The 72089-nt window shown below is 40.6% G+C and overlaps 3 protein-coding genes, 1 long non-coding RNA gene and 1 other non-coding gene across 6 annotated transcripts; 1 reads left to right on the top strand and 4 right to left on the bottom strand.

Annotated features, from left to right (window-relative positions):
* Window positions 1-27795: 27795 nt before the first annotated feature.
* Window positions 27796-29952, bottom strand: TCEAL8 (transcription elongation factor A like 8). Of its 2 annotated transcripts, NM_001077116.2 has the most exon segments (3): window positions 28340-28781; window positions 29409-29480; window positions 29875-29952. In NM_001077116.2, a coding segment is annotated over 1 exon segment (354 nt). In that variant the 5' UTR covers window positions 28743-28781; window positions 29409-29480; window positions 29875-29952; the 3' UTR covers window positions 28340-28388.
* LOC104970007 (uncharacterized) lies at window positions 29085-30133 on the top strand. The gene is made up of 2 exons (XR_816830.4): window positions 29085-29511; window positions 29835-30133. It is a non-coding gene; the product is annotated as an uncharacterized lncRNA (long non-coding RNA).
* A 1081-nt stretch (window positions 30134-31214) lies between these two features.
* Window positions 31215-31277, bottom strand: MIR4286-2 (microRNA mir-4286-2). The gene has a single exon (NR_107723.1). It is a non-coding gene; the product is annotated as a microRNA mir-4286-2 (primary transcript).
* Window positions 31278-45383: 14106 nt separating this feature from the next.
* On the bottom strand, window positions 45384-45868 carry LOC104970008 (transcription elongation factor A protein-like 5). The gene has a single exon (XM_015461573.2). It carries the CDS (start codon window positions 45866-45868, stop codon window positions 45452-45454), a length of 417 nt encoding a protein of 138 aa, XP_015317059.1. The 3' UTR covers window positions 45384-45451.
* A 22171-nt stretch (window positions 45869-68039) lies between these two features.
* LOC768028 (brain expressed X-linked 2) lies at window positions 68040-69626 on the bottom strand. Its single transcript, NM_001077087.1, is given in 3 exon segments — window positions 68040-68672; window positions 69008-69085; window positions 69529-69626. A coding segment is annotated over 1 exon segment (387 nt). The 5' UTR covers window positions 68668-68672; window positions 69008-69085; window positions 69529-69626; the 3' UTR covers window positions 68040-68280.
* Window positions 69627-72089: the final 2463 nt, after the last annotated feature.

Genomic DNA, 72089 nt, shown 5'->3' with positions numbered 1-72089 from the left:
TAATTGAATTTTTTTCTTTTGCTGAGTTTTGAGAGTTCTTAAAATATTCAGAATATAAGTATTCTATAAGACATGTGATCTGCAAATACTTTCACACAGTATGGCTTGCCTTTTTACTCTCTTAACAGTGTCTTTCATAGACCAAAAGTTTTCATTTTGATAAAGGTCAATTTATCATTTTTTAATTAATGTCATACTGATACATATTTTCTTGTGGTGTCATACCTGAAAACTCATTGCCAAAACCTGTATATCACAGATATTCTCCTATATTTTCTCCTGGAAGTTATGAAGATTTTCTTCTGTCTTTGTTGTTGTTTGGTCATTCAGTCCTGTCCGACTCTTTGCGACCCCATAGACTGCAGCACTCCAGGTTTCCCTGTCCTTCACCATCTCCTGGAGTTTGCTCACACTCATGTCCATTGAGTCGGTGATGCCATCCAACCATCTCATCCTCTGCCCTTCCCTTCTCCTCCTGCCTTCAGTCTTTCCCAGCACAGGTTCTTTTCCAGTGAGTCGACTCTTTGCCTCAGGTGGCCAAATTATTGGAGCTTGAGCTTCAGCATCAGTCCTTCCAATGAATATTTAGAGTTGATTTCCTTGGTGGCTCAGACTGTAAAGCGCCTGTCTACAATGCGGGAGACCCGGGTTTGATCCCTGGGTCGGGAAGATGCCCTGGAGAAGGAAATGGCAATCCACACCAGTACTATTGCCTGGAAAATCCCATGGACAGAGGAGCCTGATAGGCTCCAGTCCATGGGGTCGCAAAGAGTCGGACACGACTGAGCGACTTCACTTTTCTTAAGGATTGACTGGTTTGATCTCCTGGCAGTCCAACAGATTCTCAAGAGTCTTCTCCAACACCACAGTTGGAAAGAATCAGTTCTTCAGTGCTCAACCTTCTTTATGGTCCAACTCTCATATCCGTACATGACTACTGGAAAAAACATAGCTTTGACTATATGGAACTTTGTTGGCAAAGTAACGTCTCCAATTTTTAATGTGCTGTCTAGATTTGTCATAGCTAATATGGGAGACCTGGGTTCGATCCCTGGGTTGGGAAGATGCCCTGGAGAAGGGAAAGGTTACCCACTCAAGTATTCTGACCTGGAGAATTCCATGGACTGTATACCCCATGGGGGTCTCAAAAAGTCAGACATGACTGAGTGACTTTCACTTTCACTTTCTTACAAGGAGCAAGCATCTTTTAATTTCATGGCTGCAGTCACTATCTGCAGTGATTTTGGAGCCCAAGAAAATAAAGTCTGTCACTGTTTGCACTGTTTCCACATCTATCTGCCAAGAAATCATGGGACTGGATGCCACGATCTTAGTTTTTTGAATGCTGAGCTTTAAGCCAGCTTTTCACTCTCTTCCTTCATCTTCATCAAGAGGCTCTTTAGTTTCTCTATGCTTTCTGCCATAACAGTGGTATCATCTGCATATCTGAGGTTGTTATTTATCCTGGCAGTCTTGATTCTAGCTTGTGTTCCATCCAGCCTGGCATTTTGCATGATGTACTCTGCATATAAGTTAATAAGCAGGGTGACAATATACAGGCTTGTCATACTCCTTTCCCAATTTGGAACCAGGACATTGTTCCATGTCTGGTTCTAACTGTTGCTTCTTCACCTACAAACGGATTTCACAGGAGGTAGGTACGGTGGTCTGGTATTCCCATCACTTTAAGAATTTTCCACAGTTTTTTGTGATCCACACAATGAAGGCTTTAGCATAGTCAATGAAGCAGAAATAGATGTTTTTTTGGAATTCCCTTGGTTTTTCTCTGATCCAATTGATGTTGGCAATTTGATCTCTGGTTCCTCTCTGCCTTTTCTAAATCCAGCTTGAACATCTGGAAGTTCTCCGTTCACATACTGTTGCAGCCTAGCTTGATGGATTTTGAGTGTTACCTTGTTAGCAAGTGAAATGAGTGCATTTGTGGGGTAGTTTGAACATTCTTTTACATTGCCCTTCTTTCCGATTGGAATGAAAACTGACCTTTTCCAGTCCTGTGACAACTGCTGAGTTTTGCAAATTTGCTGGCATATTTAGTGCAGCACTTTCACAGCATCATCTTTTAGGATTTGAACAGCTCAGGTGGAATCCCATCACCTCCACTAGCTTTGCTCGTAGTGATGCTTCCGAATGCCCACTTGACTTCACACTCCAGGATGTCTGGCTGTAGGTGAGTGATCACACCATTGTGGTTATCTGGGTCATTAAGAATTTTTTTTGTATAGTTCTTCTGTGTATTCTTGCCACCTCTTCTTGATATCTTCTGCTTCTGTTAGGTCCATGCCATTTCTGTTCTTTATTGCGTCCATCTTTGCATGAAATGTTCCCTTGGTATCTCTAATTTTCTTGAAGAAATCTCTGGACTTTCCCATTCTATTGTTTTCCTCTATTTCTTTGCATTGATCATTGAGGAAGGCTTTCTTATCTCTCCTTGCTATTCTTTAGAACTCTGCATTCAAATGGTTATATCTATCCTCTTCTCCTTTGCCTTTCACTTCTCTTCTTTTCTCAGCTATTTGTAAGGCCTCCTCAGACAACCATTTTGCCTTTTTGCATTTCTTTTTCTTGGGGATGATTTTGATCATTGCCTTCTGTACAATGTTATTAATCTCCATCCATAGTTCTTCAGGCTATGATAGACTCTGTCTGTCAGATCTAATCCCTTGAATCTATTTCTCACTTCCACTGTAAAATAATAAGGGGTTTGATTTAGGTCATACCTGAATGGTCTAGTGGTTTTCCCTACTTTCTTCAATTTAAGCCTGAATTTTACAATAAGGAGTTCGTGATCTGAGCCAGTCAGATTCTGGTCTTGTTTTTGCTGACTATCTAGAGCTTTTCCATCTGCAGCTGCAAAGAATATAGTCAATCTGATTTCGGTATTGACCATCTGGTGATGTCCATGTGTAGAGTCATCCCTTATGTTGTTGGAAGAGGGTGTTTGCTATGACCAGTGCTTTCTCTTGGCAAAACTCTGTTAGCCTTTGCCCTGCTTCATTTTGTAGTCCAAGACCAAACTTGCCTGTTACTCCAGGTATCTTGACTTCCTTCTTTTGCATTCCAGTCCCCTATGCTGAAAAGGACATCTTTTTTTTTGGTGTTAGTTCTAGAAGGTATTGTAGGTCTTCATAGAACCATTCAGCTTCAGCTTCTTTGGCATTAGCAATTGGGGCATAGACTTGGATTACTGTGATACTGAATGGTTTGCCTTGGAAACAAATTGAGATCATTCTGTCGTTTTTGAGATTGCACCCAATCAATACTGCATTTTCGACCCTTTTGTTGACTATGAGGGCTACTCCATTTCTTCTAAGGGATTCTTGCGCACAGTAGTAGACATAATGGTCTGAATTAAATTTGCCCATTCCCATCCATTTTAGTTCACTGATTCCTAAACTGTTGATGGTTCCCTCTTGCCATCTCTTGTATGACCACTTCCAATTTACCTTGATTTATGGACCTCACAGTCCAGGTTCCTATGCAATATTGTTCTTTACAGCATCAGACTTTACTTTCGCCACCAAACACATCCACACCTGGGCCAATGCTTCCGCTTTGGCTCAGCCTCTTCATTCCTTCTGGATCTATTTCTCCACTCTTCTCCAGTAGCATATTGGACACCTACCAATCTGGGGAGTTCATCTTTATTTTCTTAAGTCTTGCATCTACATTTTATGATTTACATTATGCTTTCATTTATATTTAAGTCATTTTTATATATCTAAATGTAAATTACCATTTAAGTACATTACATTTTGAGTCACTTTTCTATAAGTTGTGATGTATGTGCTGAAGTCCATATTTTAGTTATTCATGTCTAGTTATGTTGGTTTTATTTCTTCTTTTCCAATATAGGTTCCTTGGGATTTTATTCATAGACAATAATGTCATCCACAAATACGGGAAAAAAATTTATTTTACAATTTCTATGTCTTTTATTTCTTTATTTTTTTTTTGCCTTTTTCCTGTTTTACAGAATAAGCCTTCCATTATGATGTTGAATAAGAGTGCTGAGAGTGGATATCCTTGCTTTTTTCCCAGTCTTGAGAGAAAATATTTGGTCCCTCACCATTAAATATGTTAGCTGGAGGATTTTGTAGAAGCCTTTTATCAGGTTATGGATGTTGACTTCTATTCACAATTTTAATCATTAATATATATTGTATTTTGTCAAAAAACTTCTTGCTTCTATGGCTATGCTCATGTGGTTTTTCTTCTTTGGGTTCTTAATGCAGTGGATTATGTTGCTTGATTTTCGACTGTTGAATTCACCTTTCATTTTTGGGATAAACCCCACTTGGTTGCAGTAGGTTATTCTTTCTCTATATTGAGAAATTTAATTTGGTGATATGAGATATTGGTCTTACTTTTATTTGTAGTATATTTCTCTGGTTCGGTATCAGAGTAATGTTGCCTTTGCAAAATGAGTTGGAATGTATTTTTTCCTTTTTGTATTAGTTTTCAATTGCTGTGATAAGAAATTGCCACAAATTTAGAGCTTTATATAATACAAATATATTACCTTACAATTATCTTGTTCATAGGCCTCATCTGCCAAAAATCAAGATGTCAGCAGAGCTGTATTCCTTTCTGGAGGTTCTAGGGGAATATCTGTTTCTTTCCTCAAAGACTGTTGGCAAAATTCAGTTCCTTGTGATTGTAGGACTGAAATCCCCATTTTCTTATTGACTGTCAGCTAGAGGTCATTCCCAGCTTCCAGAAGCCAACCGTATATTTTGGCTCATGAATCTCTTTCTCCATCTTCAAAATCAGTAATGGCTGGTAAAGTGTTTGCCACATTTTCAATTTCTCTTTCTCCTTCTATCTCATCTCTCTGACCTAGATAGGAAATGTTCTCTGTGTTTAAAGATTAGATTTGCCTCACATGGATAATGAGGGCAATCTCTTCATCTCAAGGTCCAAACTCTTAATCAAATCAGCAAAGTCCCTTTTGCCATGTAGCATAACATATTCATAGGTTCCAGTGTTTAGGGTGTGGCTATCTGGAGAATCATCATCCCGCCTATGGCATATTCTATCTTCTGGAAGTGAGTGTGTACTATTGGTGCTGTTTCTTCTTTAAATGTTTGGTAGAATTTGCCAGTGCAACCATCTAGGTGTAGAGTTTTGTTTTGGGGTGTTTTTAAACCATGAACTTGATTTTTTTAATAGTTGTAGGGCTATTGAGTTTATCTATTTTATTTTGAGTGCTGTTCAATTTGGACAATATCTATTGATTAATGTTCCAATTAGCTATCTCTTTCCTCTGTTATCTCCCTATTTTCATTAAATCTATTGTGTCAGTTTTAAAATTTAGTTATTGCATTTTGCAGTTCTAAAACTTCCATTAAGTTCTTTTTTATATTTATTTCTTTGCTGGTAATTTCCATTTTAATTAGTTCTTCAAGGGTGATGGCTCTTTTGAGCACTTTTATAATAGTTGCTTAAAAGACTAGCAAATATTTACAGATAGCAACTATCACTGGTGTCTGTTGATTGCCTTTCCCCATACTTCTTGAGATTTTCATGGTTTTTATATGCTGAGTGAGTTTGGTTTGTATTTTGGACATTGAATATAATGTTATGAAATTTTGGGTCTTGTTTACATCTATCCATTTGAGAGTACTTCAGATTCCGGTATTCTTCACCGGTACATCTGCCATTTAATATTTCCTTTACAGAGAATTCAAATAGCTGCAGCACACACTCTCTCTGGTTTTTCACAGCTCTGTTCAGGGCTGCAGAGTAGAAAGTGTTTATTCTATGTTATTTGGGACCAGAACTGCACTGTATAAATCTTTATGTTTACTTTTAATTTGAAGACAAATCACAAATTTATAGAAATATTGCAAAAGCTGTACAGAGAATTTTTTCCCTGAATTGTTTGAGAGTAATGCCAGCCTGAGACCCCATTAACCCCATGGTACACAAAATTTGAAGAGGGCCCTTATGACTTTCATCTCCTACCATTATGTTACATATATGGAAAAATGGAGATTATTCAGGTGGGACTAATTTAATCACACAAGCTCTTTAAAAGGAGAAAGTTTTATATGGCCTTTGGCAGAAGGGGAAGTCGAAGAATTTGGAAACATGATAAGGCTTGGATGCATCACTACTGCTGCTCTGAAGATGTCAGGAGCCAAATGCAAGGACAGAGAGAAACCTCCAGGAGTTGAGAGCAACCCTCTGTCAAAAGCCAGCAAGGAGATGGGGAAATAAGTCCTATCAGTACAAAATATTAATAATTGAGTTCTGCCACCAACCCAAAGAAGCTTCCAAGGGGCTTCTTCTCCTGATCACCCAGATAAATAAGAGCACAGAACAGCCGACATCTTGATGTCAGCTTCATGAGACCTAAACAGAGAACTAGTCAAGCCCTCCCAGACTACTGAACTACAGAACTGTGAGCTAATAAACAAGCATTGTCTTAAGCTGCAAAGCTCATGGTAACATATTACACAGCAATAGAAAATAAACATAACCCCAAGCATCTTCAGTGCACATTTCCCACAAACAGACATTCTCCAGCACAACCAAACTACAATTATCAAAATAAGAAATTAACATTGATATATTACTATCATCTAAACTCAGATCCCAGTAGGTTTTTAGCAGTTATTCTAACAATGGCAAAAGGATCCAGTTCAGAATCCCCAGTTGCATGTAGTTGTCATGTCTATTTGCCTTCAGTATAAAATATGCCCTCAACTTTCTTTGGCTCTCACAACATTGGAGCTCAGTTATTTTTTACATTGCCCCTCCATTTGGCTTTGCTTAATATTTCTTAAGTGGATTCAGGTTATGCATATTTGGCAGGAATATCACGGAAGTGTAGCCATTCTGTTTTCTATCTTATCAGGTTTCTAAAGAGCCTTTTCAGACTGACCTTTGTGGCCTTTTGGTATGCTCCCCTCCTGTCATCTTTTGAGCACTTGCTTTCTGGCACAGCAAAATGTTCTGGGCCCATTGTATTCTTTATCTGCCCTGTCCATGTAATCAGTCATTTCTCCAAAGAGTCCTTGTCCTTTTCATTGGATAACAGTATTTAGAAGACAAGATATGGACTCTAGTTGTGCTTATTGCTATTGGGGTGCTGGGCTCCCAAGCTCTCTGGGAGGAAAAACTAGAGTGAATTAGAATTAGGGTGGAAAAAATTAGACAATACTTGTATATGTATAGATACACACTCAGACATAGGTGCTCATTCATATATACACATACATTCACATATTCACATCTATATGGGGCATACCTCAATTTACTGTGATTTGAAGACACTGTATTTTTACAAACTGAAGGTTTGAGGCAGTCATGCATCATGCAAGTCTGTTGGGACTGTTTTTCTAACATTTGTTCACTTCATGTCTTTGTGTCACATTTTAGTAATTCTTTTAATATTTCAAACTTTTTCGTTATTATATTTATTATAGTGATTTGTGATCAGTAATCTTTACTACTGTTACTACTAAGTTACTGCTGTTACTGTTCGTAACATAGTAGTAACATAGCTGTTACTACTGTGACCCACTGAAGGCTGAAATGATAGTTCATGTTTTTTAAGCAATAAAGTATTTGTAAATTAAGGTACATACTTTGTTTAGTTGCTAAGTTGCTAAGTCACTTCAGTCATGTCCGACTCTGTGCGACCCCATAGACGGCAGCCCACCAGGCTCCCCCATCCCTGGGATTCTCCAGGCAAGAACACTGGAGTGGGTTGCCATTTCCTTCTCCAATGCATGAAAGTGAAAAGTGAAAGTGAAGTCGCTCAGTCGTGTCCGACTTAGCGACCTCATGGACTGCAGCCTAGTAGGCTCATTCGTCCATGGGATTTTCCAGGCATGAGTACTGGAGAGGGGTGCCATTGCCTTCTCTGACTTTGTTTAGACATAATACTATTACATACTTGAGAGACTACAGTATAGTGTAAGCATAACTTTTATATGCACTGGGAAACCAGTGTGATGAATTTTATGCAGTATTCCCTTGATTGTGGTGGTCTGGAACCACGCCAAAAAATGTCTCCACAGTATGCCTGTATTCCTTGTCAGTATGTGTATCATAATGTATCGAACCAGTCCTCTCTACTCATGGATATTTGTGTTGTTTTCAAATTTCAATATTATCATTATTGTTCTAATTGACGTCTGTATACAAGCCCTACTTTGTAAAGGTTGTGCTTATATATTATTCCTACCCACAGCATATGATAGTTATATTTACTGACTCCCAGACAAACCAGAATCTTATCAGCCTTTTTAATTTTTATGATTTGATTAAACAAAGGAAGGATTTTTTTTGTTTTCATTTGTATTTTTTCTGTTGTTAGTTGAGTTTCCATTTGTTTATTGGCCCTTTATGTTTCCCTTACTCTGAATTTTCCATTCATGTCCAAGTCTATTATGCTATTGAGTTGTAAGAGCCACCCAAATATTATGAAAAACTCCAAATCAGTAACACATGTTGTAAATATTGCATTGCACTGTTTATATGTATTTTTAACATACTTTATGATATTATTTTATTTTAAGGCATTTATAATATTTTTATGGAATTTTCTGATTACAGTAATGCTTATAGCAGAAAAAGAAAAGAAAAAAAAACAATTGAACAATGCTAATAGGAAAAACATCCAAACACTGGAGTGTGGTAATAACTTCTCTAATATCTTAAAGTTAAAACCATTAAATTTACCCAGAGGCCATACCAAAACATAGTTGTTAAGAATCGTAACTTTTTTTTTTACCTTCTTTAAAAAAAAAAAACAAAACTGTTTATTTTCTATTGAGGTATAGCTGATTAACGGAGAAGGCAATGGCAACCCACTCCAGTACTCTTCCCTGGGAAATCCCATGGATGGAGGAGCCAGGTAGGCTGCAGTCCACAGGGTCGCGAAGAGTCAGATACGACTGGGTGATTTCACTTTCACTTTTCACTTTCATGCATTGGAGAAGGAAATGGCAACCCATTCCAGTGTTCTTGCCTGGAGAAACCCTGGGACGGGGAAGCCTAGTGGGCTGCCGTCTATGGGGTCGCACAGAGTTGGACACGACTGAAGCGACTTGGCAGCAGCAGCAGCAGCATAGCTGATTAACAGTGTTGTGATAGTTTCAGGTAAACAGACAACAGACTCAGCCATATATTTACATGTATTCATTCTCCCCCAAATCCAGGCTCCCACATAACATTGAGCAGAGTTCAATGTGCTATATAGCAGGTCCTTGTTGGTTATCCATTTTAAATATAGCAGCATGTACATGTCCATCCCAAGCTCCCCAACTATCCCTTCCCCTCCGGCAATCTTGTTTGAAGAACCATGTCTTTAGATATAAGAAAATTGGGTACAATTCTTACCTTGCACAATTCACTTCACTTCTTTGTCCCCCAGATGCCCTGTTTGTAAAAAAGTAATTCCAATGTATTTCAAATACTTGTTGTTAAGATTAATTTATTTCATTCATTTATTTAACAAATGTATTGAATGGCTACTAACTACTATTGTAGGTCAGTAGTTCTTAAAGTATAATGGCCAGGACAGCAGCATCACCTAGTAACCTGTTAAAATTGCAAATTTCCACCCTTCACTCCAGACTGAATAAAAGCTCTGAAAGTAGGGCTCAACCATCTGTGTCTACAAGTCTGCCAAGTGCTAGTGTTGTGCTCTAAGGTATGAACAGCACTGCTCTAGGCATTAGCGTTGTAAGAAGTGCTCAGTCAGGACAGACCTGAGAACCAATAAAAAGTCTTTATATATATTACCTTTCTCCATGCTTTTCTAAGTGGCAATTTTCCAAGCACATTTGTAACTGTTCCACCAAACAGGATGAACTTCTGGGAAGGGAGATGGAGGGAACAAGTGGAAAGAGTGACAGATTTTGTTTCCTTGGGCTCCAAAATCTCTGCCGATGGTGACTACAGCCATGAAATTAAAAGACGCTGGCTCCTTGGAAGGAAAACTATGACCAACCTAGACAGCATATTAAAAAGCAGAGACATCACTTTGCCAACAAAAGTCCATCTAGTCAAAGCTATGGTTTTCCCAGTAGTCGTGTATGGATGTAGAGAGTTGGAACATAAAGAGGGCTGAGCACCAATGAAAGGATGCTTTTGAACTGTGATGCTGGAGAATGGGATTGCTGGATCATACATTAATTCTCTTTTTAGTTTTCTGAGGAATCTCCATATTGTTTTCCACAGTGGATGCACCAAATTACATTCCCACGATCAGTGTAAGAGGGTTCCCTTTTCTCCAAGAAAGGGCCATCATTTAAAAAATCTACAAATAACAACTGCTGGAGAGAGTGTGGAGAAAAGGGAACCCTCATACTCTGATGGTGGGAGTGTAAGTTGCTGGAGTCACTGTGGAAAACTATATGGATGTTCCTCAGAAAACTAAAAACCAACTTAACATATGATCCAGCAATCCCACTATTGGGCATGTATCCAGGAAAAAACTGTAATTAAAAAAAATACATGCATCCCTATGTTCATAGCAGCACTATTCACAGTAGCCAAGACATGGTAACAACTTCAATGTCCATTGACAGGTGTATGGACAAAGATGTGGTACATATGAACAATGAAATATTATCCAGCCATTAGAAAGAATGAAATAATGACATTTGCAGCAACATGGATGCAACTAGAGATTATCAGACTAAGTGAAGTAAGTCAGAAAAAGAAAAACAAATACCATATGATATCACTTATATGTGCAATCTAAAATATGACACAAATGACCCTATCTATGGAACAGAAACAGAATCAGGGACATAGAGGATAGACTGGTGGTTGCCAAGGGGAAGATGGTGGGAGACGGTCAGATTAGGAGTTTGGGATTAGCAGATGCAGGCTGGTATATATAGAACGGATAAACAAGGTCCTACTGTATAGCACAGGGAACTGTACTCAACATCCTGTGTTAAATCATAATGGAAAATAATATGAGAAAGAATGGATACATATGTATAACTGAGTCAGTTTGCCATATAGCAGTACAGTTTATTACAGTTAAGTAGTTAATTAGTACAGTTAATTACCATTAACACACTGTAATTCAACTACACTTCAATAAAAATAAAACCAGTAACATCAGAATTTTAAAAGTAAGATAAGCACAGTTATAACTAGAGAATGCAACCAAAAATAAAGTGAAAGTCGCTCAGTCATGTCCGACTCTTTGCAAGCCCATGGACTATACAGTCCACAGAATTCTCCAGGCCAGAATACTGGAGTGGGTAGCCTTTCCCTTCTCCAGGGGATCTTCCCAACCCAGGGATCGAACCTAGGTCTCCTGCATTGCAGGCGGATTCTTGACCAGCTGAGCCACAAGGGAAGCCCTATCAAAAATAAAAGTCAGGCTCTAATTATATAGGGAAAAAAAATTCAAGGCAAAAAGAATTAAATGGAATGTGGCTGCTTCCTGGACTATCATTGCTTCCAATGCATTACTCTAAATTTATTTCTTAATCTTTTTTGTCTTTTCCAGACATCTTTCTATTGGGTTGTCCATTCCATCACCCATCTGCTTTATTGAATCAGGGAAAAGAGTGTAAAATTCCCTCTCATCCTGTTATTCAGGTCCTTGCCATTCTTCCATACCCAAAGAGCACCTCTAGATTCCCTCAGTCTCGTTCAACAATTTCCCCTTTAGTCTTTTCTATGAGTCTCTTCTCTTACTGAATGAAGGGCAGGTAGAAGCAATGTGAAGTCCTGGTTATGTCCTGGACCATATCTACTCCTTTACCCCAGCACCACCAGGGATTCTGGCCCAGAGCACTGTGTCATACCTACTTGCCCCAGTCACAAGCAGTTTCCTCCTCCTTTTTCCCTTCTTGGACTGAGACACGCCTAATGGACGTTTGGACCTGCAGACAGATGAGAGAGAGTGTGGTATGGAACTGCTTGGTGGCTAGACCAGTACTCTAAACAAGGGTCTCATTCAAGATTGGCCTACCCCATCCCCTCAATTCTCAAAACGCCCCTTCCTGCCCTGCCTCTCCCCTATCCCCAGCCATTAAATGCCTCCATATTGGAATAGAGAATTCATTTTAAATATTTGTTTGTCTTTGTTAATGCACTGTGTGCCCTTACATGACCATTTGTTTTACCTCCTCCCTCTCCATTTCAAGGGTCATCTCCATGTTTATACACCACTTCCCTGTAGACAGGGTATAAAAGCAACAGATTATTTCCAAACTATTCTCAAGTCTCTGTGTTCCCTCCCTGACCATTCTTCTCCAGCCTTCTCTTCTCCATCCCGAAGCCCATCATTTTTCTTCCGAGGAGTTAAAGAGGTCTCGGTGAAACAGGCCCAAACCAACTTCAGTCTTTGTCCTCCTTTGCCTCCACACCCCTGCATGCCATGACACATGCAGAGTTCCTGGTCCAATTGCTCACACAGACCTGCTTTGTTCTGAGGAAGTGTGTTCATCCCCTTCCCTCTCTTGGCTAGATGCCAGCTTCCCTCAATGGAAAAGGGGAGTGAATACTGCAGAAAAAAAGACCTGAACTAGAGGGGCATATGCCCACCTTGGCTCCTGGTCACAGGAAGCCCTCGCATCATTACTGAGCTTGCCAACCACCCTCCCCCAACACACAAACAGCTCCAAGGGCCCCCACCCACCTCTCAGCTGGCAGGATGTGCAGCAGGAACCCCTACCTCACTCTTGCCACATACACGCTCCCCCTCCCTCCACCAATCTGTGCAGGGAGCCCCTGTCCGCACACTGCCCTGTCATTCATTCCCGTCCTCACCAACCTGAGGAACTACAAGTGGCATCACAGCCTTAGGTTGGAGTTTGCCCTTCTCTGGTTACTAATGAAGATCTCCATCCATTCCCCATCCCTACTTCCACCAGGCCTTGGCCTTTTCTGCTTCTCTGTCCTCTGCCTCTCCTACCACCTCCCTTCCCCCTCTTACCTTTTCCCCCAGCCATCAATGCCTACCAAGTACCCTGCTTTTGTTATGCAAGCTAGCAGGGATCTAAAGTGTGATTTTTACTAATTCTCAGGATTTTTTCTGCATAGTTTCCTTTTCAAATCATAAATACCATAAAGCTAATTTTATTTGAGAGGAGAAAAATTTTTTTGAGATTATTAACATTGCACCAACTTACTTTAGAAACTTCAGAAAGAACCAAGGGATTTGAAAAACATTTCAAGTTTGTGTTCCTTCAAAGAGGTAATTTATTAACTTTGTAACCATAATTCAGTTCAGTTCAGTTCAGTCACTCAGTCGTGTCTGACTCTTCGAGACCCCATGAATCGCAGCATGCCAGGCCTCCCTGTCCATCACCAGCTCCTGGAGTTCACTGAGACTCACGTCCATCGAGTCAGTGATGCCATCCAGCCATCTCATCCTCTGTCGTCCCCTTCTCCTCCTGCCCCCAATCCATCCCAGCATCAGTCTTTTCCAATGAGTCAACTCTTGGCATGAGGTGGCCAAAGTACTGGAGTTTCAGCTTTAGCATCATTCCTTCCAAAGAAATCCCAGGGCTCATCTCCTTCAGAATGGACTGGTTGGATCTTCTTGCAGTCCCAGGGACTCTCAAGAGTCTTCTCCAACACCACAGTTCAAAAGCATCAATTCTTGGGCGCTCAGCCTTCTTCACAGTCCAACTCTCACATCCATACATGACCACAGGAAAAACCAGAGCCTTGACTAGACGGAGCTTTGTTGGCAAAGTAATGTCTCTGCTTTTGAATATGCTCTCTAGGTTGGTCATAAGTTTCTTTCCAAGGAGTAAGCATCTTTTAATTTCATGGCTGCAGGCACCATCTGCAGTGATTTTGGAGCCCAAAAATTAAAGTCTGACGCTGTTTCCACTGTTTCCCCATCTATTTCCCATGAAGTGGTGGGACCAGATGCCATGATCTTCGTTTTCTGAATGTTGAGCTTTAAGCCAACTTTTTCACTCTCCACTTTCACTTTCATCAAGAGGTTTTTGAGTTCCTCTTCACTTTCTGCCATAAGGGTGGTGTCCTCTGCATATCTGAGGTTATTGATATTTCTCCCGGCAATCTTGATTCCAGCTTGTGTTTCTTCCAGTCCAGCGTTTCTCATGATGTACTCTGCATATAAGTTAAATAAACAGGGTGATAATATGCAGCCTTGACGTACTCCTTTCCCAATTTGGAACCAGTCTGTTGTTCCATGTCCAGTTCTAACTGTTGCTTCCTGACCTGCATACAGATTTCTCAAGAGGCAGGTCAGGTGGTCTGGTATTCCCATCTCTTTCAGAATTCACTTCTATGTAAATGATCAAGAAGGAGAGAGCAACCTTAATAGAGAATGTGGTGTCATTGTCACAGTCGTTAAGTAACTATTAAAGTAGAAAAAGAGTTTTGTGCCATCTCACATCCTCAACAAGCTGTATTTTTACCTGTTTGTTCCCAATGTATGTGTGCTGTGCTAAGTTGCTTCAGTCATGTCCAACTCTTTGAGAACTCATAGACTATAGCTCGCCAGACTCCTCTCTCCATGGGATTCTCCAGGCATGAATACTGGGGTGGGTTGCCATGCCTTCCTCCAGGGGATCTTCCAGACCCAGGAATTAAACCCACGTTTCTTTAGGACTCCTGCATCGGCAGGTGGGTTCTTTACCACTAGCGCCACCTGGATGTACATGTATGCAACACACATATACACATACAGCAGCCCAGGTGGATGCATTCTTTATTAAAAGTGCAGGCCTTGTAGAGGAATCGGGTGGGGAAGGAGGTGGGAGGAAGTTCAGGATTGGGGGAGACACATGTACACCAATGGCCAATTCACATTGATGCATGGCAAAAACTATCACAATATTGTAACTATCTTCCAATAAAAATAAATACATAAAATTTTTAAAAAGTACAGGCCTTGGCATGCAAGCCTCATATAGTCTCTTACATTGCTAAAGTGAGCTGGACAATCTAATACAACTCTCGAGGTTTGGCTCATCTTCACATTAAAAACATAAAGTACACAATAATAGCTATAAGTCATGCTTATACATGTGGCTCTTGAAAACTACTATCTATGAAGTATTTAATGTACCAGGTACATTGACTGGTTATTCACCTTTAATCCTCAACAATGTCCTTTGAGATACATTGTCTTATTGTCCCAGTTTTACAGACAGGGTAACTTAGGTATATAGTTTTTTAAACTCAACCAGAGTCACACAGCTCTTAAGTGAAGAGTTGAATTTGAATCCAGATCTGTTTGACACCACCACTTATGGTCATAGCCAATCAGTTATATTGCAGGCCCCTGAAATACTGGTGTCCCTTACAGTTCTTTTGGGCTCCCCAGGTGGCTCAGTGATAAAGAATCTGTCTGCCAATGCAGGAGATGTGGGTTTGATCCCTGGGTCAGGAAGATGCCCCTGGAGAAGAAAATGGCAACCAATTCCAATATCCTCGCCTCGAAAATCCCATGGACAGAGAAGCCTGGTGGGCTACAGTCCATGGGGTTGCACAAGAGTTGAACACGAGTGAGTGACTAAACAACAACAGCTATTTCATGGACCTTTCTTGTTATTCTCTAAATGTTATTAGTTGCCTATTGTTACTGTAACAAATTACCACAAACTTAGTGACTTAAAATGCCAGCAGTGTATTCTCTTAAAGTCCTGGAGATCAGAACTCCAAATTCTCGGTTTTACAGGTCTAAACTAAAGGTGTTGGCAGGACTGGTTCCTTCCGAAGGCTCCAGCTTTCGTGGGCTGCCAGATATCTTTGGCTTGTGGTTGCACCTCTACACTTTCTGTTTCCGTATCCTAAAGTCAACTCTCCCTGTGCCTCCCTTTACAAGGACATCTTGTAATTACATCTTAGGGGCCACCTGAATAATACAGGATTATCCCCCCATCTCAAGATCTTTTTAAAAACTTTTTATTTTATATTGGAGTATAGTTGATTATGGAGAAGGCAATGGCACCCCACTCCAGTACTCTTGCCTGGAAAATCCCATGGACGGAGGAGCCTGGTGGGCTGCAGTCCATGGGGTCTCTAAGTCGGACAAGACTGAGTGACTTCACTCTCACTTTTCCCTTTCATGCATTGGAGAAGGAAATGGCAACCCACTCCAGTGTTCTTGCCTGGAGAATCCCAGGGACGGTGGAGCCTGGTGGGCTGCCGTCTATGGGGTCGCACAGAGTCGGACACGACTGAAGCGACTTAGCAGCAGCAGCAGCATAGTTGATTATGGCTTCCCAGGTGACATTAGTGGTAAAGAACTCGCCTACCAACGCAGGAGACATAAGAGATGCGGGTTTGATCCCTGAGTCGGGAAGATCCCCGGAGGAGAGCATGGCAACCCACTCAAGTATTCTTGCCTAGATAATCCCATGGACAGAGGAGCCTGGCAGGCTACAGTCCGTAGGGCTGCAAAGAGTCGGACACGACTGAAGCGACGTGGCATGCACACACATAGTTGATTAACAGTGTTATGATAGTTGCAGGTGTACAGCAAGTGATTCAGCTATACATAAATATGTATCTATTCTTTTTAAAATTCTTTTCCCATTTAGCTTGTTACTTAATCACATCAGCCAAGTCCTTTTTACCATTTAAGGTGAAATTCATGTTTCATGAAATCCAAATGTTTCAGGGATTTAAGACCTAGATACCATTGAGGAACATTGTTCAGCCTACAACAGTGTTCAAATAATCTTATGATTTTTACTTTCACATAAGCATTGACTCCTAAAGCTGTGTCTCTAGCTTATATCTCTCTTTTGAGCTCCACATTATTTTATCTACTTTACTTTTGGATTTTCCACCTAAATGTCCTACCCTAAACTATTTTCTGAGTTCTTCTCTCTCCACAGCCAAATCTCTCTCTGGGACCCATAGCTAAATTAATGGCTTCAGGATTCAACCAGTTCTCCATGCTAGACTTTCTCTTGGTGTCTTCCCCCTGCAGTCAGTCACGAACGCCTGCTGCTGATCCTCCTTTAATGTAACTGCCTCCTGTCTGTCCTCCTGTTGACGAAAAATTAGCCAGTCCATCTAAAACAGAAATGGAAATTTTTATCTGAGCCAAATTGAGGATTATAACTCAGGAACAGCCTCTCAGAAAGCTTTGAGAACTGTTCACTGTTAAGAGGTCAAAGTGCAGTTATACATGTTTTCGAGACAGAGGGCTGTACATTACATGACATATTATTGACAGTTTACACAAATCAGATCTAAGTGTACAAAGTGAGTAGTGGGTCATGTGTTGGCCCCTTATTAGATCAAGAAGGAATATTATCCTTTAAGGAGCTATCTTGTGGGTTCTAGGAGAATGTTGCTCTTTATGGACGAGCAGGTATTTCTGCCGATGGGGATGTTTGGGCAATCCATAATGTAGATACAGAAGGGACAGCAGTAGGGAGAGAGGAGGCCAAAAGGCAAAAAAAAAAGTATGTTTAAATTTTTATGGTCTTGCCATAAAATACGAATTTTATTTCACACTCCCCACCTGAAGTTGCCCCATCCCATAATAGGATGGTTCCAGAATTCCATATATATAGGAAGATGTCACATTAAATAATCCTTAAAACAGCCCTATGAAGCCAGCATATCTTTGGGAAATTCTCAATCTGCTTTTGCAGAATTCTTAAAGGCAAGAAGAACGTAACATGTAGAGAACATTTTCATGTATTCTCATGGCAACTTTTAGCTGTCATTGGAGATACACCCCATTTGTGTAACATTTAGAAGATTGGAGTAAAAGCAAAATGTGGCTCTTGCTAGGCAACTTTACGTCCTGAGAAACTACTATTACTATAGCTCTGGCATATTTGTAGTCTGAATCTTTGGGCCTTGTGTAAATCTGGACTATGTTACTCTTGCTTTGGATTCTTTTGCTCTACTCTCATCCTTGCTACATCCTCATACCCTATTACTCCATTCTGAGCATCCCTACATTTCCTTCCACTCACTCTCTGAATACTTGCTCTGGGGTTCCTGACCACTGCTTTCCTCCTGTACTGGATGGGGGTTTAATGGAACAGGGCTAACCTTGATCCCTGTGACTCTCTCTTTTTGATACTTTCATTGCTGGCAAAGCAGCTCACATGGTCTTTCCACATCACGATCTGATATAATACTATAAGTTTTTCTTATTCAACTACATGCTTCTTTTTGTCTTAACCCTACAGATGCTCCTAGTCCACTTTAACTGGATATGTAAATGTTCTCAAGTCCCTAGCTCTCGTCCTCCTGCACGAGTGTGATCATATCCACGGTGTATAGATATTGCTATTTTAACTCTCACAAAACGTTTTGGTGACATGTGGTGGTCTGTCCCAACAAGTTGACTTATGGAATGATTTCTTATACTATTGCAGAAGCAGAGTTCAGCCTGCTATCCCTGTCTTTGTGTTCCCCTAAAGTTGTTTGTATAACCTGTCACACCTGTGGACAAAGAATGTCTCCTGTCACTTCAATAAACAAAGAATGTTGCTGCCAACAAGCCCTGTGCAGCCACCCCTCAATATTGCACCTTGAGGGGAATTCAGGATGGAAAAGGATAACAAGATACAGGCCCTAGATAATTAAGATTTCCATCTGAGGAACAATTTCTACAGGCCCAGATTCTTACATCTTCCCATACATAGGAAAGCACTAAAATCATTAACTTGAAATGTCTGAATTTGTTTTGTCTTGTCTTGTTGCAATTAGCAGTAATGTTTTGATGTTTGACTACATGTTTTATTTTTCAGCAAAATCTCCTATATATCCTGGCTCCTCTCTTACCTCTTCAGAACGGTTCCTCAGAACTATCTGAGAGGCTATCTCTTTGGCCTATCGTCCTCAGTAAGGTCTCTGAATAAAACTCACAACTTTTAAGTTGCTTTTCTTTAATCAACATACCTCATCCTTAAAGATAACTAAATTCGTCAATCTTGATTCTAGATTCTCATTCTGCAACCTTTTCTTCTGGAGGACTGACAAGGTATCTCTTCTCCCCCCCCGCCCCCACCACTACCAAGAACTTTTTTTGTGTGACTGTGCCACGTGACATGCAGGATCTTAGCTCCTTGATCAGGGAAATCCATGCCCCCTGCAGTGGAAGCATGGAGTCTTAACCACTGAACCACCAGGAAAGCCCCACCATCAACTTCTTATTTTAAAAAATTCAAACCTGTAAATTATTTCAAGAATAATAGAGTGAATGCCCCTATACTCTTAATCCTTCATCTAGATTAGACTCACCAATTAGTATTTTGCTAACTACTATCTCTTTCTCAAGAAAGAGAAATATATATACATATTTTCTTTCTCTTTCTTGAGACAGAAATATATATTTTTCCTTTCTTTTTTTCAACACTGAACTATTAATATTCTAAACTAATAGACTAAGCTAGACTAAGCTAACAGACTTTATAATACTTCAGCTTTTGTCTCCTAACAACAAGGACAGTCTCCTAAACAACCACAATACAATGATCACATTCAGGAAATTTAGCATTGCTTTAATACTGTTATCTAAACTATAGTCCTTATTCAAACAGCACATTTAGTTGTGGTGTCTTCTAATCTCTTTTAATCAAGAACAGTCCTCTAGCCTTCTTTCAAGGCACTGACAGTTTCCCAGGTGGAGACAGTGGTAAAGAACTCCTCTACCAATATAGGACACGTAAGAGACACAGGTTTGATCCCTGGGTTGGGAAGAGCCCCTGGAGGAGGGCATGGCAACCCACTCCAGTGTTCTTGCCTGGAGAATCCCATGGACAGAGGAGCCTGGAGGGCTACAGTCCGTATGGTCACAAAGAATCAGAATACTATCCAGCAATAATTTTAAAAGAATCAATTGCCAATACACACAACTATAAGGATGAATCTAAAAAACATTATATCAAGTCAAATGAATGAGAGATGTTAAACACCAAAGAGTGCATGCTGTAGTCCATTTACATGAAATTCTACAACAGACAAAAATAATATAAATTGATAGAAATAAGCTGAATGACTACCTGTGGTGGGAGGTGGGGCTGAGAAGAGAACAGGAAACTTTTTGGAGTAATGGAAATGTCCTATTTTACACTCAGTTGTATACACTTAAGATCTGTGAATTTCACGGTACAAAAATTTTGTCTCACTTTTTTTAAGTGTGTAAATTGGAATATAAGCATCAATAAGGCAGGAACTTTTTTTTTTTTTTTTTATCTGCTACCCAGCTCCAGTGGCGGGCAGCCAGGCGTCTGGTCCCTCGGCCTCAGTCGTGCAGCTGTGACTGACAGGCAGCCAGGCAGGAACTTTTTGTTCACTGCTGTGTCTCAGGTACTCGCCAAGGGCTAGGGCTCTTAGCAAGAGCTTGATAAGCATTGAGGAAAAAAGGAGCAGGCCTTGGAAATCACCTACATCAACGGTTGTCAAATGCACAATGGCTATTATGACTCTCAACTTTGGTTGGTATAGGTATGTCTGGCATTTGAAACGATATTATTATTCTACTTCTTGCCTAACCAAGAATTCTTTTCATCAGTTACAAATGTTTTGAAATAAGAAAAGGGCTATTACTGCAAAAGTTTTTCTGACTTTAATTCTTCACTTTTCCTGTGTTTTCATACTGTCTCCACATTACATGGTGAGCCTCCAGGATTAAAGGATAAACTGGTCAAAAGTGACGAGTATGTGTTTATGCAGAGTTATGCCCATATGGTTGGACAATGATTTGCCTCAGTTCAAATGGTCAATATCAGCAGACAATAGAAAACAGAGTCTCAGAAGAAAAGTCTGAGATGCTGAGAAGGATTAATTGATTTTGGCTGACACATAGTAGGCAACTAGTAAATATTTGTTAAATGAATAAATAAATGAAATGTAAATTTGTGAGTCTCTAGCAAATTCATCTGAGGGTATATCCTTCCTATATTTTTTATACCTGTACATTTAAAAAGCAGAATAAGGAATTCATTTAATAGTGTTCTTTGAAAGTTTTGTTTGTTGCCATTTTTAAAAATTAAGATCATTTTAATGGGAGAATATTTAGAAAGCATCAATAATTATGAAATGCCACCTGTGACCAAAGATAGAAATACAGCATAAATTTACCTAAGAAGATAGAGTGGCAAGGAGGTAGCATAGAGAGGGGAAGCTTCTCAGCCAGGATCCACAGAGTTCTGACACTTATACCAGGTACTTCTCAGAAGTAAGAGGGAACAGAAAGCAAATGAGGAACTTCAAGATCCAAGAGCCCCTATCTCAACTAAAAAGAAAGGAGAAACATAATTTTACCATTTTCACCTTCATAACTTTTTTTCTAATTATAAAAACTGCACATGCTCATTGAAAAAGTTAAAATTGGAAATACAGAGAAGGATAAAGATGAAGTTGCAATTTCCAGTATTAACGTTGTCTAGAAATATTCACTTCAAATGTCTTGATATTTATCTTTAACCTGTGTGTGTTTTGCAGCTGGCTTTTTCATAAAACAATATGTAAGGAATAGCTTTTCATGCCAATGATGCATTTCTAGATGATATTTTGTAATTCATGACAATAAGACTTTCCTCATGATTTCACATGTTCTGGCACATAACTAAATACGGAAATGTGGAGGGAATTTTTTCTCATTGTACAATAGAGAAATGGCACCAGAGTCTATAAATGATTTATTTCTTTTATAACTCCAAATGAATGGCACTTATTGCATTTACTTTATGTGCTATTTGTTTCTTGAGGCAAGGGAGAAGTTTGGATGAGAGGAACAACACAGAGTTCTGCTTTAGAAACATGTTGTGGAGTCAAGGAAGCACAGATGTTTTGGGTTCCAATTTGGGTATTACTCAACATAACCTGCAGAGAAGGCAATGGCACCCCACTCCAGTACTCTTGCCTGGAAAATCCCATGGACAAATGAGCCTACTAGGCTGCAGTCCATGGGGTCATGAGGAGTCGGACACGACGGGGCGACTTCACTTTCACTTTTCACTTTCATGCATTGGAGAAGGAAATGGCAACCCACTCCAGTGTTCTTGCCTGGAGAATCCCAGGGACGGGGGAGCCTGGTGGGCTGCCGTCTATGGGGTCACACAGAGTCGGACACGACTGAAGCGACTTAGCAGCAGCAGCAGCAACATCACCTGTGATCACTCACCTAGAGCCAGACATCCTGGAGTGTGAAGTCAAGTGGGCCTTAGGAAGCATCATTACGAACAAAGCTAGTGGAGGTGACGGAATTCCAGTTGAGTTACTTCAAATCCTAAAAGATGATGCTGTTAAAGTGCTGCACTAAATATGCCAGCAAATTTGGAAAACTCAGCAGTGGCCACAGGACCGGAAAAGGTCAGTTTTCATTCCAAACCAAAAAAAAAGGCAATTCCAAAGAATGCTTATTACCCCACAATTGCACTCATCTCACACGCTAGTAAAGTAATGCTCAAAATTCTCCAAACCAGGCTTCAGCTGTGAACTGTGAACTTCCAGATGTTCAAGCTGGTTTTAGAAAAGGCAGAGGAACCAGAGATCAATGCCAACATCTGCTGGATCATTGAAAAAGCTTTATTGATTATGCCAAAGCCTTTGACTGTGGTGAATCACAATAAACTGTGGAAAATTCTGAAAGAGATGGGAATACCAGACCACCTGACCTGCCTCTTGAGAAACCTATATGCAGGTCAGGAAGCAACAGTTAGAACTGGACATGGAACAACAGACTGGTTCCAAATAGGAAAAGAAGTACGTCAAGGCTGCATATTGTCACCCTGTTTATTTAACTTATATGCAGAACACATCATGAGAAACGCTGGACTGGAAGAAGCACAAGCTGGAATCAAGTTTGGTGGCAGAAATATCAATAACCTCAGATATGCAGATGACACCACCCTTATGGCAGATCATGAAGAACTAAAGAGCCTCTTGATGAAAGTGAAAGTGGAGAGTGAAAAAGTTGGCTTAAAGCTCAACATTCAAAAAACTAAGATCATGGCATCCAGTCCCATCGCTTCATGGCAAATAGGTGGGGAAACAGTGGAAACAGTGGCTGACTTTATTTTGGGGGGCTCCAAAATCACTGCAGATGGTGATTGCAGCCATGAAATTAAAAGACGCTTACTCCTTGGAAGGAGAGTTATGACCAACCTAGACAGCATATTAAAAAGCAGAGACATTACTTTGTCAAGAAAGGTCCATCTAGTCAAGGCTATGGTTTTTCCAGTAGTCATGCAGGGATGTAAGAGTTGGACTATAAAGAAAGCTGAATGCTAAAGAGTTGATGCTTTTGAACTGTGGTGTTGGAGAAGACTCTTAAGAGTCCCTTGCACTGCAAGGAGATCCAAGCAGTCCATCCTAAAGGAGATCAATCCTGGGTGTTCTCTGGAAGGACTGATGCTAGAGCTAAAACTCCAATACTTTGGCCACCTCATGCGAAGAGCTGACTCATTTGAAAAGACCCTGATGCTGGGAAAGATTGAGGGCAGGAGGAGAAGGGGACGACAGAGGATGAGATGGCTGGATGGCATCACCGACTCAATGTACATGAGTTTGGGTAAACTCCGGGAGTTGGTGATGGACAGGGAGGCCTGGTGTGCTGCAATTCATGGGGTTGCAAAGAGTCACACTACTGAGCGACTGAACTGAACTGATGATAATGATGATGACAATGATAATGACAACACATGATAATGATGATCAAAGGTCTAACATTGTCTGAAAGCCTATTATATGCCAGGAATTTCATCGTTTTCTGTATTTACTTCCCATAACAATCTTGTGGGTTATACTCATTCTACAGATGAATGAACCAATCTGTCCTCACACTTCTAATTATTAGAGGATTCAAAACTAGCCAGTAGTTTTTGACTATACTGTGTCCACCCATTCAGAGGATAGATTTCCAAGGCTTGGCCACCGATTGTTACAAGCCTTCACAGTATGAGATATGTGCCCAACAGGAATCCATTGGGTATTCACTCAGTACTATCCCTTGATCATGATGGTGATGACGATGATAATTATGATAAAAGCAATGATGGTAATGGAGAGGAAACTTTATCTTTGATCCAAGATTTTTATGTCTGGGAAACCCACGGGTCTCCAAGAAAGGATTTATGTAAGGTCACATACTGTAAGAAGAGTCCAGATTGGAACCTGAGGTGGTGCTAGTGATAAAGAATCCACCTGCCAGAAGAGACAAGAGTTGGATCCCTGGGTCGGGAAGATCCCCTGGAGGAGGGCATGGCAACCCACTCCAGTATTCTTGCCTAGATAATCCCATGGACAGAGGAGCCTGGCGGGCTACAGTCCATAGGGTTGCAAAGAGTCAAACACGACTGAAGCAAGTTAGCAGAGCACAGTACAGCAAGGTCATGAACTTAACCATTTTGCATTCCTAAAGCCAAGTTCATCTTCACCTTATTGCCCAACCAGAAAAAGCAGTATTGATTTCTCAGATGACAGACCTAAAGAACAACGATCACAATGGCATTGCTTCCTCCACCATCAATGCCTGCAAAAGCATCTTCATGCCAGTTCATAACTTGACTACCCTGGTCCCCAAGTTGTGGGCTAGGACTATAGTGCACAGGGTTGTTTAAACAGGAGGCAACAATCCTTTTCTCCTGAGCAGTAGGGCCACGTGCCTTTGCAAGCTTCCTCCACCTGGGCTCTCCTCTGTCTCTGGATCTGGACCCATGCAGACATCAGAAGCACTGCATCAGCCACACACAGAACTAAAGGCACTACAGATCAGAGCTGCATGTGCTCAGTCGTGTCTGACTCTTTGCAACCCATGGACTGTAGCTCGTCAGGCTCCTCTGTCCATGGAATACTGGAGTGGGTTGCCATTCCCTTCTCCAAGGGATCTTCCCGACCCTTGAACCCAGGTCTCCTGCATTTCAGGCAGATTCTTTACCACTGAGCCACCAGGGAAGCCCCAAACAGGCGGACACAACAGAGGCCCTTCTGGAAGTCTGAGCAAGGGGGGTGGGAGAGGCATGAGGCAGATCTTGTTTAAGACCTATCCCCCTTGGCCAAAGATGATCAAAGCCAATGTTTTCAGTTACTGAACTTTGAAGTCTTTTTTCCCTTTAAAACTTCCCATCCTTAAGTAGGTATATTCCTATCTATCTTATTCTTTTTGCTGTGATGGTAAATGGGATTGATTGCTTAATTTCTCCTTCTGATGTTTTGTTGTTAATGTAAGAGATTTCTGTTATTAATTATGTATCCTGCAACTTTACCAGACTCACTGATGAGCTCTAGTCACCTCCTGGTAGCATCTTTAGGACTTTCTATGTGCGTACGTCATCTGCAAACAGTGACAGTTTTACTTCTTCTTTTCCAATTTGGATTACTTTTATTTCTTTTCCTTGTCTGATTGCCATGGCTAGGACTTCCAAAACTATGTTGAATAAAAGTGGAGAGAGTAGACATTCTTGCCTTGTTCCTGATCTTAGGGAAAATGCTTTCAGCTTTTCACCATTGAATATGATATAGGTTTGTTGTATACAGCCTTTATTATGCTGAGGTATGTACATATATACAATGGAATATTATTCCATTAAAAAGAATGAAATAATGCCATGCCATTTGCAGCAACATGAATGGACTTGGAGATTATCATACTAAATGAAGTAAGTCAGACAGAGAAAGGCAAATATATGATGTAGCTTATATGTGGAATCTTAAAAAGAAAATGATACAAATGAGCTTATTTACACACAAAAAACAGATTCACAGACTTAGAGAACAAACTTTTTACCAGAGAAGAGTTGAGGGAAGGGATAGATTAGGAGTTTGGGATCGACATGTACACACAGCTATATTTAAAATAAAATGCTATTCCGTAAAAAAAATAAATAAAGTTTTTCAAACAGTTAAAAAAAAAAAAAAAAAGCTCCCATCAAGCCTCCTTGTGAAGGAAAAAGGGAAGAAAGGAAGTCTAGTGCTCTGACCTGCAATGGGGACAGTGATCCTTCAGGTACACATATCCAGGACAGCCTGGCCATCAGTCTAGAAGAGTCTGGCACCTGCTGCAGGCTGGAGCAGAGAAGCCAATGTCAGACCATCCTGAAGAGGGGTATGCCTCCTTGCTGGAGCCCTTCTACATCCTGCCCCAGTGCCATCCCTCAGTGCCAGGGGGCTGGATTCAACCAGTCTTATAATGCTGGCAAGTGAGTTCCTGGACCTTCATCTCACTCCGGCCAGAATCCAGCCTGACCAACAAGTTGTTAACTGAAACTTCCACAGCCCACCTCCAGATAGTGAGTCTTAGGTGGGGCCCAGAAATCAGTATTTTGAAGATGCTCCCCAGGTGATTCTGATGCAGGTAATTATGCAAGGCTTTGATAAAACATTTGAAGTGCAATCCATTCCATGAACTGTTTCTTCCTGGAATTGCTTGTCATAATACTAGAATGATAAAAGAACTTGTGGAAGATTATTGAGTCAATGACAGAATTTGCACAAACCTTGTGGCTCAGCAGTAAAGAATCCACCTGCAATGCAGGAGATGCAGGTTCAATCCCTGGGTTGGGAAGATCCCCTGGAGAAGGAAATGGCAATCCACTCCAATATTCTTGCCTGAAAAAATTGCATGGACAGAGGAGCCTGGTGGCCTACAGTCCATGGGGTCACAAAACAGCTGGACACAATTTAGTGACTAAACAACAACTGGCTCCTTAGCAAAAATCAATCAGAAAGTCAATTAAATAAAAATTCAATTAAATATTGAAACATGATGTGTCACAAGTATGTGTGGATATCAGAAGGAAAAGATAGTCTTTGTTATGTAGGGAAAATATAACTTCTAATATTTATATAGTAGCCATTCTACTTTAAGTGTATTTATAAAGTTTTTACCTTTCAAGTTTTCTTTTTCCCCACGTTATCGATTGGGGATGGGATGAAGGGAACTGTTCCCTTAGATCTGTTTCCTGTATTACTTTTTGCAATTTACACATATTCCGAGTCTTCTGAACCAGTAGGACAGGCCTGCCAGGAGCCTTCAGGGAGAGACCATCCCACAAAAGAAGACAAAACTTCAGTTTTAGCCTTAAAGCAGCAACTCTGACTATAGAGTGGCATCTTTTACTCAAATTTGAACGCTAGTCCAATTCCCAAAATGGACTCATCCTGTCTGACTCCTATGGATGAGGTATCCTGTGGTTGAAATTGGATGGGACTGTTGCTAAGAATTCTGCATCACATTGTTGCCCATGCAATCCTGGAACAGCCCCCACTTGTGGTTGTTTTTTAGTCGCTAAGTCATGTCTGACTCTTTGCGACCCCCTGGACTATATATAACCCGGCAGGCTCCTCTGTCCATAGGATTTTTCAGGCAAGAATACTGGAGTGGGTTGCCATTTCCTTCTTCAGGGGATCTTCCCGACTCAGGGACCCAGGGATCGAACCTGCGTCTCCTGCATCAGAGGCAGATTCTTTACCACTCAGCCCCCTGGGAAGTCCTCCCACTGTGTTAAGCATCATTATAAAGCAGAGATTTAGAAGAGTGGGGGTTCAACCCACTGGGGACACCAGGAAACTCAGTGGGGTTTTGGCACTGGAGGACTCCAGTGCCCAGCAGGCATGGCAGGACCCAGGGAAACCAGGGGTGGGGCTCAATGGCAGAGGCCTGGCATGGAAGCCCCCACTTCCCTGCCTATTGGACTTGTTCCTGAGCACAGGTTGAGTCACACTAGGACCCTCCCTCAAAACTGATGTTCTGCAATGGGTTGGGGTTCTATATGTATAGGTGGGAAGAAGAGCCCACCAAGTACAGCTCAGTCACCTCATTTCTTCCCCACAGCAGCCCTGTGAGACAAGTGTTTTCCCATGAAAAGATCAAGTCTTAAGCAAGTGTATCTGTAATAATTGCCAGTTTTATTCCTCTGGCTAAGAGATCCAGAGGTATTTTGAGGTTTACATTTTTTCAATAGTTCTTTCATCAAGATTTTAAGTGCCCCCATTGCCCTTATAAGCTGGTTGCAAATTATTTGATTGACTCTTTAATTAATAAAAAAACTTTAATTCTCTTTGTGTGTGTGATGTGTTCATTAAAAAATACATATAAGCAAAAAAAAAAACAGCACACAGAAACAAGCACAGTTAGATTTCTGATATATGCGTGTATGTATACACACGCGCGCACACACACAATTTGAGACTTTCTCCTACATATGTGAGCTGGTACTAAATATGCTGCTTTGTAACCTGTTATGTTTTACTTTACAATATGAAATGAACATATTTTCATGCATATGTGTGAAATTTCCCAATCGAAAAATAGACCTAGAGAATGTGTCAAAATACAAAATGCAGATGCTGAAAACAAGGAAACTACACCTAAAACAAAACTCCACCAGATGATTAAAAGTAAAGCAAAAGTCACAGATACATCAGAAAATGCTAACAGAAAGCTGGGGCAAGATTTTAATATCGGACAAAAAAAGAATTCAAGGCCTAAAGCACACGGGATAAGGACGGCTGCGTGAATGTCTTTGCTTCCAATGCATCATCACAAACTTGTTTCTTACTCTTCTTATCTCTTCCCTAAGCCTTTCCAACTCATCTGCTCCTCTTATCATTTCTTCAGGGTCCAAATGCCTAACAGGAGAGTCCTCTTTATATCCCTGACCAGGCTGAGTCAGCCCTCCTCTAAGGTTTCCTTCTGCTTCCTGGCTTACACCTTCTTCAGAAGGTTGAGGATTTCCTTCTGCCTCCTGTGGTACAGCTTCCAAAGGGCGGTCTTCCTCAGCCTTTGGCATGTTCTGTGGTTTTCTTTCATTTTCTCCACAAGATTTTTGCATGTTGAGTATTTTTCGATTTCCTTTTTGAATAAATTAACCCTGGAAAACAAAGGAACAAAACAACTAGATGCCAGGCAAATGAACCAGCAGCTAGAGCATGGGTTTCCATAGAGACTGGCTTCTTCTCATTTAGGTCTCTTAACTGTCAAAGTTTTCCAACTAGAAAAGGCTAGATCCTCAGGCTCTGAACTCCCCTGGCTCCTCCCCTCTCTCCCCCTCCCCACCCTCCCCCTCCCGCTCCAGCTCCATCTTCTCTCCTCCCGCTCCAGCCCACCATTTCCCAGCAGGCCCTGCTACAGGCCTCTCCTAGCACCGAAACAGGAGCAGGGAGCAGCGAGCAGCGCGGAAGCAATTAACCCCTCCCTCGCCTCCGATCTCCAACACTCCCGCCCTTTTAGGCTTTCCCAAGCCATTCCAACCTTCTACCTCTCACCTGAGACCGGCTGGTCCAGTCTCTGGCCTCCCCTCCCCCTTCCACGTCTCTCCAGTCTCCCCCCTCCCCCGCCCCATTTCCGCTGCAGGCTCTGCACAGGCCTCTGGCTTCATCCGGATGGGGAGAGGCTGCAGTGACCCCGGGATGGGCTTCGGTGTCATCTGCACTCACACCCCACCCCCACCCCCACCCCCACCCCCAGGAACAGGAGGCAACTGCACCTTTACACTGACCTGCAGGGATCCAGGGAATTTTCCTCCCTCTTCCCTCAGTCGATTTGGGTCGCTCCCCAAAGACCAAGAGTCCTGCAGACCGACAAGACTGCTTGGTGAGGAGGTCAGTACCTGAATCACGGGTCCCTTGAACGATTCTAGGCCTTGTTCGTCTAAAGTTTCCCCACGTCCTCATCCTCGCGATCCTTATAAGGCAACCCCGCCCTCCCTCCCCGGTGCCCACCGGTTCCCTTCAGGCAGGGAGTGAGCGACTCAAGTTGTTTCTAAATTGTTTCTGTGTCTCTCTTGGGATCCTCAATTAGCTACCCTTCTCCCTCTCCACCCCAAACTGCCCAAAATTTCCTGCACAAAAATGGAAGTTTAGCGGAACCGTGGTGTTAGGAAAGTAGTACCGGCTACGCTTGATTTCTGTTATCTGACCCCTAGACCCCAGGGACCCGAAGGCAGCGCCCAGCTTTATACTGACCTGAAAGGATCCGGGGCACTTTTCTCCTTCTCCAGCTATAGGGAGCTGCTCCTGGGAAACAGGCCCTGGACTATAAGGACTTCTGCACACGTCGACTCCTGGTCACGTGAGGGTCGCGTCATCAATGAGCTCGAGTCCTCGGTTACTCCTCCCATTTAACACTGCAGCCCGCCCCCTGCGTTCCCTCCATTTGATACTGTCAATCTTTTTTTTCATATTTGCCAATCAGAGACAATAAAACTGGTATCTTCTTCCTGCAGTTTCTATTCGTCTTTCTCGGGTTACCAGGGAGAATCAGCCTCTCGGGGTGGATAGACAATTTCTCCTTCTTTGGGGAATCATCTCTTTCTCCTGCTTCCAATTTCACCTCCTCTCCTCCCTCCCAAGATCCTACAGTCCACCATTTCCCTTGAAGTCCTGTCTAGCATTAAAAAGGGGCAAGAGGGCGGCTAGAAAAGAATCTGGGAGTGAGAGTGTGGGATTTTTTTTTTTTACTAGTTCTCTTAAATAGTTTTCTGCTTTAATGTTTTAAACAATAAGCTTACCCTTTAAAAATGATGTTTAAAAAAGAAATGCCACATAAGCAATATTTGACACAATATGGAAGACAAATTAGTTACATCAATTTTTAAGACTTTGGAAAAGTTTTCTGATAGCTGCAAATGAAATGACAGTTTTCACAACATATTGATGTGTTAGAAAATGTTTTTTTAAATCTTATTAAAACAGCTCCTTTTAAAACTGACGCCAAATTAATCGGTGGGAAGAGGCCCAGTTTTCTCTTGTTAGCAGTTTTATGTAAGTAATCCACTAGTTTTTCTCTTTCAGGTTAAACTCATGCTGTAAAGTGTTAGATGTATGACCGTTTGTGAGGACTGCTGCATGGCTTCTGGTTGAGTTTTAAGTGGAGGCTTCAGGCTTCCTCTTCTTACGGCCTCTGTAGGATCCAGTGTCTTGCTAATCAGATGAATCTATAGAAAAGCCTCCTTTCCATGGAGTCTACTTTAATTTGAAACTCAAAAAAAATGTGTTGGAAAATAACTCTCACACACTCTTGGAATACAGAAAGGAGAGAGTTCCTGATGAGTTCTGACAGTTTGGTGTGAGGCTTTTTAGCAGTGGAATTTTCATTCATGCAGGCCACTCTTGAGGTAATCTGGTATCAGTTTGTTCCATGAAAAACATACGTAATTGTTATAATCGGAAAGCAGAGAGAACATTATTGCTGTAAAAATATTTGTTATAATCGGAAAGCAGAGAGAACATTATTGCTGTAAAAATATTGGTTAAAAGAGGAAACTGATATTCCTGTAACCCAGCATCCACTGGTACTTGGAGCTATGTTGGTACCAGGAGTGGGGTGCCATTGCCTTCTCCACACACCTCCTTATCCCTTCTCAATTTACTTTGCACATTTCTGTCAAATTAAACTTCACTCTTCCTTATTTTCAACTTGTCATTCTCCTGCTCAAAGGCTCTGGATGGCAACCCATCTGTGAAGTATATCCTGTTTTTCTCATCCTGACATTCAATGTTGGTAAGAATTGAGCCACACTTGTCATCTACTTTTCTGCCCCATCCAAAAGGAACTCTCATTCACTGTGCCCAAATGTGCTCTCTTCTCTCTCTTTGTCCTTGCATCCCATTTTCGTCCTCCTGATTGCACTCCTCTTGCTCCTAGATCCTGGTCCTGCTCATTCTTAGGGACCTAGCTCCATCACCCAGCCTCTAAAAAGCCTCCCCAGCTGGAAGTGAGCTCTCCCTCCCCTGTCAATGCTGCACATAGGGTCTGCACCCCTCATATTGCGCTCAGCAAAGGTTGCCTTGTACCTTTCCCCTTTCCTGTGTATTGGTGTGTATGTTGGTGGGGTTTTCTAACCAGGCAGATATTCAGATGTGGGTTGCTAATGGGGAGTGGGGGCAGGCTCCAGCTCTCAAGCTGCTTGAGTGGCTATTGGGACTTTAAACAGTGCATCTCTCAGAAATTTCAGAGATTCAGAACGAGCTGTATGCCAATTGGCTCACAGACGAATCTTCCCTGCTTGCACAAAACTGGAGCAGAAATTTCATTGTTTCCTCCTCTGTTGATTGTGCTTATGGGTAGTCAGAACAACACTAACACCATTTTTATGGAGCTACTGACAGAGGATATTGCCCTGTTTTCCTAAATAGTCATAAGAGAGAGATCAGTCAGCTCACTGGTGCACACCTGACCAAGAGCCAGATAGTACATGCCTTCACCTTCATCTTTGTCCCTGAGCAATTTCAGTACATCAATAGAGCACTCAGCTACTTTTATTTTTTAATTAATTTATTTTAATTGGAAGGTAATTACAATTTTGTGGTGGTTTTTGCCATACATTGACATGAATCAGCCACAGGTGTACATGTGTCCTGCCTGCCCCCGTAAGTCCTGAATCCCCCTCCCACCTCCCTCCCCATCCCATCCCTCTGGGTTGTCCCAGTGCACCAGGTTTGAGTGCCCTGAGTCCAAAAATCTATTCTTTACATCTGTGTCTCTTTTGCTGTCTTGCATATAGGGTCGTCGTTACCATCTTCCTAAATTCCATCAGTTCAGTTAAGTCACTCAGTTGTGTCCGACTATTTGCGACCCCGTGAATCGCAACATGCCAGGCCTCCCTGTCCATCACCAACTCCTGGAGTTCACACAAACTCACGTCCATTGAGTCGGTGATGCCATCCAGCCATCTCATCCTCTGTCGTCCCCTTCTCCTCCTGCCCACAATCCCTCCCAGCATCAGAGTCTTTTCCAATGAGTCAACTCTTCACATGAGGTGGCCAAAGTACTGGAGTTTCAGCTTTAGCATCATTTCTTCCAAAGAAATCCCAGGGCTGATCTCCTTCAGAATGGACTGGTTGGATCTCCTTGCAGTCCAAGGGACTCTCAAGAGTCTTCTCCAACACCACAGTTCAAAAGCATCAACTCTTCGGTGCTCAGCTTTCTTCACAGTCCAACTCTCACATCCATACATGACTACTGGTAAAACCATAGCCTTGACTAGATGGACCTACGGCAAAGTAATGTCTCTGCTTTTGAATATGCTCTCTAGGTTGGTCATAACTTTCCTTCCAAGGAGTAAGCGTCTTTTAATTTCATGGCTGCAATCACCATCTGCAGTGATTTTGCAGCCCCCAAAAATAAAGTCTGACACTGTTTCCACTGTTTCCCCATCTATTTCCCATGAAGTGATGGGGCCAGATGCCATGATCTTCGTTTTCTGAATGTTGAGCTTTAAGCCAACTTTTTCACTCTCCACTTTCACTTTCATCAAGAGGCTTTTGAGTTCCTCTTCACTTTCTGCCATAAGGGTGGTGTCATCTGCATATCTGAGGTTACTGATATTTCTCCCGGCAATCTTGTTTCCAGCTTGTGCTTCTTCCAGCCCAGCGTTTCTTATGATGTACTCTGCGAATAAGTTAAATAAGCAGGGTGATAATATATAGCCTTGACGTACTCCTTTTCCTATTTGGAACCAGTCTGTTGTTACATGCCCAGTTCTAACTGTTGCTTCCTGACCTATAGATGCATTAATATACTGTATTGGTGTTTTTCTTTCTGACTTACTTCACTCTGTATAATAGGCTCCAGATTCATCCACTTCATTAGAACTGACTCAAATGTGTTCTTTTTAATAGCTGAGTAATATTCCATTGTGTATATTACCACAACTTTCTTACCCATTCGTCTGCCAATGGACATCCAGTTTGCTTCCATTTCCTACCTATTGTAAACAGTGCTGTGATAAACATGTGGTACATGTGTCTCTTTCAATTCTGGTTTCCTTGGTGTGTATGCCCAGCACTGGGATTGCTGGGTCGTATGACAGTTCTATTTCCAGTTTTTTAAGGAATCTTCACACTGTTCTCCATAGTGGCTGTACTAGTTTGCAGTCCCACCAACAGTGTAAGAGCATTCCCTGTTCTCTGTACCCTCTCCAGCATTTATTGTTTGTAGGCTTTTTGATAGCAGCCATTCTGACCAGTGTGAGATGGTACCTTATTGTGGTTTTGATTTTAATTTCTCTGATAATGAGTGATGTTGAGCATCTTTTCATGTGTTTGTTAGCCATCTGTATGTCTTCTTTGGAGAAATGTCTGTTTAGTTCTTTAGTCCATTTTTTGATTGGGTCATTTATTTTTCTGGAATTGAGCTGCATGAGCTGCTTGTATATTTTGGAGATAATTCTTTGTCAGTTGCTTCGTTTGCTATTATTTTCTCCCATTGTGAAGGCTGCCTTTTCACCTTGTTTATAGTCTCCTTCATTATGCAAAAGTTTTAAAGTTTAATTAGGTCCCACTGGTTTGTTTTTGCTTTTATTTCTGTTATTCTGGGAGGTGGGTCATAGAGGATCTTGCTGTGATTTATGTCAGAGAGTGTTCTGCCTATGTTTTCCTCTAGAAGTTTTATAGTTTCTGGTCTTACATTTAGATCTTTAATCCATTTTGAGTTTGTGTGTGTATGGTGTTAGAAAGTGTTCTAGTTGCATTCTTTTACAGGTGGTTGACCAGTTTTCCCAGCACCACTTGTTAAAGAGATTGTCTTTAATCCATTGTATATTTTTGCCTCAGCTACTTTTAAATTAAGTTAATCACAGTAGCTTTTAAATGTAAGATTTTTGGAAACCAGAGCATTATAGTCAATTAAGAACTATTTTTAAAAAGGAAAGAAAAGGCAGTACATATTGATTTAAATAATGAAGACGTGAGTTCTGGAGAGTAGACACCCTGCCCCTCTGACCCAATCAATATTCTGTTTTTGTGCACCAGGAGAGCCCTAGGGATAGCTCCAAAGTCCACAGCCTTTCAAGTGGTGTGAGGGGAGGAGAAAGGAGCTCTTATATAAGCCTATGACATCTAGAATATTGTTTTCTATGTTCCCTTTAGAAGTTATTTGCTGAAGCTCTGAATTCAACAACTCCTGCATATTTCTTATTGTTATTTCAAAGTTTATCCCATAGAAGAGCTTGAGATGGCTGTTTCTCTCCCTCGTTTCTCTAGTATGCTGTCTATGGCTTGAAAACATCCCTCCCGACATGGCTAAATCTGCTGCAGATCCAAAGGTTTGGCTACAGAGCATGGACTGAAAGCAGCTGCCGTCTGAGATGATAAACCCCTCTGGAGTGCAAGTAGACCCAACACATTTCATCACTTTGCTCAACTGAGCATGAATCCACTCATGTTCTGATGTGAGTGGTGCACACAGTGCCCAAGCAGATTTCTACTTAGATTGTATGTCTCTGCTTCAGAAAGTAAACTCAAAACAACAACAACAACAAAAAAAAACCCAGAAAGTAAAGTCATCTACCATCCCTCCTGTCACTGTGTTCCTTCACTTTTGGGAATTTGGCATGCATAAGTTTCACAAGGTCCAAAAACTCTTCAAAATAGACATTTGCTACATCCAAGCAAATGAACATGATTTGAAGTACAACTTTTCATCTCTTCCAGATAATTCTGCCGACTTTCCTGAACTCTCACCTAAATGCTGCACACATTGTAGATTTTTGTAGCCAAGAGTTTCTAGTTGTCAAGGGCATAATGTTTATGAATTACTGTGAACCTGAAATGCTGTGTCATAACCACTGCCATTTCATATGTCCCCATGGTACCTGTGTTGACCACAGTCATAGGAATCCTTGAGTTGGTCTGCTTAGACTTTCTTACTACGTGACAGAATGCTCAAGACTCACCTCAGCTAGATTCTTGAGATTGCTTTGCTTAAGCCTTGAGGTTCACATCTGTGTGGAGCATGTTGCTGGGTTGCAGGGAGGCACATTTTAGCTGTACTACAGCTTAGACCAGGCAACTTTTTCCTGTGGCAAAAAACCAGAGTTGTTGGGGAGACAGTGCTATTGCTGCTCTCTGGGTGCTGTTAAAAATTAAGTTTATAGTGGAAAGAAAGTCTTTTTTGCTGACCTCTTGATTCTGCCTTAGTTGCCTGTGCTACCTTATCTCTGAGGCATTCTATTTACCTATCCTAACGCTTTCCCCCTGTTTTTTTGACTTTCTACTTTGAATCCCTTATTTATCTGTAAGTCCATTAGAACAAAAAACCTTATCTGGTTCAACTTTGTAACCACTCCAGTGATGAAAGTTCAAGGTGACAGAAACGATTTAAATTTTCACTCAGAAGAGAATGGTTAAATAAATTATCCATACTGTGGAAGTTGTGCAGAAATTAAAAGTAATGAAATAATGCACATGCAGTGACAGCAAATTATATTGAAGTCGTATTTTTGAATGAATTAAGTGGCAGAACAGTATTTAGAGAGTACTATTCCACACACAAACACATAGTGCATATATATATATATATATATATATATATATATATGCATGCAATGAATTTATTAAGTAGTTCTAATTTTCTGGTATAATCATGGAATAATTTTATTTTTTCCAGTAATTGCTGTCAGCTGTGGTCTGTCAAATCTTCCCTTTCTCACTGAATAATGAATTTGTTCAATTATGTTTCAGTTTGTTTTCTCAACTATTCAATCACTTTCATTCATTAAGAGAGTTTTGTTTTGGGTTCTTGAAACTCAGTCTAGTTTATTTTTTAAACTTTTTGTGTTGAAATAATTTTAGTTCTAAAGAAGTGTTTGAAAGATAGTACAAAGCATTTCTGTAAACACTTCATCCTGCTTTGCCTAATAATTGTGGTATATTTATAAAAAAAACAAATGAACATTTGTGCATTACAATTAACTAAATCACAGAATTATTCCGATTTCTCCAGGTTTTTCACTACTATCCTTTTCTTGTCCCAGGATTCAATCCAGCACACAGTGTTGCATTTGGTTAATATGTCTCTTTATTCTATGACAATTTCTCAGTCTTTCCTTATTTTTCATAACCTTGACACTTCTAAAGAGTGAGGTATTTTGTAAAATGGTCCTCAATTTGGATTTGTCTTATGTTTTCTTATAATTACAGTGGCTGTTATTAATTTGGGGAAAGTGTCCTTTTTTATCACAATGTCAGGGTTACATGACATCAGCATGACTGATCACTGGTGAGGTTAACTGTGATCATTTGATTAAGATGACTGCTGCGTTTCTCCACTTGTAAAATTACTGTTTTTCTCTTTTCGTATTCTGTTTGTTTAGAAGCAAGTTACTAAGTCTAGCCCATATTAGAGAGGAAGGGAATTAAACTCTACTTCCTGGAGGGAGGAACATCAAAGAATTTGTGGATATGTCTGAAAACAACCACAGTAATTGATAAATATATGGGGTTAGATAACTTGAGACTGTGCAAACATTCTGTGGATTTGAAAAAAATATTACTGTGATGTTCTGAGGGTAGCTCTTCATATCCCTCATTTCCTTCTACATTTAATATTTGAAATTATTATGTAAGAAATATACTCTCCCATTTATTTAGTCATACAATTATTTGTTCCTATCAGTGTGACACATGGATTTTTAAGTCTTCAGGGTTATGACACAATACAATCATTTGGGGTTTTTTTGCCCAAATTTTCTAGCCTTGGCAATTGGGAGCTCTTTCAGGTTGGCATACCTTTATCCTTTTTCTGCTTCCTTGCTTTCTGGTACTATGGAATCTTCCAGATTCATCTGGTTTTATCCTTTTCCCAGCCCAATAATCAGCCATTTCTCTGAGAAGTCTTGGTTAATTTTATTGGATAATCATATTTAGTAATTAAGATCTGAGTGCAGGGTATTCTGGTTGCTACTTGGGTGTCATTGCTTCTCAAATTTGTCAGCTGATAGATCAAGGAGATGCATATCAAACTGTATATATACAATCTCTACATTTATTTACCATGTATATCTATAGCTATTTGTATCTCTATAGATACAAATGACATAAAGACACACACAAGTTCATACTAATACATGTGACTGTAATCCAGTACTACACATATCCATTTAGCTTTCTCTCCTCTTATTTTTTATTTTTAATTTCTATCTCTGACAGTGAGAAACCTGGTTCTCCTTTATGCATAATTTATTTAATTATTTAATTAACTCTGCTGCTGCTGCTAAGTCACTTCAGTCGTGTCCGACTCTGTGCAACCCCAGAGACGGCAGCCCACCAGGCTCCCCCGTCCCTGGGACTCTCCAGGCAAGAACACTGGAGTGTTTTTTTTTCCTTCTCCAATGCATGAAAGTGAAAAGTGAAAGTGAAGTCGCTTAGTCGTGTCCGACTCTTAGCGACCCCATGGACTGCAGCCTACCAGGCTCCTCTGTCCATGGGAGTTTCCAGGCAAGAGTACTAGAGTGGGGTGCCATTGCCTTCTCCATAATTAAATCTAGTATATAGTTAAATTAGTTTCACAATTTCTATCATGTACCCTTGTGAGAAACAAATTTCCCCACCAGAACATAGCATTTCTGTATAGTTCTTTTTGTCAGCCATAGAATTTTTGTTGGAGGCCTGGTTACACACTGGATATTAAGAGAAACAACAATCTGATAAAATAGACAGGATATAAGTAATTCAACTAGTAACATTGACAAGGACATAGTACAGCACGGAGACACAAAGCAGAAAAAATTTGGAAAGAAAGAGCAAATTAAAACAAAGATTAGTGTAACTAGCTGTAATTCAGTTGTTATAAGTGACCAAAGGAACCATAACTGATTTAATGAGCCGTCCACAGTACCAGCCCTGTGCACTTAGACATGCATGGCTTAATCTTTGAGACAAGCATATGCTACTGGCAGGATTAACCAGGTAGACAGAAAAAGATAAATGTTTCAATTCTGTTTACAATGCTAATAATTTACCAAATTACTATAAGTCATAATTTGTGTAAGGGGAAGGTTTTCCTTACCCTTGAAAAGACACAGAATTAAGTCAGTAATTTTTCAGACAGAAACCATAAATATTATAAGCATATTCACCAGTTCACACAGTCCTATGTGTCCAATCCCTTCTGTTGACAGGTTATAAAGCCATTAGTTTTCCCATTCTTCAGTTTCTTAGTTCAGGATTATGGTCTGAATATCAGAGACTTGTATTTATCCCAAAAGTCCTTTTTATAAATCTTGCCGAGGAAGTGTTTTTTGCAATGGCATCATAGTGAAGCCGTAACTCTATAATGACAAAAGACTTAAGAAGGCACATTTAAATCTGATTATAATGCAATTGACAAAGTAACTTGGTTACTGCTGGGACATATAACACTTTCAGATAATAGCTAGAAGTATGATTGATAATTTTACCAGGATGTATCAGAATTTTAGGAACTCCATATAATCTCTAGAATACCTGTAGCATTTACCATACAATATAACATAAGAAGACTTATTACTCATTTGACAACACTTCACATGTAATCTAACATACCAAGTGAACTTAACTAATTTAGTATCTCTCTCTGGGGTGTTTCAGGGGGCCCTTTGAAGCATCCCAAAGTTAGCTAAAGGTCAAAGGAACTTCCTTATAATTTGACTTGGGAACTTTTATCAAAAAATACCAAAAAGCTTTTAAACACAACAGGATCATAGGTCACTGTGAAACAATACTTATTTAACTAAAGTCACAAAATGATTAAAAGAAAAAAATATGGGTCACCTGAGGGCACAGAAGCTCATATAATCTGTTATCAAAAAGGAGCACTTCTAACAGATCAAATTCTAGTCTTGTGTTAACTTACTTATCAAAATCCATTTACTTAGTTAACTTCAATCTAAATTTTATTAATCCTGACCATGCATAAAACTTTCTCAGTAAAATGTAGTTCTATTCCTTATACCTTCCTAACCAAAAACACATACTGAAATATTATTTTCAGTAGCCCTAATTATATATTTAATTTAGAATCCCTGACTCTTGAAAACCTTAGTTTCTAGTGAAAACCAAGAGGCAAGTAATAGTTACTAAAATCCAGAGACACTATTTTAGATGATTTTTAAAACATAATTATTCTTATAGAGTTTACCAGAAGCTCTTATTTTGTTTATATTTACTTTAAAGTTTCAACATATCAAGTTATTTTTCTTGCTGACAAATTTGCAACAGATAGAACAAGATTTCATTTAATTTGTATTAAATCTAAATGCAGTTAAAGTATTATACTTAATGTTGATGACTTTGAAGACAGATCTATATTAATTGGATCAATAAATTTAAATGTTAATGCCAGGTATTAATTTAATATTGAACATTTCCCAGTTCAAGTGAAACTGAAACTCATTTAGCTTAATTTTTCTTTTACTTAGAATTGTTTGGTTTGTAAGCACTTACGTTTCTTTAAGCCAGCTGAACAGAGCTCATCCACAAATCAACCTTAACAATGTTATCCAAAGACAGAGACACATGCAAACACAGAAGCAAACAGAGAGACTTCATAGTTCTCATTTCACAATTTCAGCCCTGAGTCAGGTACAGAAATGTAAAACCCATCAGTTTACAAAAGTGGTTGGATTAAAGTTAGGTTTCTGAAGATGGAACAAATCAAGCTCACTTGTCTGGATGGCCAAATATTTACAGAAACACAGTTGGAATTTCTATTTACCCTTAACAAATTAATTTCTAAATTACTTTACCATCTTTTCAAATTTTGCATTTTAAAAGTATGGCAAAGATGAGGGTTCCTGAGAAGATCAGATAGGACATTTGCATCTCCATGATATAGGGAAGTTTCTCCTAGAATAACTTTGTTTCCTCTATGTTTAATACTTACAAGCCTCTTCAAATAAATAGGGAAGGTTTTGGGAGTGATGTCTATTAGAAAGTCAATCAACTTGTTCCCCACTCTCGGTTACCCAGGACGCCTGTGGGGAAATTAGAATTGGACACCTCAAGTCCATCCAAGGCCTTAGATGGTAATGCTAAGCCAGGGCCCTGTGCTCTGGGGGTGAACATAGAAACTTCTATTTGATTTTCATGGGTAGGGGAAATAGGAGGTGGTGAAAGGAGTGAATATGTTGGTGGTATGGTGAGGGGCAGTTGGAAAAACTGCCAGTGCAGCCTTTTCAGCCAGTGGGAAAACTGGATAGGTTAGAGGGGGTTTTAAGTTTTGAAATAATATGTCTCCACTCTCATTTCCTCTCTCTTCTCCTTGTAGAACAGGTTCTCCCTTGGGTTTCCCTTCAGACTGCTATACCATAAGGGGGCAACCCTCTGATTTCTTCTCCTCCTGATGAAATAGCATAAAAATATCTACCTGTAGAATCTCCTCTCTTTTGCAAAACAATTCTAACTGCAAGATCATATAATACTTGGGTGACCCATTCAGGGACCATCACTCTTTGGATCTTAACATATCTCATACATGTCCCATATATTTGGGATAGGTGAAATATTTCCCATTTTTATAAGTTTAATAATACCAAAACACAAAAAAATACAAATTCTAATACAAAAGTCTCAAACAAATTCTAGCATCAATGCACACAAAACTAAAACAAAACCAATGAACTAGTTCCCAACTAACTGGTTCTAAATCAGATAGAGTCCAACAATAATTTCCCTCTTCAACAAGGTACCCCAATCAAACTGACTTGTCCCATAAAGGAAAAGCCCAAATTGAGGGGGGAATATGTTCCCAGTGTGCACACTGGAGGAACTTATTCTACAAAATCAAGTTGGTCAGCTCTCAGAAGTTTGTCAGTTCCTTGCTTCAACTGCCCAGTGCTGGGGCAGCCAGTGCCACTTCAGGGAATTTTGAAGGGAAGATCCTCAGGACAAATGGTCCCAGCAGCTGCTAGGGTCTTGCCCCAATATTCCCTGATCAGGGCTAGCTAGCCTCAAGCAGCAAAGCTCCCAGCTGGCTCAGCCGCCCTTGTTCCCAAGTCCAGGCTCGCTCTGCTCACCACCTCATGACAGACCAATAATTTGGGAGACAAGGTGTTTAGGCAAGGAATAATGACTTTATTTGGAAAGCAAGCAGACCAAGGTAGATGATACACATCAAGGTAGGTGATTTGTCTGCTAGTAGCTAGCAAACTTTGAGAAACACTATATATCCAATGTTAGAATTATTTAGCAAAGGATTATGGTATAACCCCTCTCTTGCTGTGTTCCTTTTGGATTGGCAAGTTTCAGTTGCTGAAGAATGAAATTACATGCTCAAGGCGTTGTATTCAGTCAGGGACAGAACTGGGTCAAGAATTGAGGCGTTCTGACTCAGTAATTAGTGTATTGATTTTTAAAGCTTTTATTATGTGTTATAGGTACCCAAATGAGTAAGATAAAATCTTTATTTTGAAAAGGGAAAGTCTAGTAGGCTAATTATAATGCCTGAAAAATGCATTAATTAAGATTTTGCAGGGATTTCCCTGGTGGTCCAGCAGTAAAGAATCTGCTTGCCAATGAAGGGGACATGGATTCAATCCCTGGTCTGGGAAGATCCCAGATACCACAGAGCAACTAAGCCTGTGAGCCACAACTACTGAGCTTGTGCACCTAGAGCCTGTGCCCTGCAACAAGAGAAGCCACCATAATGAGAAGCTCATGCACCACACTAGAGAGAAGCCCCCACTCTCCGCAACTAGAAAAAGTCTGTGTGCAGTAACAAAGACCCGTATAGTAAAAAATAAATAGATAAAAAAGAAAGATTTTGCAAAGCATTTTTCCACATTTCATGTCAGCATTTATAAAACTATAATGTGAGAAGTCGGAGAAGGCAATGGCACTCCACTCCAGTACTCTTGCCTGGAAAATCCCATGGACAGAGGAGCCCGGTGGGCTGCAGTCCATGGGATCGCTAAGAGTCGGACACGACTGAACGACTTCACTTTCACTTTTCCCTTTCATGCATTGGAGAAGGAAATGGCAACCCACTCCAGTGTTCTTGCTTGGAAAATCCCAGGAACAGGGGAGCCTGGTGGGCTGCCATCTATGGGGTCGCACAGAGTCGGACATGACTGAAGCGACTTAGCAGCAGCAGCAGCAATGTGAGAAGTCACGTCCAACTCTGTATGACCCCGAGGACTATGCAGGCCGTGGAATTCCCCAGGCTATCATTAATACTGGAGTGGGTAGCCATTCCTTTCTCCAGGGGATATTCCCAAACCAGGGATCAAACCCAGGTCTCCTGTATTGTAAGAGGATTCTTTACCGACTGAGCCACCAGGGAAGCCCAAGAATACTGGAGTGGGTAGCCTATCTCTTCTCCAGTGGATCTTCCTGACACAGGAATCAAACCAGGGTCTCCTGCACTGCAGGCAGATTCTTTACCAGCTAAGTGAGAATTTGAAGATGTTCAAGCTGGATTTAGAAATTGCAGAAGAACCAGACATCAAATTGCCAATATCTGTTGGATCATAGAAAAAGCAAGAGAATTCCAGAAAAACATCTACTTCTGCTTCATTGACTATGCTAAAGCCTTTGACTGTGTGGATCACAACAAACTGTGGAAAATTGTTCAAGAGATGGGAATACCAGAACACCTGACCTGCCTCTTGAGAAACCTGTATGCAAGTCAAGAAGCAACAGTTAGAACTGGACATGGAACAATGAACTGGTTCCAAATTGAGGAAGGAGTAAGTCAAGACTGTATATTGTCACCCTGCTTATTTAACTTATATGCAGAGTACATCATGAGAAATGCCAAGCTGGATGAAGCACAAGCTGGATTCAAGATTGCTGGGAGAAATATCCATAACTTCAGATATGCAGATGGCACCACCCTTATGGCAGAAAGTAAAGAGGAACTAAAGAGCCTCTTGATGAAAGTGAAAGAGGAGAGTGAAAAAGCTGGCTTAAAACTCAACATCAAAAAAACCAAAGATCATGGCATCTGGTCCCATCACTTCATGGCAAATAGATGGGGAAACAATGGAAAGCATGACAGACTTTATTTTCTTTGGCTCCAAAATCACTGCAGATGGTGATTGCAGCCATGAAATTAAAAGACACTTGGTCCTTGAAAGAAAAGCTATGACCAACCTAGACAGCATATTAAAAAGCAGAGACATTACTTTGCCAGCAAAGATCCTTAAAGTCAAAGCTATGGTTTTTCCAGTAGTCATGTATGGATATGAGAGCTGGACCATAAAGAAGGCTGAGTGCTGAAAAATTGATGCTTCTTCAATTTTGAACTATGTTGTTGGAGAAGACTCTTGAGAGTCCCTTGGACTGCAGGGACATCAAACCAGTCAATCCTAAAGCAAATCAGTCCTAAATATTCATTGGAAGGACTGATGCTGAAGCTGAAGCTCTGATATTTTGGCTACCTGAGGCGAAGAACTGACTCATGACCCTGATGCTAGGAAAGACTGAAGGCATTAGGAGAAGGGGACAACAGAGGATGAAATGGTTGGATGGCATCACCGACTCAATAGATAGGAGTTTGAGCAAGCTCTGGGAGTTGGTGCTGGACAGGGAAGCCTGGTGTGCTTCAGTCCATGGGGTTGCGAAGTCGGACATGACTGAGTGAATGAACTGAACTGAATGTGAGAAGAGGGACTTTCTCCTTAGTTCAGTAGGGAACATGAGTGCGTGTACATGCTTAGTTGCTTCAGTTGTGTCTGACTCTTTGCAACCCTATGGACTTTAGCCCACCAGGCTCCTTTGTCCATGTGAATTCTCTAGGCGAGAATACTGTAGTGGGTTGTCATGCCCTCGTCCAGGGGATCTTCCCAACCCAGGGATCAAACCCATGTATCATATGTCTTCTGCACTGGCAGGTGGATTATTTACCAGGGGAAGGCAATGGCATCCCACTCCAGTACTCTTGCCTGGAAAATCCCATGGATGGAGGAGCCTGATAGACTGCAGTCCATGGGGTCGCTAAGAGTTGGACACGACTGAGCGACTTCCCTTTCACTTTTCACTTTCATGCATTGGAGAAGGAAATGGCAACCCACTCCAGTGTTCTTGCCTGGAGAATCCCAGGGATGGGGGAGCGTGGTGGGCTGCCGTCTCTGGGGTCACACAGAGTCGGACACGACTGAAATGACTTAGCAGCAGCAGCAGCACCATCTAGGAAGCCAGTAGGGAACATAGTGGGGTGTAACTCACTAGGGACTCTAGAGAAATCAAAGAAGCTGTGTTACCTTGAAGAGTTCACTGCACCAGCAGCAGTGGGGCACTTAAGAGAATACAGGACCCATGAGAAGAGGTAGAGTGTGCTTCAGGCACAGCATTACCCAGGGAAGAGTGGCACCCACCTCTCAGCTGTCTGAATTTATTTATGGACACACTTGAGACTTCACCCAGCCCTCTCTCAAACATCTGATGGAGTTCTGGTCTTGATAGTGCAGGGGAGAGCATAGGAGCCAGCCCAACACAGCTTACACAGTCAGTGTATCATCTGATCTTTTCCATAGCCCTGGAAGGCAAGTTTTATCCCCAAATCACAGATCACAGGACTGTTTTCTACAGCAGTGAATCTGTAATAACTGCCAAGTTGATTCTTCCAGCTTCAAGTCCCAGAGATATTGTGTTTCACACATCATTTCACATTCTGACAACAGGTATTTTAAGTGTATCCCCTACTTTCATAAACTCACTAAGCAGTTATTTTGATTGCTTTGTATGTACTTTACTATTTTTAAAATCTTTTATTAATTATTTTATGACAAAAAGTAATCTGTGTTCTTTAGTGGGGAAAGTACAGATGAAAAGATAATCTCCTCTACTGCCATAACCCAGAGAATCTGCAGTCTGTGGGGGAATCCTCTGTCTTCCTGTCCGTTTTTCTTTTTGCCTTCCGGGGCACATAATCTTCAGCAGGGCGCTTTTCGGCAGCGTGAGACTGGCTCTCTGGCTTTGCCTGGGATTCCGGCTTGCCCTCCCTGAGTGGATTTCCCTCAGCTTCGGACTTGCCCTGCTTTTCTTGCTTCCCCTCACCTGCTGGTTGTCTCTCATTGTCTGGTTTCCTCTCATTCTGGACCTCTGGTTCCTGTTCTGACCTCTTCTCCACTTCTAGCTTTTCTTTCTCATTTGACTCTCCTTCATTTTCAGGCTGTACTTCATCTTCTGGCTTTCCTTCATTGTCTAAGTTTCCTTCATTTTCTGGCTTTCCTTCATTTTCTATGTAGACCTTCTCCATGTTGAGATTTGCCCTCCTTTTCCTGTTAGGAGACAAAATGGAGACAAAGTAGACAGGATTTAGGTGGTGAAATACAGGTCCTGATAAATAGTTGCCTCTATGATTTAGGATCTTTATCAGCCTATCCCAACTTTCAGGTGCACTCCCGCCCATATATTTTCTCCTTTCTTTCCCTGTGTCTGCAAGGTTGGCACACATGTTTATATGAGCCTGCCTTGCAGACACTTCTGTAAGTACTTCTCCCTAAATTTAAGTGGGCTATGCTGACAAGTCCATAAGAGCAGATGTGTCCCTAAACTTTGCTCTGGTCTTGACTATGCCCATAACAGTTTTAACCTGGTGGTCCCAACTTAGACTGACCTGCAAGAATTCTGTCCAGTTTCTTTTTCCTCTTGTCTACAGTTGTAAGACTTCTAGAACTGCAGATACAACTGAACAGTGGCCGGTTCTCAGATTTCAGAGATACTATGATATCTTCAAGGGCTTCATAGATATCATGTCTACCAACTCTCACTTCCTTGTTCTCCCCTCTGTCCTCACCAACGATAAAACACCATGCTCCCTTAGGGTCCTGACAAAGGCCATGTATTCTGAGACTGGAATAGGGAGTCTTGGAGGAGGGGTGGCAGATAGTGGCCTCCCCAACTTCTCTCAAGCTTTAGTGACTCCTGCTTCCAGGGCTTCTGGGGCAGTTGCCCTCTCCCACTGACCTGCACTGATACTTCAGGTCTTTCCTTTCCTTGTCTGGGTTGGTGCCTACAGCCACAGACCTGAAGATCTATAGAGAGACAGGAGACAGATGATGAATGAGGGATTGAGAAGTGAATGACTGGCAAGGGGATACTGATTCTTTTCCCTTGCATGCATGCTCAGTTGCTTCAGTCATGTCCGACTCTTTGTGACCCTATGGACTGTAGCCCACCAGGCTCTTCTGCCCATGGGATTTCTCAGACAAGAGTACTGGAGTGGGTTATCATGTCCTCCTCCAGGGGATCTTCCCAACCAAGCATTGCAGGTAGATTCTTTACCACTGAGCCACTGGGGAAACTGATTCTTTTCCCACTGCTTGTCAAAACTTTCCCAGCTCCTGCCATCCCCTTGCCCTTCCCCCTGCTTCACTGTTCCCCTTCTACAGTCCCTCCCTAACAGCCTCCGGTTTTCTTTTTGCCATGAGAAATGGCAGAGAAAGATTTTTTCCAAAGTATTTCTGTTTCCCAATCTTCCTTCCAAATTTCTATCTCACTTTTTCTTGTGAGGTTCAGGGCATTAATGTTCAGAAGACAAAGCGAGCTGTGCTCAGGTCTTTGCCCTCCAAACCCCCACCCCTGGACACCCAGATAGAATGAACCCCTCACTCATTCTGAAAAATGGTGATGGTAGAGTCATGGAGCTGGGAAGAAATGTCCAGAACATTCCTGCCATGCCTTCCCTCTCCACATACACAGAAAGACCACATTTTTCTGCAATGCAAGAGATAAATTATTTCCAAACTCAGTTAAAATTTTGGTCCATGTTACCTCCTCTTGACCCTTCCTAGTTCAGAAGCCTCTCCTGCCCTATAGGGAGCTGCTTTCCAGACTGAACCTCTGTCCCCTTCCTCTTTAGCACCTCTCCCCCTCCCCTCACCCTTATTCCCCTCTCCCTCCTTTCCAAAATGGATCAAATATGAAGAAGAACAGGCTCAGACCCTTTGCAAAGGGGTCTGCCTCCCCATTCTGGGTTCCCAGGCTTTGTCCTCTTCCCTCCATCCTGGAAGGATCAGACCATTTCCTCTCCATCTCCCTCCCCTGGCCTTCTCCCTCCTCAAATGTCCCTGATACACTGCCTCCTAGGAGATCCCAACTGGTACCCATTCTCATCTTCTGGCCCTTCTCTATCTCCTCCCACCGAGTCCTCTGTCTCTTGCACCAAATGGATAAACATCAGGGAAGGGATAGAGAGAATCCAGTCCTGAACCTGCTCTGGTCTTTGCCTTTTGCCACCCCCACCCTAGGGGTCCATAAACAGCAGTGATTTTTGTGACCATTCCAGGGAGATGCTTCCTTCTCAAATTTCTTGCTCCCATAAAGTGAAAGTCACTCAGTCACCCACCAGGCTCCTCTCTATGGGCTTCTCCAGGCAAGAATATTGGAGTGGGTAGCCATTCCCTTCTCCAGGGGATCTTCTCAACCCATGTCTCCTGCATTAAAGGCAGAATCTTTACCATCTGAACCACCAGGGAACCCTAAGAATACTGGAGTGGGTAGCCTGTCCCTTCTCCAGAGGAGCTTCCTAACCCAGGAATTGAACCAGGGTCTCCTGCATTGCAGGCAGATTCTTTACCAGCTGAGCTACCAGGGACGCCTTGCTGCCATAAGCCAGTACTTAACTAGGGAATAAGTGATACCTGGACCTCTCCCCCAACACTCACACAGTTTTCTGCACCAAAATGAATAGGGGTGGGAGAATGAATAGGGGTGCATCTGGAAAGCAGACTGGATCCTGCGTAGCCTCTGTTTCCGTTACTATCCCTACCTCAAGTCTCCCCCTCCCCTGCTCTGGCTGGTACCAACTTGTGACCTGTGGGGCTATTGGGCAGTTGTCTCCTCTGACCTTCAGTCTGAAATCTATCTTCCTCCACGGAAATAGGGAACTGATACCTGGAGGAGAGGGACTTCTGCAGGCGTCAGCTCTGGATCACAGGAAGGAGTGTCACCAGTGGGCTCGGGTGCCTAGTTCTCCTCCCTCCTGCAATAGGTGCGTCAGAAGTCAGCCCATTTCCTCCCTTCACTTGCCCCCTCCCAGCTCACCCTCCTTCAGTCCCCTTCCCTCACTGCCTGAGGCCCTGTCCATCATTTTGGTCATGACTAATCCCAGAGGTCAAATGGGGCCCCTGCTCCTGTGGTTTGTATTTATGCTGCCTTATCAGCCGACATATCTTCTCCCAGGGCTACTGGCCCCACTGGTACATTTCTGAGGAATTTCTTTCTCTCCTTTGATCTCAAAATGCCTGTCCCCTCCTACTTCTCTACTCTGACCCTGGTTGTCACTCCTTCTGTCTTCACATAATAAGTACAGGGTGGATTGGCAGGTAGGGAAGCAGGTAGTTGAAACAGCGATTTTCTTCTAAATAATTTTTTTTCAGTTTTATTTAATGTATTCCTCACAGCATGAGTTACTCTTATAAGTTAAATAAAGCTCTTTTCATTTGTGTAAAAGAACATGTTGAAGATAGAGGAAAAAAACAAGACCCCGAATTCTGAGAGCAAGTTAAGTTTCTAATATTAATTTTTACTATATAGAAAGTGGATTCGATTGGCTACATATAAAATAATTTTTTTTAGTTTTCATACATGTCATATTCTACTGAAAAATCCATGTATTTAATATTCCCAAACAATAGCTGAGTGCTAAGTGCACTTGCTGGTATGTGATGCTTAACACAATATCAGTCTTGAAAATCTGGCCTAAGGCTATTTCATTCAGAGGTTTAATCAGCTTAAAGGCAGCTGAGCATTTGAGGAGTGCCGAACATGATCTGATCTTCCCTGCCCTACCTGACTGTTGCTTACTCCAAAAATATACATGGAGAGGTGACCAAGATGATGACTTCAATAAATGCTTTTGGTTCCTCCCCTCCCTCCCCCAAATTCCCACAGAGATTACTCAATTCCAGCAGAGATGGGAATGCTGTTCTGACAATTGGAGACCAAAACAGATCCCTTCTAGACCCCTGCAGCAGACGGTTTCCATAAAGCCTATAGAAGTGATTGTTGTGGGGAAAGCCTCCATACCTGCTTGTTGTCTGCCATTATTCCCAGTGCCCAAGTGGAAATTTCCTTGATTCTGTCTATCTGCTGCCTACCACCTAGCTAGGGAGATGCAGCCTGCTGGGTCTTTCAGCTCTATTATCTTTACCTCCAGGGCATCTTGGAGGAGCCTAGCCAACCAGCAGAGTTGGTGCCTGCCAGTTCACACCTGCCCTGGCGTCCTCTCAGCCAGATATAGACCAGTGTCAGAATTCTAAGGAATTCTGACAAGCCAACCATACTGATTGACTGGACCAGGTGTTTTCAACTGAGGGAGTCTGTGAACCACCTGAAATAATAGGCAAGGTTACACATGTTTAAAAGGTAGTAAAGCATGTAGACTTATGAAAAGAAGATCTATATCCTAGGAACCTCAGAAATCCTGAGACATGAGCTGGTTGACATCATGAAGAAGCAGGAGCTATGAGGTCGAGAAAAGGCAGAGGAGAAGCAGCTACTTGGGAATGAGACCAGAAGAGACAAATAGCAGCAGATCTATGTTAAAGGAGAGCACTTACTCCTTGGGTTCAGGCATTCTTAACTAAAGAAACCCCTGGAATAATGTTCAAAATGATGTGCGTCTATGTGTGTGTGTGTGGGGGGTGGGGGGCGGGTAGGATATTACTGGGTGTGTACATTTGACTACTGCTGCTAAGTTGCTTCAGTCGTGTCCGACTCTGTGCGACCCCATAGACGGCAGCCCACCAGGCTCCCCCGTCCCTGGGATTCTCCAGGCAAGAACACTGGAGTGGGTTGCCATTTCCTTCCCCAAGGCATGAAAGTGAAAAGTGAAAGTGAAGTCGCTCAGTCGTGTCCGCTCCTAGCGACCCCATGGACTGCAGCCTACCAGGCTCCTCCATCCATGGGATTTTCCAGGCAAGAGTACTGGAGTGTGGTGCCATTGCCTTCTCCACATTTGACTAGGATAGTATCTGTTACTTTCTTCAAATGCTCAAATGGGGTAATGTAAAAAATGAAGGAAGGTCAATTGACCTAGAAAATATATTTTCACATGCATCTTTTTTCAAATAGGACTATTTCTTAGGAAAAATTAACATTAATGGTTAACCATTTTAATGTGTAAAACTCAGTGTCATACAGTACACTCATGATATTGTGAATCTATCACCTCTATCTAGTTCCAAAACATTGTCATCAATTCCATACCCATTAAACAGTCACTCCCAATTCTCCCTTTCCCCTAGTCCCTAGCAACAACTAATCTACCTCCTGCTTCTATGGAATATTTTATATAAATGGAATCATGCAATGTGTGACCTCTTATGTCTGACTTCTTTCACTTAGCATAATGTTTTCAAGGTTCATCCACATTGCAGCATGTACAGTATTTCATTTCTCTTTATGGCTGAAAATACTTCATTTTATGTCTATATCATATTTTGTTTATCCATTCAAACATTGATGGATATCTTGGTTGTTTCTACCTTTTGACAACTGTGACTAGTGCTGCATTAAACATTTAGGTATGTTTTTTATGTGGATGTATGTTTTTATTTCTTTTGAGTATATGCCTAGGAATAGAGTTGCTAGGTCATATGGTAATTCTATGTTTCTATGTCTAACTATTTGAGGAACTGCCAAACTGTTTTCCATAGTGGCTGCAATATTCTGCACTCCTACCAGCAATGTATGAGGGTTACAATTTCTCCACATTCTCCAAAACAATTGTTAATTTCCATTTTTTATTTTTATAATCCTAGTTGGTGAGAAGTAGCTTTGATTTGCATTTTCCTAATGACTGATGATATTGAGCATCCTTTCATGTGCTCATTGAATATTTACATATCTTCTTTAGAGAAATATCTATTTAAGTCCTTTGCTTATTTTTAATTGGGTTGTCTTTGTTGTTGAATTGCAGAAAGTTATGACCAACCTAGATAGCATATTCAAAAGCAGAGACATTACTTTGCCGACAAAGGTTCGTCTAGTCAAGGCTATGGTTTTTCCTGTGGTCATGTATGGATGTGAGAGTTGGACTGTGAAGAAGGCTGAGCGCCAAAGAATTGATGCTTTTGAACTGTGGTGTTGGAGAAGACTCTTGAGAGTCCCTTGGACTGCAAGGAGATCCAACCAGTCCATTCTGAAGGAGATCAGCCCTGGGATTTCTTTGGAAGGAATGATGCTAAAGCTGAAACTCCAGTACTTTGGCCACCTCATGCGAAGAGTTGACTCACTGGAAAAGACTCTGATGCTGGGAGGGATTGGGGGCAGGAGGAGAAGGGGACGACAGAGGATGAGATGGCTGGATGGCATCGCTGACTCGATGGACGTGAGTTTGTGTGAACTCCAGGAGTTGATAATGGACAGGGAGGCCTGGCGTGCTGCAATTCATGGAGTTGCAAAGAGTCAGACACGACTGAGCAACTGATCTGATCTGATCTGATCTTCATATATTCTGAATTGTCTTCACTTTTTGATAGTGTTCTTTGATTCACTAAAGTGTTAAATTTTTATGAAGTCCAATTTATGTTTTTCTTTTGTTGTTCATGCTTTTAATGTCATATCTAAGAATCTATTGCCAAATCCAAGGACATGAAGATTTATCACATTGTTTTCTTCTAAGAGTTTTAAAGTTTTGGCTCATGTATTTGGGTCTTTGGTTCATTTTGAGTTAATTTTTTATGGTTTGAGTTAATTTTTATATATGAATTCATAAGATTCAAAGATTCTTTTGATGGTAGGGCATAATACACTGTCACTTGAATGGATCAAAAGGCATTTTTACAAAAAAAAAAAAAAATTGCAATTTACTCCTTGATGTCTTGACTTCTGTTTTAAACTTGATTATTTGGGATATTTGAGTAGCCCAAATAGTAGAGGATATTTGCAGAGAGTAGGAAATAAGTTGCCCTAAATAGCATAGAAAACATTTTATTGTGAGAATTAAAAGAAGGAAAACAAATAGAAGAATAAAGAGTCTTTGTAGACCAACCATAACCAAATTCCTTATTTATATGGCATTAGCCAAGAAAACAGATATGAAGTTTTCAAGGTCTCTAACAATATTTTTGGTAGACTTGAAAAGTGTTATAAGTATAATTATATATTTTTATGACAAAAATATCTTGGTGACAAGTCCAGTAGTTATATTGTTGGAGGGTATAAACTGATAGTTTAGTAAAATACATGGAAAAGGTTACTAGTATTTATAGCTAAGGAGAAGAGGTAGTTGTGTCCATGGTCAGAGACATAAAACAGGAGATAGTGATAGAAAGTTGGAGTTGGGGAGTAGGATAAGATGCTAAGAAGTGGGAGGTCCTCTTTCTAGGTAGTTGAGGAGTGTTCTAGGAGGTAGTTGCTTCCTGAGGAAAGCAATAATCTCCGTTAATTTTTATAGTGGCATTAATAGCAATAACCTCTAAGATTTCCCTTCAGGCATAGGAGTAGAGATGTGTATACGTTTGGCAGCAAGCAAAACATATACCAGGGTCATGTGACGATGAACTCAAGACGTAATAAAATCACTAAAATCAAAGGAAAAGAAAGTGAAAGTAAAAGTAAAGTCACTCAGTCGTGTCCGACTCTTTGAGACCCCATAGACTGTAGCCCACCAGGCTCCTCTGCCGATGGGATTTTCCAGGCAAGAGTACTGGAGTGGGTTGCCATTTCCTTCTCCAGAGGATCTTCCCGACCCAGGGATTGAACCAGGGTCTCCCGCATTGTAGGCAGACGCTTTACCATCTGAGCCACCAGGGAAGCTGTATTGTGTCCAATTTGTCAATATCTTAAGGAAGGTAGCACACAGGCATTGCTGGGACTCTGGTCTTGGTGGCTGGTGGGAAGTCTTTCCCCACTGAATAATCTTGGCACTCTTGTCAAAATTCATTTGACTTACATATGAGAATTATTTGGAGTATTCTAGTCCATTGATCTGTCTTTATAACAGAATGACACTGCTTGATAATATAACTTTACAGTGAGTCCTCCAAATTTGTTCTTCAGTTTCAAGGTTGTTTTGGCTATTTAGGGTCACTTGAGATTCCATATGAATTTTAAGATAGGTTTTTCTGTACCTGAGTAAAACATCATTGAAATTTTGATAAGGATTGCACTGAATCTATAAATTACTTTGGCTAGTACTGACATCTTAATACTGTCTTCCATTCCATGAACATAAAATTTACTCCTGTTTTATACTTTTTTTCAGTGTAAAAGTGTTTTTTACCCTTGCTTAATTTTATAACAAAATATTTTATTCTTTTAATGCTATCAAAAAAAGTATTAATTTGTTTTTCAGATTGTTCACAGTTGGTGTATAGAGACACAACCCATTTTTATGCATTGATTTTGTACCTGCAACTTTGCTAAATTTATTTATTAGTTCTAACTGTTTTATTGAGGACTCTTTAGGGTTTTCAATCTATAAGATCATGTCATCTGAGTACAGAGATATTTACTTCTTCCTTTCTAGTATGAATTTTTTTCTCACCTGATGGTACTTGGACTATGCCTTCCATTACTGTGTTGAGTAGAAGTGATGAAGGTGACATCCTTCTCTCATTTCTGATCTTAAAGGAAAAGTTTTCAATCTTTCACCAACTGGGTATGGTATTAGTTGTGAGCTTTTCATAGAGGGTATCTATTATGTTGAGGTAGTTCCTTCTATTCTTAGTTTGCTGAGTGTTTTTATCATGAAAGGGCAGAGTGTTGAATTTTGTTAAATGTCTTTCCTGAATCCATTGAGATGATTTTTTTCCCTTCCCTCTCTTAATGTGGTTTATTACATTAATGTATTTTTATATGTTGAACAGGGCTTTTCTCGTGGCTCAGCTAGTAAAGAATCTGCCTGCAATGCAGGAGATCTGGATTTATCCCTGGGTTGGGAAGATCCCCTGGAGGAGGGCATGGCAACTCTCTCCAGTGTTCTTGCCTGGAGAATCCCTATGGACAGTCCATGGGGTCACAAACAGTCGGAGACGACTGAGTGACGTTCACTATTTTAAACAGTACTTATATCCAGGAATAAAGTCCACTTGGTCATGGTGTATAATCCTAATGTACTGCTGAATTCCGTTTGCTAGTATTTTTGAATAAATATTCATATGAGTTATTGGTCTGTAGTTTTCATTTCTTGCAGTGTCTTTTTCTGGCTTTAGTATTAAGATATAGCTGGACTGGTAGAATGAGTTATAAAGTGTTTCCTGCTCTTCAATTTTCTGGAAGCATTTCAAAAAGAATTTTTTTTTTTTAAATGTTTGGTGTAATTTACCAGAGATACCATCCTATCCTGCTCTTTTCTTTATTGAGAGCTTTTTGATTATTGATTCAGTCTCCATACTCATTATCATTCTGCACATATTTTATATTTCTTCAGTATTCAGTCCTGGTAGGTTATGTGTTCTAGGAATTTGTCTATTTCACCCAGTTATTCAATTTGTTGACATACAATTGTTCATAGTCCTCTCTTATAATCCTTTTTATATCTATAAAATTAGTCATAATTTCTGTAATTTAATTTTAGGCCTATAGATATTCTCTTTTTTTTTCTACTCAACCTAGCTAGAGATTTTTAAATTTTGGTAATTTTTTTTTTATTGATTCTTTGAAGAACTAACTTTTATTTTTTCTCTATTGCTTTTCTATTCTCTGTTATATTTGTCTTTAATCTTTATTATTTGATTCCTTTTAATATCTTTGGGTTTAATTTGCTCTTCTTTTTGTACTTGATGTATGAAGTCAGCTTTTCATGTGAGATCTTTTTTTCTTTTTTAATGTAAGCGTTTATAGCTGAAAGTTTCCCTCTAAACTCTATATTCACTGCCTCCCATAAATTGTGGTATAATGGGTCTTCATTTTCATTTATCTTGTTTGTATTTTCTAAATTCTCTTGTGGTTTCTTCCTTGACCCATTAGTCAAGGTTTAATATACTTTTCTTGAATTCCTTGAGAACCCAAGATCTCCAGTCAGTCCACTTTGTATCTCTATCTTCCAGTGTTATCATGTGCTTTTTGTTACGATATGTCTATGTTTTTTTATGAAGAGATCTCTAACTTTCCCATTCTTTTGTTTTTCCTCTATTTCTTTGTGATGATCACTGAAGAAGGCTTTCTTATTTCTACTTGCTATTCTTTGGAATGCTGCATTCAAATGGATATATTTTTCCTTTTCTCCTTTGCCTTTCATTTCTCTTCTTTTCTCAGCTATTTGTAAGGCCTCCTCAGACAACCATTTTGCCCTTTTGCATTTCATTTTCTTAGGGATTGTTTTGATCACAGCCTTCTGTACAATGTTATGAACCTCCATCCATAGTTCTTTAGGCACTCTGTCTATTAGATCTAATCCCTTGAATCTATTTGTCACCTTCACTGTATAATCATAAGAGTCTTGATTTAGGTCATACCTGAATGGTCTAGTGGTTTTCCCTACTTTCTTCAATTGAATCCTGAATTTTGCAATAAGGAGTTCATGATCTGAGCCACAGTTAGCTCCCAGTCTTGTTTTTACTGACTATATAGAGCTTATCCACCTTCGGCTGCAAAGAATATAACCTGTCTGATTTTGGTATTGACCATCTGGTGATGTCCATGTGTAGAGTCATCTCTTGTGTTGTTGGAAGAGGGTGTTTGCTATGACCAGTGCATTCTCTTGGCAAAAATCTGTTAGCCTTTGCCTTGCTTCATTTTGTAGTCCAAGAGGAGTACTTGCCTGTTACTCCAGGTATCTCTTGACTTCCTACTTTTACATCCCAGTCTCCTATGATGAAAAGGGAATCTTTTTTTGGTGTTAGTTCTGAAAGGTCTTGTAGGTCTTCAGAGAACCGTTCGCCTTCAGCTTCTTCAGCGTTAGTGGATAGACTTGGATTACTGTGATATTGAATGGTTTGCCTTGGAGACACATTGAGATCATTCTCTCATTTTTGAGAGTGCACTAAATACTGCATTTTGGACTCTTTTATTAGCTATGAGGGCTACTCCATTTCTTCTAAGGGATTCTTTCCCACAGTAGTAAATGTAATGGTCATATGAATTAAATTCACCCATTCCAGTCCATTTTAGTTCACTGATTCCTAAAATGTCAGTATTCACTCTTGCCATCTACTGTTTGACCACTTCCAATTTACCTTGATCCATGGACCTAGCAGTCCAAGTTCCTATGCAATATTATTCTTCACAACATCAGACTATACTTCCATCACAAGTCACATCTACAACTGGGCATTGTCTTTACTTTGGCTCAGCCTCTTCATTCTTTCTGGAGCTATTTCTCCACCTTCTTCAGTAGCATATTGGGCACCTACCGCCTTGGGGAGTTCATCTTTCACTGTCATATAATTTTGCCATTTCATACTATTCATGGAGTTCTCAGGGCAAGAATGCTGAAGTGGTTTGTCCAGTGGACCATGTTTTGTAAAAAAAAAAAAAAAAAAAATTAGAGAAAATTAGAGATATCAAGAGAACATTTCATTTAAAGATGGGCACAATAAAGGACAGAAATGGTATGGACTTAACAGAAGCAGAAGGTGTTAAGAAGAGGTGGCAAGAATACACAGAACAACTATACAAAAAAGATCTTCATGACCCAGATAACCACAGTGGTATGATCACTCACCTAGAGTCAGACATCCTGGAGTCTGAAGACAAACGGGCCTTGGGAAGCATCACTACAGGCAAATCTAGTGGAGGTGATGGAATTCTAGCTGAGCTATTTTAAATCCTAAATCATGATGCTGTGAAAGTGCTGCACTCAATATGCCAGCAAATTTGGAAAACTCAGCTGTGGCCACAGGACTGGAAAAGATCAGTTTTTATTGCAATCCCAAAGAAAGGAAATGCCAAAGAATGTTCAAACTACTGCACAATTGCATTCATGTCACACGCTAGCAAAGTACTGCTCAAAATTCTCCAAGCCAGGCTTCAACAGTAAATGACTCAAGAACTTCCAGATGTTCAAGCTGGATTTAGAAAAGGCAGAGGAACCAGAGATCAATGGCCAACATCTTTTGAATCATAGAAAAAGCAAGAGAATTCCAGAAAATCATCTACCTCTGCTTCAGTAACTATGATAAAACCTTTGACTGTGTGGATCACAGCAAACTGTGGAGAATTCTAAAAGCAAGGGTTAGACCATCTTACCTGCCGCCTGAGAAATCTGTATGCAGGTCAAGAAGCAACAGTTAGAACTGGACATGGAACAACAATCTGGTTTCAAATTGGGAAAGGAGAACAGCAAGGCTATATACTTTCACCCTGCTTATTTAACTTATATGCAGAGTATATCATGTGAAATCCCAGGCTGGATGAATCACAAGCTGGAATCAAGATTGCTGGGAGAAAAATCAATAACCTCATAAATGCAGATGACACCACCCTTATGGTAGAAAGTGAAGAAAAACTAAAGAGCCTCTTGATGAAAGTGAAAGAGGAAAGTGAAAAAGCTGGCTTAAAACTCAACATTCAAAAAATGAAGATCATGGTATCTGGTCCCATCACTTCATGGCAAATAGATGGAGAAACAATGGAAAGCATGACAGACTTTATTTTCTTGGGCTCCAAAATCACTGCAGATGATGATTGCAGCCATGAAATTAAAAGGCACTTGATCCTTGGAAGAAAAGCTATGACCAACCTAGACAGCATATTAAAAAACAGAGACATTATTTTGCCAGCAAAGTCCTTATAGTCAAAGCTATAGTTTTTTCCTTTAGTCATGTATGGATGAGAGAGTTGGACCGTAAAGAAAGCTGAGTGCTGAAGAATTGATGCTTCTGAACTGTGTTGTTGGAGAAGACTCTTGCGAGTCCTTTGGACTGCAAGGAGGTCAAACCAGTCAATCCTAAAGCGAATCAGTCCTTAATATTCTTTGGAAGGACTGATGCTGAAGCTGAAGCTCCAATACTTTGGCCACCTGATGCGAAGAGCTGACTCATTGGAAAAGACCCTGATGCTGAGAAAGATTGAGGGCAGGAGGAGAAGGGGACAACAGAGGATAAGATGATTGGATGGAATCACTGACTCAATGGACATAAATTTGGGCAAACTCCTGGAAATGGTGAAGGACAGGGAAACCTGGCATGCTGCAATCCATGGGATCATGGAGAGTTGGACACGAATGAGCGACTGAACTAACTGACTGTCTATGGCTTTTTAGTTGTAAGATTAAAGGTGTGGAAGGGATGGGACAGCTCTATCTTATCCAGAACTAGAAGTCTGCAGGTCAGTTTTTTGCTGTCAATAAAACCGAAATCCAGCTCACGTTTAGTTATGGTCCTGCAGCTTATCAGATATATGGCAAGACACTTGTACTCTCTTAGAATGTGTCCTTATTTATTGTTATAAAGAGAAATTGGGATTTCTAACAGTTTGTCTCTGTCCATCTCTGAGAATCAAAATGGCTTTTTTTTTAAACTGTACAATATTTATTGGTTTTGCCATATATCAACATGAATCTGCCACAGGTATACACGTTTTTCCCATCCTGAACCCTCCTCCCTCCTCCCTCCCTGTACTATCCCTCTGGGTCATCCCAGTGCACCAGCCCCAAGCATCCAGCATCGTGCATCAAACCTGGACTGGCGACTCGTTTCATATATGATATTATGCATGTTTCATTGCCATCAAAATGGCTTTTGATGAGAAAGGTTTCATTTTGATGAAGTCCAATATATTGATTTGTTTTCTATTAGAGGTTTTTTTAATTCTAATTTAAAATTTTTTACATACTGAAAGTGTTAGAGTTTCTCCTGTGTTTTCTTCTGTAAAGTTTATGTTTTACCTTATATTTCAGTCTTTGACAAGTTTGACTCAACTTTTTATATGATGTGAGATAAAGTTTTTCTAATGACGATGTGGTGGTGATTGTGATCATGATCATTAATAAAATTTCAATTGAAACTAGTTCCAACACCAGATATGGAAAAGAGTGCCTATTCTACCATCAAATTGCCTTGGAAGCTTTGTCAAAAGCACATATATAAGTCTATTTCTTGACTGTTTTGTTTTATTGATCAATTTGTCTATATTTATGCTGATACAGCACTGTTCTATTATAATACCTTTATAAGTCTTGTAAGAAGGTAGTCTAAGTTCTCAAAAATGTTTCTTTTCTCAAAGTCATCTGGACTATTCTCAGTTCTTTGGATTTTTTAATATAAATTTTAGAATCAGATTGTCAATTTGTATTAAAAATTGCTGGGGTTTAATTTGTCATGAATGTTTTATAGTTTTCAGTGTGCAGATCCTGAAAATCTTTTGTCAAATTTAACCCTAAATAATTCATATTTGTAATGTTACTGTAAATGACATTGTTTTAAATTTTATTCTGGCTACTTATTGTTTTAAATTTTATTCTGCTACTCATTACTTGTAGAGAGCTGAATATTTTTCCTTAAAATTCATGTTCACTCAGCACTTCAGAATGTGACCTTATTTGAAAATAGGGTCTCTGCAGATATAATTAAGAATTGAGTGATATCATACTGAATCATGATGGGCCCTAAATCCAAATAACATATCCTCAGAAGAGACAGAAAGGACACACAGAGGAAAAGCAGAAATTGTAGTTGCTGCCACAAGCCAAAGAATGTCTAGGGCCACTGAAACTAGAAGAGGTAAGGAAGGATTTTGTTCCCTAGAACCTTCAGAGAGAACTTAGTACTAGTGACATTTTGATATGGACTCTGGCGTACTGAACTGTGAGAGAATAAATCTCAGTTTTTTTAAGTCACCAAGTTTATGGTAATTTGTCACAGCAGTCTCAGAAAACTAGAAATATATTTGTATATTGATCTTGTATTCTGAAACTTTTCTAAACTCACTTATTAGCTCTAGTAGTTTCTAGTATGTTACATAGCATCTTCTATATGGATAATTTTGTTTTCTATGAATAAAGATGTTTCTATTTTTTTCCTCTGCAATTTGTATTACTTTTATTTCTTTTTCTTATTGTACTGGCTGGAACTTCTAGTACAATGTTGATTCTAATTAGTAAAAATGTCCATTTTTGCCTTGTTTCTTGTCTTAGGGGGAAAACATTTAGCCTGTAGGCACATATCATTTTGTAAGTTTTTCATAGATGTATCAGGTTGAAGAAGGTCTCTTCTATACCTCATTGCTGAGCATTTTAACACATTATTGATGGGGGGATTTTTGCAAAAGTTAATGCCTGTGGTCAGCAATTTGTTATGTAAGTGAACATTGAAACATCTCCAGTCAATAACATTCAGGTAACAAAAGACATATTAATGTATCTCTGGTCCTTAATGTATTAATCAGTAATCAGTTTCTAAATTTTAGCAGTTTTTTTTTCATTCTCACTTGAGATGATCATATGTTTATTTTTTCTTTTTTATGTCAATATGGTGAATTATGATTTTCAAATACTAACCCTGCTTTTAATCCTTGGGATAAACCTTACTTGGTGATGTTGTACTGTAATTTTTATATATAATTGAACTCATTTCAGTTCAGTTCAGTCACTCAGTCGTGTCCGACTCTGTGACCCCATGGACTGCAGCACGCCAGCCTTCCCTGTCCATCACCAACTCCCGGAGCCTGCTCAAACTCATATCGGTCAGGTTGGTGATGCCATCCAACCATCTCATCCTCTGTCATCCCCTGATCCTCCTGCCTTCAATCTTTCCCAGCATCACGGTATTTTCCAGTGAGTCGGTTCACATCAGGTGGCCAAAGTATTGGAGCTTCAGCTTTAGCATCAGTCCTTCCAATGAATATTTAGGACTGATTTCTTTTAGTATTGGCTGGTTGGATCTCCTTGCAGTGCAAGGGACTCTCAAGAGTCTCCTCCAACACCACAGTTAAAAGCACCAATTCTTCGGGGCTCAGCTTTCTTTATAGTTCAACTCTAACATCCATACATGACAAATGGAAAAACCATAGCTTTGACTAGATGGACCTTTGTTGGTAAAGTAATGTCTGTGCTTTTTAATATGCTGTCTAGGTTGGTCATAGCTTTTCTTCCAAGTCCAATAATTGAACTAGATTTTACTAAAGTTTTGTTAAGAATTTTTACATATGTGTCCATGAAGGATATTGGTTTTAGTTATCTTTTCTTGTAATATAATTGTCTGGTTAGTTATCTGGATAATTCTAGCCTTGTAGGATGAGTTGCAAGTATTCTCCCTGCTTCAATTTTCTAAGGATTTGGCATAGACTTGGTGTTATGTCATCTTTAAATGGGGCCTCCCGGGGGGCTCAATGGTAAAAAATCTGCCTGCAATGCAGGAGATGCAGGAGACAAGGGTTTGATCCCTGGGTCAGGAAGATCCTCTGAAGAAGGGCATGGCAACCCACTCCAGTATTCTTGTGAGGAGAATCCCATGGACAGAGGAGCCTGGTGGGCTACTGTCCACAGGATCGCAAAGAGTCAGACATGATTGAAGCTACTGACCATGCATGCATGCATCTTTAAATGATAGGTAGAATTACCACTAAAGCCATCTTGACCTATAGTCTCCTCCAGAAGAAGTGTTTTAAATAAAATTTCCATTTATTGAACAATTGTAGGGCTTTCTTCTATTCCAATACAAGTGTTTATACTATAAAATTTCCCAAGTACTACTTTTGTCATATCACAAATTATTATATGCTTAGTTTTCATTTTCACTCAATTCAAAGTATCTTATAATTTCCCTTTTGACTTCTTCTTTGAGTTATTTAGATCTGTATTGTTTCATGTTAATTTAAATATTAGGGGAATTTTCAGAGATCTGTCATTAGTTTCTTGTTTAATTCTATTGTGTTCAGTATATATTTTATGATTTGAATCATATTAACATTATTGATCTGCCTCTTGAGAAATTTGTATGCAGGTCAGGAAGCAACAGTTAGAACTGGACATGAAACAACAGACTGGTTCCAAATAGGAAAAGGAGTACATCAAGGCTGTATATTGTCACGCTGTTTATTTAACTTCTATGCAGAGTACATCATGAGAAACGCTGGACTGGAAGAAACACAAGCTGGAATCAAGATTGCCGGGAGAAATATCAATAACCTCAGATATGCAGAGGACACCACCCTTATGGCAGAAAGTGAAGAGGAACTCAAAAGCCTCTTGATGAAAGTGAAAGTGGAGAGTGAAAAAGTTGGCTTAAAGCTCAACATTCAGAAAACAAAGATCATGGCATCCGGTCCCATCACTTCATGGGAAATAGATGGGGAAACAGTGGAAATAGTGTCAGACTTTATTTTTCTGGGCTCCAAAATCACTACAGATGATGACTGCAGCCATGAAATTAAAAGACGCTTACTCCTTGGAAGGAAAGTTATGACCAACCTAGATAGCATATTCAAAAGCAGAGACATTACTTTGCCAACAAAGGTCCATCTAGTCAAGGCTATGGTTTTTCCTGTGGTCATGTATGCATGTGAGAGTTGGACTGTGAAGAAGGCTGAGTGCCGAAGAATTGATGCTGTTGAACTGTGGTGTTGGAGAAGACTCTTGAGAGTCCCTTGGACTGCAGGGAGATCCAACCAGTCCATTCTGAAGGAGATCAGCCCTGGGATTTCTTTGGAAGAAATGATGCTAAAGCTGAAACTCCAGTACTTTGGCCACCTCATGTGAAGAGTTGACTCATTGGAAAAGAGTCTGATGCTGGGAGGGATTGGAGGCAGGAGGAGAAGGGGACGACAGAGGATGAGATGGCTGGATGGCATCACTGACTCGATGGACGTGAGTCTGGGTGAACTCCGGGAGTTGGTGATGGACAGGGAGGCCTGGCGTGCTGTGATTCATGGGGTCGCAAAGAGTCGGACACGACTGAGCGACTGATCTGATCTGATCTGATCTGAACATTATTGAGGTGTATTCTATGGTCCTGTATATGGATTATCTTGGTCAATATTCCACGTGCACGTGAAACAAATGTACTGTTGTTGGTGGCAAGTTCTACAATTGTCAACTAGGTAAATTGGTTCACAGTGTTGTTCAAGTCATATGTACTTGCTGATTTTCTGTCTACTTGTTCTATCAGTATTTTAGAGAAGGTGTTGAAATCTATGATTGTAATTGGGATTTGTGTTTTTATCCTGCATTTTTATCAAGTTAATATGATAAAATTTTGTCATTTTATCAGTTTACATGAAGCACTGTAGTATGTGAATATTTATGATTTTATGTCCTCTTGACAAACTCACCACTTAAAATTATGTAATGACATTCTATGACCATGATGTGTTAGTGTTAATCACTCAGTCGTGTCCAACTCTGTGGCCCCATGGACTGTAGCCTGTTAGGTATTATTCTTTTCTCTGAAATTTATTGTAACTGATATCAGTATAGCCACTCAAGCCCTGTTCTAATTGATGGTAAGCTTGTTCATCTTTTTCCATTCTTTTTATTATAATCAATTTGTATCTTTAAATTTAAAATCAGGGCCTTATAGGCAGCATATATTTATGTCTTCCTTTTCTATACAGTTTGATAATATCTGCTTTATAATTGAGGTCTTTAGACCATTTACATTAAAGTGATTATTGGTATTGACATGTTTGAATTTTAATCAAGTATCTTGCCATTTGTTTCCATTTGTCCCATCTGCTCTTGTTTTTCTCTTTTCCCTCCAACATTTTCTTGTGTATTCTGAAGATTCCATTTTATCTATTTTGGTAATATACATTTTTAACATTTCAGAATCTACCTTCAAGTGATATTAAGGTATAGAATAAGAACTTTAAAATTGTGTACACCTATTCCCCACTTCCTGGCCTTGTACTACTATTGACATACATTTTACTCCTACATGTGTTGTAAATCCTATAATACATAGTAAGTTGGGGGCAATTTGAAGGCTTATATTGTTACCCCTCTCTCAGAGAACTTTTCCCTCCACTGTCTAATGTTCAGTAACTGAAAATTGTTGTTTTATATATTTTGTCCACATTTTCATTTTTTCAGTTATAGGGAATTAAATCCAGTCCCTGTTACTCTATTTTCATTTGAAGCATAAATGTGGCTTGATGTTTCAAATGATGGTTAATTTTTCAGGACTTGTTTCACTTCTAACCAAAGTGCATTTCATATGTATCTGGACTTGCTGAAAGAGTCCAGTATCTGTGCACTATTCTTGCTCTGCCTCTGGCTAGAAAATTCAAACTGCATAGCTTTCTTTGGTCACAGGGTGGCCCTTAAGTTTATTTTCTGAATTTCCTTCAATAGATTTTATTTTTTTAAGAAAAAAATCCAGCAATTATTTGTATTCAAATGTTATATTATCTACATTATTATTTAAATTTTATTGAAGTACATAAGGGTTCAAACATGTATCCTTGTTGGTCATTTGCTGACAAACAGTAAATCTATACTTACTCAGTGTTTCATCCGTCAGATATCTACTAGATATACATGATATACTAAAATTTCAATGACCAATTCATATCTACATCTCAAAACTTTCTTAAACACCCTTTTCTTTGATAACAAAGGGCACACCCTCTAATCTCACTGTCTTCTCTTTGCTAGATTTTTTAGGTATTTATGAGAAGAATTTGTCTATCCCTTTTGTGAAGAATGGCCACTGAGGGAGAAAAGGAAGCTCGCCACATAGAAATGATGTCAACAAGCAAATACAGCCAGGTCTTAGATATGAATGTTCCCTTCAAGGGAACTTCATGCCCAGTTTCCTTATTGTCTTTTGGTCACTTTCTGCTGGTTGTTTGTTGCCTGAGCATCTTACATGGAGCCTGACCACTCACATACTACACCACTAGATGCCGTTTCAGATCCAAACAGTTAAGAGCTAAGGGAAGGTGGTTAACAGAAAGCATTCTGTCCAGAGACTAGAATCCTTTTCATCCTTCTCTGAGGTTGACAGAGCACCTTGGATCTACCTATATACAAAGAGACGTACAGTTTTGGGGGTATATGCATGTCTAACCTTCTATCAAAATATACTATAAATTCACTCACATGTGAACTTCCAATTTCTCTTCATGAAGGAAATGCTGAATATCCTTAGGCCAAGAAAGCCAGAATGCTTCTGTTTTCCATAGAAGTTGGTGCAAACATTGGCAATCAAGACTGATAAGTCTAAGAGACTTACCCGACAGTTCAGTGGTTAATACTCTGTGCTTCCACCACAGGCGGTGTGGGTCCAATTCCTGGTTGGGAAAACTAAGACCCTAATGTGGCAAGGTGTGGCCAAAAAATACAGTTTAAAAAGAAGAAGAAAAAGAGTGACAAGTCTGATGGGCATAAGCCTCTCTGTTCATTTGTTTTCCTGTCTTTTCAACTTTAGCCTTTCTCTTTATAAATTTCTGTCTCATATGAATATACCTTGTGTCTCAAGCACCTGGAGGAGGAAGGGCTTTGAAATTGATTAGGCATCTGATTCATGATGTCTGGGGTTTGCTGTGTTACACGCCATTTTCACCTGCCTAGCCACTTTCCCCTTTGGATTTGGAAGTTCTATTGTAATGCTATATTCTAGAGCAGAGGGGTATAGGTGTATAGGTGTACATCTCTTTGTGTATAGGTAGATCCAAGGTGTCCTGTCAGCCTCAGAAAAGGATGAGTTTAAGATTCTAGTCTCTGGACAGAATGCTGTTAACCACCTTCCCTTGGCTCTTAACAGAGTGTTTGGATCTGAAAGGGCATCTAATGGTGTAGTATGTGAGTGGTTAGGCTCCATGTAAGAAGCTTAGGCAACAACCAACCAAACTTTCTCTATTAGGGTCAAATAAGTACACAGGCTTTACAAGTGGGCCATACCATCTCTTCACAACTACTCACTTCTGCCACTGTAAGCCAAAACCAACCATAGATAATATATAAATAAATATGTCTGTATTCCAATAAAGCTTTATGGATTCATATAATTTTTACATGTCACAAAATGTTTTTTCAACCACTAAAAAATGTAAAATTTATTCTAAGCTCATTGGCCAAAAAAAAAAAAAGCAGGCAGCTAAATTTGGCTCATGGGCTGTGGTTTGCCAACTTCTATTCTAGAATCCTAACTTCTAAGTTTATTTCCACAGAAGACTCTCTTCATACATAATATGTATTTCACCTACTTAGCAAACTGCATGGCAACTTCATTTTCTTTTGGGACACTAACCCAATAGTCCTCCAGTCAATCTTCTCATAAAGAACTCCACATTTGGGTATCTACTGAATTCACTGACATGATCTCCTGGCATCTAACTCAATATTGTTGTTCACTTAGTCATGTCTGACTCTTTGTGACCCCGTGGACTCATTATAGGATAATTTTTTACTTTCATAGGTTTCACGAGGGTGATGTGAGGATTTCTCAGATTGTTAAGTGAGCTGTCCCCTCACACATCTTGCATAATATCATAAACAGGGAGATTCTTGGGAAGGCACTTGGGAAAGACAGGGTCTTTCCAGGAAGCATAACAGGGAGAAGGGATTTATGCACAGTTTATAGAACAGAGTGAGGATTCAATTCATTCAGAATTCCAGAGACATAGTAGGACTTTCTCACCTTAAGGACTCCTGAACAGCAACAACCTGGGAAGAAGGTGGCAATGGGGTACAACAGCAGAGGAATGGAAGTACCCACTTACCCTTTAGCCTATTGAACTTGTTTGTGAGTACTGGGACAACTAGGCTTTGGGAACGTCCCTCACATAACTGAAGGTAATATCTAAAGGGTTGGGTCATGCATCTCCCAGCGGCAGTTAAGAGCTTAAAGAAAGCTTACAGACTTATTGCCTCATCAAGTGCACACAAAAGGCTTGGGAGGTGATTATTATATTCATCTTGCTGAGAAACATTATGATTTTTAAAGAGGTATGTCTCATTGTTATTAGGTTTATAATTCTAAATAAGAGATTGAAGTAAGCTAAAAACAAGATTTTGTCACAAGTACTTAAAAGTGCTCACATTAACTTTCATCAAGTGGTCAACATGCTCTTTCCTTAATATGTATTGTTTTGAAAACTGAGAAAATGGAGGGAGTTTCCTGGCAGTCCAGTGGTTAGGACTTGGCACTTTCACTGCTGCAGCCCTAGTTCAATCTATCTATGGTCAGGGAACTAAGATCCCACAAGATGCAAAACATAGCCAAAAATAAAAAATTAAGTCCACGGAGGGTGTAACATGTGGGTCACCAGGACCTCTAATCTTTAAGATGAGGATGCCCTCTGACAGTTCTAAATTGATAAATCTGATAGACAATGAACATGGCTTTCCATTTCTGTGAAAAATATAAGAAATTATCTGTGAATGTGATACTGAAAAGGTAAGATCTAGTACTCCAATCAGCATCATTTGGGAATTTTCCAATGCAGACAAACAAAAAAAGAGGGAGAAAGTAGAGATAAGAAAATTAAAATTATTCATAGTTCTACCATAAAGAGATACTTTTACTTTATATATTCTTAGATGGTGTGTTCATATATAAAACATATACGATTTTAAGGGAAAAAAAACAAAATGCTTTTTTAAACTGCTTTATTAACTTCACAATATATAACGAACATTTCTCCATGCAACAGTTAAAACCTTCCTGCTGACAGAAACTTATAGATTGGGTCAAAAACAGAACATTCAGTTAGAAGCTGGTAATAGGAAACGCGCAAGAAACAAGTTTAACACCAAAACCTTTACAACAAAGGTAAGTCAAGAACATCTAAGTTTAGGAAGTAAGTGTCTCCTAACTTCAGGGAAAACATCAGGATTCAAGGCATAAGGCAAAACTCATCATGATGCTCATGGTAAGGGGGGTCAGTGCTAACTGCCCGCAGACTATGACTCAACTGCTTTTCCCTCAGCTTTTCCATCAGCTGCCTCACCTCCTCCCCAATCCTTTCCATATTCTCTTCTCTCATCCTTGCCTGTGGCTCGCCAAGCCTCTGAGTCACGTCCCATCTATAATGCAGGATGGGCTGCCTAACACGGAACCGCCTACGATTTCCTCTAGGTACATAATATTCACTAGCACCCGAAAGGAGGGCCATAGGTTCTCTTTTATTAGCATCTTGATCCTTTCCATCTTTTTTTTCATTCTCCTGGTTGGCATCTTTCATGTTGCGATTTTTTACTGCTTGTTCCTCTTTGGACGCCATTGCTCCTAGGAGACAAAAGACGCAACAAGGGACTATTTTCTGGGTGAAATGATCAGCACCGAGGACAGAGGCCCTACTACGCACCTCTCAAGATTCCCAGTCCTGGTGGTCAAAGGCTTTGCAAATTTTCCTTTTCCCACCTGAGAGGCCTCCTACGCCCTCTAGGGGGCCCCCAGTCCGAGCACTACCCACCTCCTGCGCCCCAACCCACCATTTTCCCTGCCGATCCAGGCCCAGGTCTCTGCAGGCACCAAAATGGAGGACGGGGTTGCAGGGAGCATTTGGAGTCTTAGGGTTTTCCCCACGTTCCCCCCACCGCCCAACTGTCCCTCGCACCGACCTGGGCCTATCCTTGCTGTCTCCTGCTCCTCCCGATTCTTGCTGCAAGTGTGCCGCTGCAACACTTCGACTCGCAGACCTGCAGAGGATCGGGGTGGGGGCAGGGGCCTGCTGCAGCCGGGCGCTCGGCCCCTTCCCGGCCCCGGGTCCCCTACCCCCAGCCGCCCCCACCCAGTGTGCCCCGCTCCCACGCTCGGCCGCCCCCTTCCCAGCCCCCACACCCCGCATCGACCACCATTTTTTCCACCCCAAGAAGATCGGGGGTGGGGCGGGGCTGTGGGAAAAGCTTGCTATGGTGCTAGAGGCAGGTGTTCGCAAGGGGCTGTTGCCCCAAGGTCTCCCGGCCCGCCCTCCACCACAGCCGCCTGGAAGGCCTGCCGCTTTCGGCTGCCAAATGCTGGGCCGCGGGGGGTGTGGGAGCTGCTGTCTCCGCTCTGGGGCAACAGGACCCCAGAGGAAGGGTCCGTAGGCCGCGTCCGCTCGCCCACGCCACCTTTGCAGACCCCACTCCGGGTCCCTTACCTGCTCCCCTCGCGCCTGCCACTATTGGGGGCCGCCCCGGCCCGCACTTCCCTCAGTGCCAGGCGGAGCAGGTACCAAGAAGCAAGAGGGTGACCGTCGGGTCTGACGCAAGAGCTGGGCGTGCAAGACTCTGTGCCACCCGGTCACGTGGGGCATGTGTCACCGCGGAAGGCCACGCCCTCACCCCGCCCCTCCTACCCCGAGCCGGGGGTCTCGCAGAGCCGGAGCCCCGCGGGGACACCTCCCCTTGCACCCCACTCTTACCCGCCCCACCCACCCCCCGGTCCCGTGACACTTATCCAGAAGCCGGCCTCAGAGCTCTCCTTTCTTTATGTATTCCTGGGTCTTTCTCTTCTGGCCTCGGAAGGGTAGTACCTTCCCAGAGGGCTGATGGCCATGCCCACTTCTCTTCTGAGGACTTGGGTTTTCCCTCTTGTTCCCAGGACACTCCTTCCACCTGCTGTCTTTGCTTCCAGTCTTTCTTTTCCGCCACTAAAACGGATAGAAGAAATAGGTCCGGAAAAGAGCCTAGGAGCCTGGATTTTGAAAAATTCTTAATATCTCTGTTTGGTTCCCTTTATTTTAAACAGGAGTCAGTGTGCTTTTTAAAATCGATGTTTTTATTTGGAAAAGGGTTAAAGTTTGGGGAAAAGAAATCAAACACCTGTTTCTTCTGCTAAGTCGTTATATAAATATAGACTTTACAGGCAGCTACATTTTTAGAACTTGGGAAAGGACAGGGCAGCTGATGGTTCCTCTTGTGAGGGTCCCTTCCATGAAGTGAGCCAATAAGTTTGTAGCGCAGTACAGCCTTGTTTGTTTTTCAGAAATAAAAGAACAGTAGAAACTCCGTCACAAATTTCTGATTCAAAAGGCAGTAAGTATGTCTGTTTGCAAGTCGCATGATCATGTTGATAAATTCCTGAGGCATCTACAATAAACCTACCATAGAACTAAGAATTTAATTTAGCAGACTTGTAGTTATAGAGATACAGAGACTCAGTTGTGATCCTGTATGCTAGCAATGAACAATTGGAATTGGGGTAAATTTAAGAAAACATGAAGAAAACTTATACACTGAAAACTACAGAACACCACCGAAAAAAGCTAAAATCAAAATGAATGTTAAGATAAACCATGGTCCTTGATCCAGAAAATCAGTACTGTTAAGATATTAATTCTCTTTAAGTTGATCTATAAATTCAGTGCTTCCCTTTTAGCTCAGTTGGTAAAGAATCTGCCTGCAATGTAGGAGACCTGGCTTCCATTCCTGGATGGGGAAGATCCCCTGGAGAAGGAAATGGCAACCTATTCCAATATTCTTACCTGGAGAATCCCATGGACAGAGGAGCTTGGTGGGCTACAGTCCACGGGGTGGCAAAAGTTGGACACGACTTAAATTTAGTGCTGTTAAAATCATACTTGCAGCAGGCAGCTTCATATAAATGGATAAACTTTGTTGTTTAGTTGCTAAGTCCTGTCCAACTCTTTGCGACCCCATGGACTGTAACCCACCAGGCACCTCTGTCCATGATGTTTCCCAGGCAAGAATGCTTGAGTGGGTTGCCATTTCCTTCTCCAAAACTGACAAACTTACCCTCCCCCAAAATTTATATGGAAACGCAAAGGGCCTAGAACAGGCAAAATACTTTTGAAAAGAAAAACACAAATCTGGAAAATTGCATTATCTAAGTTCCAGACTTATGATGTAATTTTACAGATAGTGGAGTATACAGACACTGGACTTACAAAAATTAAAAACTTCTACTCTTTGAAAGATATGGTTAAAAAATGAAATGGGAAGCTGGGAGAAAATATTTATAATATGTGTAACCAACAAAAGGTTTATATCCAGAGATGTATAAAGAACTCAAATTTAAAAATAAGAAGGTACCAATGCAATTAAAAATGATCAAAATAAATAATATATGAAAATTTTTTAAAAAGATCAGAATTAACAAAAATGTCACAAAAGTACAAATACCAATTACCAATGAGCTCATGGAATGATGCTCAATCTCATTAATCATCAGGAAAATGTAAAAAAAAATACGGAATAAAATATCACCACATACTCATCAGAGTAGCTAAAATTTAAGTCCGACAATCTTAAGTATTTTTGAGGATATGGTCAACTGGAATTCTCATTCATTGCTGGTAAGAAGTTCAATCACCTTGACAGATTTTAACAGTTCCTTGAAAAGTTAGACTTACACTTAACCATCTGTCCTGGAAATTCCACTCTTAAGGAATTTTCCCAAACAGAATTTAAAATATATTTCCTCAGAAAGACTTGCACAGGAATGCTCATGGCAATTCCATTTATGATAGCCCCTAAATGGATACAATCCAAAAGTCCATCAAGAAATGAATAAAAAAAATTGTGATGCATTCATGCATTAGAATACTTTGAAGCCATAGATAGGGACAAAGTATTGGTACAAGCAATGACAGAGATGCATCTGAAAAAATATCATATGTAGGGAAAGTTCAGTTTAGTTCAGTCACTCAGTCGTATCCGACTCTTTGCAACCCCAAGAACTGCAGCACGCCAGGCCTCC

The sequence above is a fragment of the Bos taurus genome, chromosome X (genome assembly GCF_002263795.3).
Source record: "Bos taurus isolate L1 Dominette 01449 registration number 42190680 breed Hereford chromosome X, ARS-UCD2.0, whole genome shotgun sequence".
In the NCBI taxonomy this organism is placed as follows: Eukaryota; Metazoa; Chordata; class Mammalia; order Artiodactyla; family Bovidae; genus Bos; species Bos taurus.
The sequence above is the reverse complement of the archived record's forward strand: the minus strand, read 5'-3'. Positions and strand labels throughout refer to the sequence as shown.

Bases quoted from the DNA above. Each gene is read 5' to 3' on its own strand.
- TCEAL8 (XM_010821712.4), bottom strand. From the start codon at position 28,742: ATGCAAAAATCTTGTGGAGAAAATGAAAGAAAACCACAGAACATGCCA.
- LOC104970008 (XM_015461573.2), bottom strand. From the start codon at position 45,868: ATGGAGAAGGTCTACATAGAAAATGAAGGAAAGCCAGAAAATGAAGGA.